Source organism: Salvia miltiorrhiza, chromosome 8, assembly GCF_028751815.1.
Source record: "Salvia miltiorrhiza cultivar Shanhuang (shh) chromosome 8, IMPLAD_Smil_shh, whole genome shotgun sequence".
NCBI classification, from domain to species: domain Eukaryota; kingdom Viridiplantae; phylum Streptophyta; class Magnoliopsida; order Lamiales; family Lamiaceae; genus Salvia; species Salvia miltiorrhiza.
In genome coordinates, this window is record NC_080394.1 from 10589694 (window position 1) to 10650838 (window position 61145).

The following is a 61145-nucleotide window of genomic DNA, read 5'->3' on the forward strand; positions in this document are numbered from 1 at the left end:
TTCCATTGGTCATATTGAGAGTCCACGGGTATATCGTAGTAAGCGCATCGGGATGAAGCGTCCTGCTGCATCAGCTCGTACACCAGGACATTTAACGCTTTGTAATGCAGAGAATGTTGGGAAAGTTGTTAAACCTCATGGATCGGATACTTGTTCACATCAATTTTGTGCCAGTACTACTAATCACTGTGATTCGCATGACTCCGAGAAAGGTGATTTGAACTCATTCTTGTTCATGAGATTGATTTTTTCTATCTTGGACCCTCTGTGGTCAAATAGGGAGTTCATAAATTCTTGAAGAGTTTGCTGCTGTGTAATTGATATGGGTTGTTTGCTATCTAATGCATACTTTTTAATTTTATTGAGTACAAGATTATGCATGCTATATTATCCTTCAGAAATGTGAAGGTAGAAGAACAATGTACTGATGCATAAGAAAAAGACCCTATATTATCTGCCGTTGAGTCCATTGCAAATCATGCTATAAAATGTATCACTTTCTATTGTACTCATTCAAACTCTTTCCCTGGTCTGTCTTTCCTTTTTTACTTTGATAGCAGACCATTCTGGAGATGTATTTCCGGAGAAATTGGTTCAGTTCTAACAATTTGTAGCTATTGGATTTCTTGCAGAGGGTACAGGTCAGAATTTTGTCGATGAAGACAACGAATCAAACTCAGATACTGAGTCTCGAGTGAAAAGATTGAAGACTGTGTCACCGGATTAGTCCAGATTGAGTGACAGGGTCACTTCTATTCTCTAGTTTCCGTTCTGTACAGAAGTAATTCTTCGATCTCTTCTTGATCCAGCGACACAGATTGCGACCCCAGAGAAATGTCTCCAACAGATGACAGCTCTAGTCTTGTAGGTTAACTAGCGTATGATGAAGGTCCTCAAGAACCTTTGAGATCTTCATCTGTCCTCCCAAATTGAAGTTTGCTGCTTTTGAAAGATGACAGCCACAACGAGAGTGGTTGCCAGCTAATCTTTTGTTCTTTCTTGCCCAAGTGTAGGAGCCAGATCCAGGTTTGTTTATTTTTTTTTTGCATAATATGATATCATGTATGTAATCATGGCGCGCTTACATGTATTCGTTTATTTAATTCTGGGATGAGGTTTAGATGTAAAAGTACAATACTTGCATCTTATTATTCAAAATTTGTTTGTGAGTAATATTTGCATATGTGCATGCACGTAGAGTCCTGTACGTATACTTGCATCCGGCCTTTCTTGCGTCGATAGGATGAGGCATTAGGTTGTGAAGTGGCTCATATAGATGATATGTTAGCCCCTTTACTTGCCAGACGATGGGTATTGTTTCTGATTCTAGCGAGTTGTGCCCTACTATATAAGAGTGTGTTGTTTTTTATCCCTCTGAATGGAGGGATGGTATAATGAGGTATAAATTTATCACTTAAGGTGGGGATTACATTTTTAATATCTTGTTTAAAGTAAATGATAATATATTTATCCACTTCACACAAGGTGGTATAAAATTATATTACCCTTAGGTATAAAATTATCTCTTTTCTAAGAGAAAAAGTGATGCCCGAAAAATTATACCATCTATCCGAATTTTTTATTACGTCAAAGCAAACAAAGTATAAGATGATAAATGAAGCCTATCACTTGCTTATACTGCAAAGTAAGCACACCTTAACGGTATAATGTATACTCGAGCTTAGTTTCCTATTTTCAAAAATTTATTCCTCACGATAAAATGCCATCTTATATTATACTTCCTCCGTTTACGAAAAAAATTTCTACATTTTTTTTCTTTGGGACGTCCACAAAAGAACTTTCTACCTAATTTTAAATTATACCCCACCACTCTCAATATTAATTAAAATAATTTTTCATCATTTTCGATACATTCAATAATTTTTTCTTCACTTTCAATACACTAAATAACTTTTTTTCTTAAAACCTATGTCACTTTCTCTTAGTAAGTTCTTTCGTGGGAGTATATGTATCAAAATTTACACCAGAATGCTTGTCATTTCTATTTTTACAAAATTCTATTATAAAGAGATGTGTTTTCTTTAATTGATAAATTTATTATGAAAAGAAAGAGGGAAAAATAAATATTTCTTCTTTTAATTTTTTTTCCTCGTTTTTTCCAAAAAGAGAGTTTTATTATTTTTCATTTCTGTTTTTCACTTGAAAAATGGATTCTTGGAGTGACAAGAAAGAATGAGAAATTGTGAAATTCTCTTCTATATAAATAAAAATAAAAATAAAAAAGATAAATTTTTGCTTCTCTTTTCTCTTGATAAATTAAATTTATCAAGAGAACACCCCTAAACTTTTTTGACTTTTTGAGGATTAAAACTTAATTCAACGTGCAAAAAAATGATAATTGAGACTCGAACATTTATGCAAAACGTTAAATGTTATGGTATAGATTGACTTTTTTACATATGCATGTTGTTCCATTATTTATGCTTGGAGTAGCTTTTTACGCAGTGTGGCTTTTCGCGTAGTTGCATTGTTGATTTGCGGGTTTGATGGAGACCTGTGTGTTGTGAATGGAGCAAAAGGCAAAATATATTTCTGACAGCGATAACTGTGATTAATCAGTTTCAATTTTTTGTTTATCATAAAAGGCATAAACGATATCAATTCTTCATTAAACTACTATATTTTGTTCTGTACAGTGGTGCATATTGTTCTACTCAGGCTTCCAGGGTCCTCATTTTTTTTATATAATTTAATTAAAAAAAAAAAACCGAAGATGGATTATGATAGACTTGAATTCAAGATTTTTGATCTTAGATATTAACTACACTAACACTAAGATAGCCTAAAAAGAAATACAAGTAAAATTAAATGAAGGGGAATAATTCAACACTTAACGGATTAAATGAACACAATAAAATAGAATACAAAAGTACAAAAGTAATCAAATAAGAAAAATTATAGAAGGATCAATCACAAAATTCAAAGCTTACTAACTCTTTTATAGTTATCAACTTATCACGTCTAATTTTTCAGTTCTTTTGAAGAATTTTTGTAACCATGATAAATTCGTGAAACCGTGCTCGTACTCCATAAATTATTGATAGAACAAAAAGTAAATAAAAAAATATGAGCGTTTTCTATAGTTAAATTTTTAACTGCCTTTTGTTTTCTTTATTTACTTATTAATGTATAAAAATATTGAGAAATTGAATAAAAAATGTATTAGAAATTATAAATAATGTGAAAAATAAAATAAAATATTAGGAAAAATAATTTAATAGAATTAGTGCGTCGTCTTTGGTAGCAGCAGTATCCAAGTAAGTGAAATAATTTTAAGGAAAGGCGCCCAAAACATTCCTGAGCCTTCCTTTTTACTGCTGCCTCCCTCAATCCTCTCTACTCCCTATATTCTCTTTTCCCTTTCACCTTCTTCCTTATTTCTCCACTATTTGCCCTTCAATTGGGCACATTTCCCACCGCCTTTCAATACTGCGCATTGCCTTCGTCTCCGCTTGAGTTCGCGTTTCTTTTGATCCTTTACATTGAATATTTGAATCGCTCCGTTGCTCGATCGGTTGATGCGTCGTTGTTTCAGAATTCTGTGATGGAATCGTTCTGGACGCCTAATGGCGTCCCCGGCGTTTCGCATTTTGCCGTAGCTTTCTATTTCGTTTTTGCGTTCTTCGCGGCAAGGGCATTCCTCGACAGATTTATTTTTCGCGTAAGCTCTTTCTTAATATATATATATATATGTATATATTATATATATATTTTGGCTGGAACAGATAGGTATTTGATCTGGAGAATGTATACCTAAATGTGGATGTATAGTATGGCGTGGGATGTTGTTTGATCGAGAAATCTGCTGATTCATTTTGTATAATTTCTCAATTTTCTTCCTTTCGCAAACCTGTAAAAAGATTCAGCACGGTCGAGTATGATATTATCTAGTGCGCAAAAGAACCTAGGCTGCATTTACCACCATCTCGAAAATTCTGATGTAAATTAAGTTTTGATTTCCCCCTTGCTTTCAAAGTTTCTGGCGATGAAATGGTTGAAGTTGATTGACTATTGGACACTTCCGAGATTAGGTGTCTAGCCGTTAGAGAATTAAGAAACTCTAGTACTATGGTCCATTACTATTTCTCCGTTTAGGTCATCTGAGTTTATTAAATATGCCAACTAAGGCAATTATACCAGATGAAGTGTTTTTCAAGTTGTTCTCTATATACAAATATGATATATGACTGAACGTGGATTGAGTTAATCTTCACTTGATATTTAGTTTTTCAGCTCCATTAACATTTTGTAATTGAGAGATAAACTCAGGTTCATCTATTAGGAAAAATCATTACTAAAAGAAAAGACACTCAAGATCATGGTTCAAAATTAGCCTTCTTTCTGTCAAGATTTTCCTTTCTCACTAAGTGATCCATATATTTCAGAGGCTGGCAGTCTGGCTGGTGACCCGAGGTACTAGTCGGTCGAAACGGAGTGAGGAGACAAGGACAAAGATAGCAAAATGTGCAGAGTCCATGTGGAAGTTTACGTACTATGGTACTGCTGAGTTTTGTGTTTTGGCAGCTAATTACCAGGAACCATGGTTTACAGATGTGAAAGAATACTTTACAGGCTGGCCTAATCAAGAACTTAAGTAAGTCTGATTTTCATAATTGTTCTCTTTGCCTATAATGATTGGATTTTCAGGATAAATTTAGAAATGTTACTGGAGTCTAGGTATGCAGTGCATTAACAATTGATATGATGTTAGTTAGGGAAAATACGGTTTCAGGGTTTCCCAAATATGTATAAACCTCTTGATGAAGTGTAGTCTCTTGCATTTTTTATGCTTCACGTTCCCATATAAAGATTTCTGAAAACTGGTCATTGTACTACTCATACAGCAACTTGAAATGTTTCAGTTTTCTTGTTATTTATTCAAGTTAGTGCTTGCAAGCTTGTCTGCCTCTGTGATGAAACAGTTCTTCCCCTGTATCAGTCCATGGGACCATGCCAAATTACTTAAATTGTTTTGAGATGCTGCTGAGGCAGCATCCTACTTTGATTTTGCATGGAAGCTCTTCCACGTACCGTTTGTGTTATGTTTGCTTCTATATTCTCTCTATGGGGAACAAAGCTGCATAAATTTGCACTTCGTTGATGTTTCAGGCTTTCCGTGAAACTTATCTACATGTGCCAATGTGGATTCTACCTCTATAGCATTGCTGCCCTCCTTACCTGGGAAACTCGAAGGAAGGATTTCTCTGTCATGATGTCTCATCATATCGTCACTGTCATCCTAATTTCTTATTCATATATGACAAGGTACTTTTTTCACCTTGTTTATGATTTTTTTGGTCAAGCTGTGCAAAAAGTGCATGGACTCTGCTTATAAATATGAAACCTTTACGGGACATAAATGTTAATTTGTACAAAGAACAATTTCTTAAGTCTGCATAGAGGAAACTCATGACCTACTACTATCCGTAGTAGGTCACAGAAAATTTTGAATTCTTATCTGATTTTGATCTGTAATTTTTAAAAATTATTTAAGATCAGGGAGAGCTACCCTTAGCTAGTCAATTTCACAAATTAGCTGGCCGGTCTGACAAGGATAGGTGTGTCATTGTGTGATCCATTCTGCTGCTCTTACTATATATAGCTTTTCTTATGTATTGTCTTGTTAATCTTAATGCAGGTGTAGTTGAGATGTTTGGTAGAGTTTTTGTATGACAGTCCTTAGTTTTCTTAAACTTTTCCTGTGGTTCAAATTTGACACGATCAGTGGTGGAGCCACAATGGGGCGCTAGATATTCTTTTTTTATTAGTAGTATTACTTAATAATTAGAATAAAATTATATTATGATACTTGTTTTAGTTGATATATTTATTTTTTTATTTTAAGGTTGAATTTCGATTTAAGATTCATTAGGGATTTTATAGTGGGCAGGTATATAAAAATCAAGATCCAACTTTGCTTATTCTTTAAATTAAAAGTCATAATTTACTTTTTAGTTTAAATTGTTTTAATTTTGTAGTTATTATTGATTGCTTAAATATGTGTTAACAAATTAAATTCTATAAAATTATGCTAAATATGGACACGATTGAGTTTTTACCACCATAGAAGGTGTGACATATAGTCAAAGATTTAAGGTAACTTAAATTCTGAAATATACTATTCTCTGGGGCAACTTTGTACCTAATATATTTCATGTAAGTTCGAAAGAATTTGCTTAAGCTTCCATAAATACTATTTGTTTCGCTCTAAATCCTAATTGAAGAAGATTGAAAATTTTGGTGCCAAATTCAGGTGGGCAGTTTACAAATTACAACCATGTTTCCTTGTTGAAATTGAAAGATGGAATTCTACTTACAAGCTTTAAAAGCCTACCCACACCAACTCACTGAAGAGTTAATTATACATGCACACATGAGCAAACAATCACACACATATGTATGTATGTTAAAGAATTTAACTTATTGATGAACTGTTTCTATTTACTATGTGTAGGTTCTTCCAGATAGGAATTGTTATTCTTGCATTGCATGATGCCAGCGATGTATTCCTTGAAGGTGCTAAAATTTTTAAATACTCAGGAAAAGAGCTAGGAGCTAGTGCATTTTTTGGTTTGTTTGCCATATCATGGCTCGTGCTAAGGCTTATATACTTTCCGTTTTGGATCATCAGGTCATCGAGGTGGGTTTCCAAATGATTTCACTTGACTTCTCTCAGTTTTGGATTGTTTTCTTCCAACTAATCCTTCTCTGGTTGCTGTTCCTTAGCTACTATTTATGTCAAGTCCTGAACCTGTCACAGACATCCCATGCAACAATGTACTATATCTTCAACACAATGTTAATAACTCTGCTTGTTTTCCACATTTACTGGTGGGTCCTCATATGTTCAATGATAACAAGACAGCTGAACAATAGAGGAAAAGTTGGGGAAGACATACGATCAGGTGAGTCTTTTTATTTTTGGAGATATGCATAACCATTTATTCCTTCAGCACTATTTGAAATGCTTCAACAAATCTGTTGAAATTATGGCAAGAAATTCGATGTAGAAATTCTGCCTTCAGTTTGGGTCAGTGATAGGTGCTCTTTCATCAACTAGACCTTTCGTAAAACCTTCCCTACGAATTTGTACCTGTCGTCATTTGGCATTAAAGGCTTAAAAGGAGAGGAATTGGTAAAATTGTGCTTATGTGCTCATCGGTCATGTTCTAGGAATTATTATCCCTTGATAAGAAACCATTTCTCAACTCTTTATGTTTGTGCCTAATTATTATGTCATATTCCAAATTTTTGCCCAACAAATAATCTCTGTCAGTATTCATTACTAACACTTGAATATCTATGGACAGACACCGAAGATGATGACTAGGGTGGAGATCACCATCTTCAAGACCTTTTGAAAATATGGATTGTTACGATGCAGGTTTGTTTAGTGAACATTTGGCTTAGTGGAATAGCTAAATATTTTGCAGAACTTTCCTAACTCGTATTCTCCATTGTTGTAATAGACTAGTAGGTAAGATAGGGGCTTCTTGCATTTAGAAAAGAACTTGTAGAATTTTCTTGTGGAATTGATGATACTATCCTTAGCAATGATCAATTCAATCACCCAATTATTCAACCTTTTCGATATTTAATTAATTTTTTTCTTCCACATCATCAATATTTTACTAATCTAATCACATATTTTTGATGGTTTATCATTGACCAATCCAACTATTCAATCATATTATTATTATTATTATTATTATTATTATTATTATTATTATTATTATTATTATTATTATTATTATTATTATTATTATTATTATTATTATTGTTGTTGTTGTTGTTGTTGTTGTTCATTTTAAAGGGAGGTGCGAGCTTATCTATTGTGAAGTTGTGTTTTATTTGTGATATAGTTGGATAGATTTGCAATCTATTTCGTGGAGAGTTCAAAATTTGGATTATCATTTTCTTCTTCCACTTTATCTACTATTCAGTGTAGGTTGAGCTTCCAAAAATTCAGTAGAATCGCGATAGTTTAAGAAGTGTGTTGTTCATCTTCCATTGTCATATTATGCAATCAATCAATATTTTTTCTGTCATGCCAAGATATCAAATAAGGCATGACTACTTGATAAAAGCGAAACGAGTTTAGAGAACACCAAATGTTCGTTCAACATCTTTTCAGGCATGTTGAGCAAATAACTAGTGCTTTTAAATTTGTAGAAATTAATAGATTTGACAAATGTTGCCCATCGAGGATATATGCCATCATTAAGATAATATCTTATATTATACTAATGACCATTAATGATATAACTAGCAATTGGTGCTCGACCTTCCTAGATATTATTGAAAATAAGAGATTGTTCAATCGTTTTTATGTCATTTCTGGACTTAGAGTTTTAAAAAATACATATCAAATTCATAAGTGTTGAGATGCAATTGCTTACAAAATGATTGTTGGTAGTCTTGAGATGCAATTGCTTCCAAAATAATTGTTGATTTGTTGTTCCTGCCTACATATGCCATACCAAAGCAATAGGACAATTTCTCCATTCCCAGAGCATACAATCAATATTGCCCAACATACATGGAAAATTTCGTAATTCACCAATTTGTAGAAGATATGTTATGTCTTGTTTGGTGGGCGTCAGATACTCATCACCAAAGTTGGAAATCACATCTTCGATGAATTTTGCAACTGAAATTCTTATGGTTTGTGAGCTCGTTTGCAGGTAATCATCAATCAAATTTGCTATATTTTTTAATCAAAAGCATACCTAGATGATCAACGACATTATGCTTTTGTTAAAAAAAAATATCAACAAGAACATTTTTATTCATTATACATTCGAACAATAATTTTAGCATGTGAAACCTTGTTTGATGGATCATCTTTTCAAAAGTATTTCTCGAACAAACTTTCATGATCCTTCTCGCATTTTTGTTCAATGACCTACCTTGCGTGATTTTACGTTATAATGATATTTTCACATCGCAATGGCTACATTCTCGAACATGGGATTAAGTTTGGAATATGGGTCAACAATGTGTTTTTCCCATTCATCGAAATCTTGTTGCAGGTTGAAAGCATCAAGACTTGAACTTGATGTTATTTTCTTGTTGGAGTGTGGATTTGATATGAGTTGGTAAAAAAGATGCAACAAATATGTGTTGAAAAATATTTGTAGTATAGTTTTACATGAATTTCAAGATAAATATATAAAACATGTGTAACTATATAAAACTCCAAAAGCAAAAAAAAAATGTTTGTAACAAAAGCACCTAGAGGCTAGAGCCAACAAAGATTGTGACTCTGCAAAAGCAACAAAAGCAAAAAATAAAATAAAATACATGCATGTACAAAAAGTAATTCATGTTTTGTCAAAAAAAAAAGTAATTCATGTCAATAAAGTAGATTGTACAATTACATTTCATTAATTAAAATTACATGATAAACTTAAAGTTACTGTAAGAAAATAATTAAAATAACATATCTAAAGTTACAATTTACAAGCAATTGATCCCAATCAGGTTGAAAATAATTTTACCATGAGACGCATTTTCAAGTCTTCTTTTTATGGAGATATATGACTTTGATTCATCAATGTAGTCAACATAGTCATGTCTAATTTTATATTCATTACATCAACTTTCTCTCGATGCACATCAATCTCTTTTTTACGCGTGATCCTCATCACACAAATTTATGCAGTGAAATCAGCCGAAATAGTTAAAGATTATGATGTTGTGGCTTTTCCTTTCTTTTAACTTTAGCTTTATCTTTTCTAGTGGCACGACTAATTGTTGAAGCATGGCTAACTGGGGCTTCTAGAGTTGGAGTCAGTCAAATTCGATCCATCTTCATCGGTTCTTATTCTTTTTAAACTGTCACCACCTTCATCAATGATTTATTTATTGTTTAGATGTTTGCATACACTTTCACTATTCAATTTCAATTTTCACTTGGTATGATTACGCATAACTTGTTTAAAAACCTCTTGTTTCAAAAACTAAGAAGTTTGAACATTATTTGAGCCTTTCTCTTAACATCTTGGTTGGACATTCCGATATTTTCTCAACTATATGTTTCATTTTTTGCTAATCCACTTGGTGATGTTTGCAGTTAGTCGTTTATAATAATTTCTTAATTACTTCATTGGTTTTTCTTTGCCCAATTGTGGATTGGTTGCTCAAGCTTGTTGATACAAATCTAACACGTGTTACTTTATTGCACCACCTTTTTAGTTGGTGCCAAGAATTGGATTCTCATTGACTATATATCAAAAAGACATTAGTGCTATGTCTTCTTGATATGTCCAACTTTGTGGACTGGTGGAGTGTTTGTGTGTGTTTTTCAAACCTTTTGATGTGAGCTTTTAGGGATATTTTTAGAGGTTTGGTTATGTTTGGAGATAGAGATCGAGTGATATTTGAGAGTTCATAGCAGTTTCAAATTGTACAATTTTTTTTTCTAAGTTTGGGATATCTTAAAGGTTTGGATACTAATCTTGCGTGAGTAAGAAATCGTTGGAGTAAGAGAAAAAAAATCTAATTGTGATCTACAGATTAAAACCAAAAAAATGTAGGTTTTGAAAGTGAGCATTTGATGTTATATGAAAAGCAGGGGAACAAGTTGTGTGTATAATTATGACAATATTTGTATCTATTTATAGAGAATGAACAAATATAAATTTAATTTTTCAAAATAATACCCCTCTATCTAAGAATATCGCCTTCTTAGGAACATGTTTCATGGACATTGAGAGTATAATTTACAACGAATATACTACTTCTTCTGCCCTCCAATTCTTTACCCTTTTGAAAATGACATGAGTTTTAATAATATGATTGAGTTGTAGTGAGTGGGACAAGAATCTCACTTTTATTGTAATGTTAAAGTGTGATTAAATTGAAGTAAAAGTCTCACTTTTATGGAATTATATGAAATAATTTTATTAAAATAAAAATGAATAATAATTTAGAGGACGAACTAAAATAGCAAAAAAGATAAAATTAGACTTTTATGAAACAATTTTATTAGAATAAAAATGGATAATAATTTGGAGGACGAACTAAAATAGCAAAAGAAATAAAATTAAGGTCAAGAGACGAAGTAAATAATATTTTTATCATAATACTTAGAAAAATCAAACTCATAGATGTGTGACAAATGTTACACTTTTTATTCCCATTTTTCATAGTTGTATGGACGACCTCTCCCTATTACTTACCGACCTTGTTTCCCAAAGTGCGCTGCTAGAAGCAATCATAATTCCAGGCAAGAGAATGTTTAATCATTATTGTTTTGGTCCTAGTGTAACTATGATTACATAAGTTGGTTTGGTATTACCATATATCATCAGGTAAAAATATTACAAGCAGATAATAAGCTGAGCGCTTTTGTTACAAAGCATCTCGCGCAGAAATCCTGCACGTAATAGCATCCGCCACCGAAGATATCCCCAACTCCGGCGCTGATATTTTGTAGTGCTGAGATCAACAAAGCAAACATCAACACCAGCAACAACATATTTAAATCGGATCGATGATGATGATGATGAACAAACCTTCTGTATCTGGGCTTGATTAGCTCGTGTTTCCAATTCCTCCAACCCTATTTCTGTCCCTTTGATAAGCCCCTTTATGGCTGTCATCTAGCAAAACAACAACCCTTTAGCAAAGAAAAGAGAAATGACAGATTGCAATTAATTATGGTTCCAATGGTCTCACCTCATCAGCTGTAGCACCAAAACGAGCTGCGAGGATGTAAGTGGTGCTGTCTGATATGCCGCACCTCTTCAAGGACTCCGATATCTGCTTCAAAAAGTATACAATTCAAGCAGAGTTCCAGAAGACTAACAACAACAAGCACAACATTTCTTACATGTTTGGAGCCTGAGTAGTTGTAGACAAGCTCCGAATGAAGAGTGCGGGTTGTCAGTGAGTCTCGTATTTTTGCTACAAGCGTCTTGTTTGCTGCAGCAAGAACAGGGAAAACATCTGGTATCTGTCCAATTGCAAGTCATGAATATCACGGACACCCCCACAAGTGCGAAAAAACAAACAAGTATCAAGTTTGTACTAACAAGTGAAGCATTGAGAAATGCTACTTCTGGTTCCAAAGTCCCTGCTTGCATCAACTCCAGAAGCTCTCTGCACACAAAAACCAACTTTCATCATTACTTGTTACCAAGAGGTAGAATCTGCACAAGTGAAGTTATCACCTCTTTCTGAATAAAAAAATTTAATTTTAATGGCAGCTTCAGACAAACTCTCATTGCCTTGAACAGTATGCCCCATTAAAAAATTCATTGGAGTTTCAGAAACCTTTCTAAAGAGGACCTCAGTTCAGGTAAAACTAAATCAATGGCTGAGACTATATCCAATTAACAATTTAAACATACACAACCCATATAATCATGCAAACAGAACTAATTTCGGTGATAACTTGTGTATAAGAGGTGATAACTTGAGCAGATTCTACCTCTCAGAAACAGAACTAATTTCGGTATTGGCTAACAACAACAAATTTCTATCTTCTCCCCCTTAAAACTTATATGCAAACAAAAAAGCATGAGCCATCATCTTCTATAAGCAACAACATGCCAAATTATTGAGTATCTTTAAAAGAATTGAAAAGCACCAAAAATGAAAATTTTACAATCGGCAATGAAGATAAAATAACAGGAACGATAAAATGGAGTAAGCGTACTTGGAATTGGTAACGTCGACGAAGAGAGCGAGAGAGAGAGTGGTACCATCGATCTCGAAGCTCTTCATTTCTGCGTTTAAAAAGAATGGGAGGAAGAATTATGGAGATTTGGGGTTTTAGGGTACGAGTTCCGCAAAATTTGGTAACTTTTGTGCTAGGGTTTTGTAGAGTGAGGTGATCATGTACATCTCGGTTTACCATACATTCGAATTGATCCGTACTCAAATCCTGACACGCATTTTGATCTAAGCTCGTATTCTGATTCAAATTGTGTAAATAAAATTATTCGGTTATACAAATAACACTGCTTGTAATTGACATTATTCTGTTATACAAATTGCACTGCGTATAAATGACACTATAACATTGTAAATGATACTATTATTTAATTGACGCTATTCAGAAATAAAAATGACACTTTCTGCAATTGACACAATAAGATTGTAAATGACACTATAATATTTTAAATAATACTATAAGATTGAAAATGACATTATAACATTTTAAAATGTTATAATATCATTTATATAATTAAATAGTGTCATTTGTATAACTGAATAATGTCATTTACACGATATGAGTCATGATGTGGGTTTGAAATAGCATGCGGGTCAAGATTTGAGTGCAGGTTAACCCGGGTGTACGGTTCACCTAAGTGCACAGGAGATTTTGTGTTATAGAGAAGGACTGAGGAAACAATACTATAAGAGGATATTTGGCTAAATTTATTTTAAAGTGATATTTTAAAAGCTTATAAATAAATTTTTTTAACCGATAAGATATAGATTTTTAAAAATTTATAAGTTGTTAAAGTGTTTGGATAATTGAGCTTATAAGTTATAAAGAAAAAATTTAATTAGAGAGAAAATCTTTATTAAAGAATAATGAAATTATAATGATATATGATGAAAAAAAAATCATATAATTGATTATTTTTGTAAAATGAGTGTTGCTTATAAGATAATGAAAAAATAAATTGAAGTGAAGCAATTAATTTTTTGAAAACTTATAAGCTCTTAGAGCTTATTTTTACATCTTATAAGCTCTTTAAAAGTTTATTTTATCAAACATTTTAAAGTAGTTTATAATCTTTTAAATAATTTATAAGTTATTTTAAAGAAATTATCATCTCAGTCAAACACCCCCTCACAAGATAAAAATTGAATGAGAAAATAATAAAATTAACAAATAGAAATAAATTGAACGTGAAAATAGTAAAATTAATAGAACAAAATTCATTCGTGTCAGGTAGACAATAGACCCGAAACTACGAAAATAAACATTTATATATATATATATATATATATATATATATATATATAAGTACGTATTGGGTGAGACTGATCTCACCCAAGAAACGAGTCTGACCCGATCCGATCCTATCCTCCACATGGCAAAAGAGGAGTGGCCGAGGACGTGGATGCGGAGCTGAGGAAGCACCAGTGGATGACTGGTAGAGCAACGACATGGGCGCGATCTAGGGGGTGCACTGACTGGAAGGAGAGGCGACACGAGCGCGGGGCAGGGTGTGTGTCGCCTGGAAGGAAAGGTGACATGGGTGCGAGGCAGGGGTGCGTCATCTGGAAGGAGAGGCGACACGGGTATGCTAACGGGAAGGTAAGGTAGTACGACCGCGACGAATGGCGCGGCGGTGGTGTGAATGGCGGAAGCAGAGAACTTGTACTTATTTAGTCAACTAATTATTATCGTAAGAAAAAAAACATTGACATAAAGAAATGTGATGTTTTATAATATGAATAATTTGAAGAAATTATTATTGTGATGAAAAGTAATACTCCAATCGACATGAGGAAATGTAATATATATTTGTAAAATGTTATGTTTTCACAACAATTATTTTTTCTATTCACGATAAATTGTACTTTTACTTACTCAGACTCGACCGTGCTCTGCTCGTATTTGATCCGCGTCATGCCCTTACTCAGATCCGTTTCGTACATGAGATCCGATATACTTTTGCGTATATATAAATTGATTGAAAAGGACCTCCAAATATAAAATTTGATATAAAATATAAAAATTGATAGAATGAGTAAAAATCGATAGAGTACCATTGTGATTTCAATTTCGCAGTCGTGCTTCCCTTCTCTCTCGCCGCTTTCGGCGAATTTACAGTGTTCCGGCAAGTTTTGGTGCGAGATTTTGTTTGTTTTTTGTTTGTTTGTTTGTTTCATGTGTTTTATCTTCTTCACATCACGATTTCTTCATTCTATTGTTGTTGTTTCTGTATTTGTGTTGTGCACATATGATACTATTAGTGCCATAAGTGCCAAAAGGACCATTTTAAACACTTCCCCGTAGGGTTTAGATGTTCCATTTAGGGTTTATATTATCCATTTAGAGTTTAGATGATTCATTTAGGGTTTTTTGTTTGTTTGCTTCATCTTCTTCACATCATGATTTCTTGATTCTATTGTTGTTGTCTGTATTTGTGCTGCACGTATGACACTAATAGTGCCATAAGTGTCAAGAGTACCATTTTACTTGGTTTTACTTTAGATTTCCGTTGGCACTTATGGCACTATTAGTGACATAACTGTCAAGATTTACTTGGTTTTATTTTGAATTTCCCTTGGCACTTATGACACTATTAGTGCCATAAGTGCTAAGAGGACCATTTTACTTGATTTTATTTTGGATTTTCGCTGGCACTTATGCCAACGGAAATTCAAAATAAAACCAAGTAAAATCTTGGCACTTATGACACTAATAGTGCCATAAGTGCCTAACCCTATCCGGCACCCGACCCGCTACCCGATCCGCCTAATTAAGGGTAAACACGTCCGAAATCGTTAAAAAATGCCAAATTTTACGTTTTTTCAATGAGTGGCCATAAATTGTGTTTTATGCTTAATTTTTGCTACTTCAAAATTTTGCTCTTATAAGAAAACCCTTAATTTAAAATACAAAAATGAATTTAAAATGATCAAATTGTGATAATTTAAAAGTTTAACATATTATACATAATTTATATTTTCAAATAAATTTATTTTCCTTGGAATAAGAAATCACATTTCAAATATTTTTAATTTTATTTATTTTTCTTGATTCTAATATTATAATTTTTTAAATTATGTATTTCTATTTGTTTTATATTAAAAAATTATTAGTAGGATATTATATAATTGATTATAAAATAATATATATTAGTATAATTTATTTTAGAAAAATATCAGTAGAACATTATGTAATTTTATTAAATATAGCATATTAGATACTTCGTTCGTCCCCCATGTTTATGTCTGAAATCTTTCGGCACGTATTTTAATAAAAGTGATTGAAAAACTTATTAAGTGTATTGAAAATGAATAAAAGGTATTGATACTAAAGAAAGAGTTTTACATTAAAAAATATATATTACATATTTGTATGGGGGAATGTCCAAAAATAGAAATGACATATATTTGGAGGATATATCAGAAAAGAAATAAAGGCATAATTTCAAGTGTCCACCAAAAGTATTTCAATTTTTGTGGGCACATATTTTAATAAAGGGTTAAGGTGCAGATAAGCCCCTGAAGTGTGAGCCCTTAGAGCGATTTACTCCCTTTACTAACTGTGTGTGCAACTTACCCCCTAAACTACCAAAAATCGCACATTTAACCCCTTCTTGACTAACACCGTTAGTCAACGTTAGTTAGTAATTTTTTCTTTTGTTTTTTAATTCTAATTGTGGGGCCCACATTCCTTTCTTCTTCTTCTTCTACGCTTCGTCCTCCTCCTCTGCCCTCTTATCCACCGCCTCCCACCCCCACTCCTCCAGGAAAATCGCCGCCGCCATCCTGCTACGGCAAGAGCTCCACCTAAGCCTTGGCTCACGCCATACACAATCACCACTCCAAACACAAAGCTCCAATGCAGTTCCCTCGCAAGCATTTTGAACAAATGAACAGGGCTGCAGAAAATGCTCCGCATCTCGCTCTCCGCCTCCGCCTCCGCCGGCGGCAGCGGCTGCTGAAGCTCCCGCGCTTCATCGCCGTAAGTTGGGAGCCTTTCATCCTCCTCCATCACTCGTAATCTGGAACAAAAAAGCTTCTGGAGCTGGAAAAATCTGATCCCTTTTGACAAGATTTATGAAGGGATAATTTCAGAAAAGTCAACTGACTCAACTCGGATCTTGATTTGACATGGAAATGATGCAAGAGACGAAAAGGGTCGGAATCCCAAATGGGCTTTTGGTTTCCGGTTGGAAAATCTTGGATTCAGCTCTCATGAATCTTGTCCAAAATCGATGATTTCTTCATTGAATGTATCTGCGAGTAAAAAAATGGAAGCTTTGAGTTATGTGATAACTATTTACTGCACTTGACCAGAACACAACTGTTTCTTGACAAATAACAATGGTGCAGATCTTCGCAGAGGCAAGTTAGTTTGCTCAAGATATTTTCTTTCTTCTCTTGTGTGTAAGATAAATGTCAAAATAGGAGAAAGTACCAAGGCAGCAGGTAGGTAGCAGAATGAAACGGTTTGAATAATAGTTTTTCTGGAGATTGACATTTCAAATAATGTTAATACTATACTAGCTCAGCTCAGATCGTTTAATATCAGATTCTTTAAAATGTTCATTTACCAAGAAATAGACATGGCAAGATTGAGGAGGAGGAATTTATAAAATCATGGAGTTATTTTTTAAATTTGAAGTATTGAGACAACTGGGTCATTTCTTGCCGTAGCAGGATGGCGGCGGTGATTTTCTTGGAGGAGTGGGGGTGGGAGGCGGTGGATAGGAGGGCAGAGGAGGAGGAAGAAGCGTAGAAGAAGAAGAAGAAAGGAAGGTGGGCCCCACAATTAGAATTAAAAAAACAAAAAAAGAAATTACTAACTAACGTTGACTAACGGTGTTAGTCAAGAAGGGGTTAAATGTGCGATTTTTGGTAGTTTAGGGGGTAAGTTGCACACACAGTTAGTAAAGGGAGTAAATCGCTCTAAGGGCTCACACTTCAGGGGCTTATCTGCACCTTAACCCTTTAATAAAATGTTTGGTGATTTCTATGTAACGGAGAAAGGATCCTCTCATTATATGAAATAAATGGTTGAGGTTGAACTAAGTGTGGTTTTTTATTTTATAAATAAAGGGGTATTTGTAAAATTAAAAGATAAATAAAAAATAAAAAATAAAAAATATGGGGTATATCCTAAAAAAATAAAATGACATCTTTGTTCGCGCCAGGTAGGGGTCGAACCTACGACTTTCTGCTTAGGAAACAGACGCTCTATCCACTGAGCTACAGGCGCTTGACATTTAACAATCCCGTGATATTAGCTATAGATGTGTTTGCAATGAGGTATAAATTTATCACTTAAAATTGGGACCACATTTTTTATATCTTATTTGGTTTAAAGGATAATATATTTATCCACTCTTTATAAGGTGGTATAAAATTATCCCTTTCCCAAGGAAAATTATACAATCTGCTCAGATTTTTTCATATATCAAAACAAACGAGGTATAAGGTGATAAATGTTATCCCTTATATTAATATTTTAGTTTCTTTTGAATTAGTTCACAGGATATTGTTTTCTACGTTTGTTTGAGATTTAATTCTATGTATACTTCTCATTTTATCTCCTAAAAACCTCTTGTTTGAATTGAAATTAAAAAGATCATATAAATGTTATAGTTACCATTCAATTATTCTCTTCAAAAACCTTTTGACTGCAAACCTATCTCTCCATTGGTGATCCCTATTACAAAGCCAAAATGCTTTGGATTCAACGTGTCATGAATTTTCGTGCTTCAAGAAAATTATGGTTATCTTCAACCTCATATACTATTTCTTTATGGAAATTCAATCTCATATACATGCACTATCCATTTCTATTTTGTCGTTATGATCTTGTGCATTTTTGTAGTAAATCTCATATACATGCACCATTCTTCTCATGCTTTAATTTCTTCTGTCACAACTTAAATGAGTTGCAAATATTCCAAAATTTCTTACATTCTTAATTTTTTTAAAAAAAACAGAACGTGGTGTATGGTGCTCATGTTACCCTTTTACATGAATTTATTAGTTAGTTATGAGTTGATTCAAACTTCAATTGTATCTGCTTAAAAACGAACAACAGAGAACTCTAAAAGAATATATATGATGCAGAAGGTATGCTATGTTTTGGTAAGCTATTGCATCTAAAAACTTGTGATTTTAAGGCAAAAAATGTGCTATGAAATTTAAAATTCTGGGAACTTCATAAATATTTGAACTAAATTACATCCATCTTTAAGAATGCCAAAAAAAAAATCCCAATTTTCAAGCAATAATTGGATAAAGTCCTTGATATGATGTATTGGTGATAAAGGTATAAAAGATAAAAGGAAGTATTAAAAATTGAAATGTGTCCTAAAACATTACAAGAACAAAAGAAGACAACATAAAAATGGGAGTTAAAAAACAGAGGCTGTTTACTTAATGGGAAACCAAAAGAGACACAAGCCTAAGTTTCCTCCACTCTTTCATGACGATTTCTTGTCCATTTTTTGCCTTGTTTGTTTTTAGCAGTCTAAATATGAGAAATCAAGATACCTATGAACAACCCATAATTTGACTAATCCAAATTAGTAGAATATTAATTAAGGACTAACCATGTGAGGCTCACTTGTAGTCTCTCATTGGAATGGGAATCTTTTTCACCTTATTATGTACAAAAGAAGAAAAAGGAAAAAAAAAAAAGAGATTTTATTTTATTGCTAGTCAAGATTCAAAACTAAAAGTTAAATCAACTCCCCATGTGAAAATGTCATGAGGGTTGTTGCCTGTTTGGTCTCCATGCACACATGATTTGTGGTGAAGTCTAATGTGCTATAAAGTGAGTATAATAAATTTTGTCTTCCCATGTAGAGAATTTTAGTATGAGAATTAGCAGGGATAAACATATGTAGATTATACAATCAAAGTCTTGTTAACAGAGAAAAATGTCTTAGGTTTATAATGTGTGCAAATATTTCTATTGGGATGAGGTTTTCTAGAAAAAGCCCACCAAAAAGAGAGAGAGAGAGAATCATATGCACTTGCACCTAAAATGAACAATATCAACAATGCAGCAAGACCTAAGATGAATTCAATTTAATTAAATAACCCCATGTTGTTGATGATTGTCTTTTTGCTTTTCTTACCATTCATGCATACATAGGACCTCTGCAGATGTCCAAAGGTTGCCACTTATTGATGTAAATTTATGTAGTTTCTAAAATAAATTGAAGTATGATTCTTGGAATAAGCATTATTGTGAAATATAATGAATCTGAAATTTCACATGGGGAGGGAGGGAATGTCACCTTTGAAAACAGTAAATCTGTCTGATTTACCATGTGCTAAGGCTGGAGAATATGATTTATTGAACATTAGAATTAGATTCCTGTATTGAAAGCAACAGTTTTACCATTTGTACATGTTACTTGCATATTGATGCCAATTTCAACTTATTCTTCCTTGGTGTAATGAGACGAGACTAGTTTGTTTCTTGACAAAAAAACGCCTACAGCTCAGCTGTTGGGAAGTGCAAATTAAATATGATAAGTTGAACTTTACCCGAATCATTTGACTAAAGTGAATGGTAATTAATGATAATAGGGTGTTTTTTATGCTTAATTTTAGAAATTTCCTTGAAGTTGCTTAGAGCTTTGGATCTTAATCTCCAAATCAGACAGCTTAAGTCCAGTTCAACAACCAAATAAATCTAGGTGAGATATACATAATCTTATCAACTCATATATTTTAGGCATACAATATGTACGCTGCAAGTCTATGACAATAAAATTATTTTAAGTTCAGAGAGGAATCAAGACTATATTGATTGTTTAGTTTAGTTTAGTTTATCTTAGCTTCATCCAACTGTTTCCTCCAAGATTAAGATGCTCTTATAACCCTTTGCCTCGTTTCACCGCTTCACCACAATACTATGCCAGCTTTTACTAGTGAGAAAGCATAAAGAGAATTAAAACTTGGTATCCTACATGATTTAATATTGATATAGATAGATCTATGAAAACATTATTATAAGTTCATCACGTTTCTAGCTCAAGAACAACGCCATGATTGAGGCCATTTTGTCTTGAACAAGTAAATACCATTTCTTCATCAGCATAAAGGGGCACAGCCACATTTTTTTAATACAATTTTTTAACTGCAAATCACCTGCACAAAAATTTGAAGAAGTCCTATATAAAGAGGGGTTGTAACACATTGCATGGCAACTCCAACAGTAAAGCAAAAGAAAAAAAAAAGTGAGTTTTGATCTTACTCTTGCTCCTATTCTGCAATGGCATGCTTAAACATGTCGAGCAACGATCAATCCTTGTACAACACGATCAATGGTCCAAGAATCTCATTTTCAAATGATTTTCTTGAGCCCATCAAGCTAGAGAAGAGCTATAGAGAAGCCCCCGTGTCCTCGGATTTCGAGTTCTCTGTCCGGAACTACTCTATGATCTCTGCAGATGAGGTTTTCTTCAATGGCAAAATGCTGCCATCAAGGGACAACTTCACGAAGACGACTACTCTCAGAGACGAGCTCCTTGCTGGTGACGATGATTGTGAGGATGTTTCCTCGCTGAGGCTGGTCAAGGGTGCGAGCCGCTGGTTTGGGCTCAAGAGATCACACAACGTTGTGCCTAAGAAGAGTGAGAAGAAGAGTTTGGGAAGTATAGATGAGATGAAGGCCTCAGAGATGGATGTTTTTGCCAAGTTTACCAGGAAGAAATAATGCATTTTGTAAAATTGGTCGCTTTTTGTTGGTTGTAAAGTGTTGCTGATTGACGAGTTTTGGATGTTGCTGCTGCTCAAGTTAGAAGAATCGATGTAGATTTTGAGCCCTTTTTGTATAATCTAACAATTTGATCCTATGTTTCTTACTGTCACCAATCTGTGTTTCATATTTCAACATCATCGTGTAAAATTCAACAGTCACTGCAAACTCAAATAAAACACGAGACTGAAACACAAAACAACGTGACTAAACATTCTCGTAACGATAAAGCAAACATACATACAACATACAAACAACATACTAAGAGAGCCTTTCACCAAGGAGCAGCAGCAGCCTCTCTAAAAACATAGACCTGCTCTTCGTTTTTCGCTATGAGACCATCAATCTCAGCATCAAGATTCTGTATCTGGATCTTGACATCCAAGAGCTTCAAGTTGAGGCGTCGCGTTTCTTCTTTGGCTTCAGCTCTTTCGCACCTCTTCTGCTCAATTATATCTTCGACTTGGCGAGAGAGAGTGAGCAGCTTATCTATCCGGGCACGCAGGAATCCCACCACCATGCCCAACTCCTCGAAAGCTTTAAGAGCCGTATCCCAGTTACGCAAGTGGTCAGCAGCGCCCGCACTTGGCTTGGCTGCTCTGATAGCATCGGCTATGTTGGAGGTCTCAGATATCATACCAGCAGCTAGCTTCGTGTTGAGGCCCTTCATAAGATTCTCATGGAGAAACGTGTTTTGGCTGCGACAGAGCTCGTAATACTTTCTTCTGAGATGTAAAGGCATCTCTGCATCGATCATTAGGCCATCAACGTGGATGCTGAAATCTTTGAAGCTCTTCACGTCTTTGAAACTTAGAAAAGATTCTGAGAATTTGATGCCATCCATGGTCTCTGAACTAGCATGATCGTTGTCATCTCCAGTTTGATTGGGTGCAGCTTCACTAGGATAAACCGATCCTCCTGTATCTTTGATTTGTTTGTTTTTAGCAGGATAGAGCTCCACACATTTGTCCCTTGCTGTTTCAGTAATCAGCACATCTTCTTCTTCCATTTTCACCATCAAGGTGGAATTATCATTTTCAGTTGTTGGCTCTGCATGAAAACTTAGATTTTGAAGGGTTCTAGCTCCATCAATATCTGTAACGCTTCTGCTTCTCACAATGTGTACCTTGAATAAAGGGTAGAGAGAGTCAGATGTGGCTTCTTACCAAATGAAATGGAACGCGCTTACACTCGATATTAGCATACACGAGGAACATGTCGTACTTCCATGTGTATCGTGTTGCAGGTCCAATGTCGAACAATTTACCAAGGTTAGGTGAACAAACTTATATTTAAAGAGGACTTAAAGCTCCCAAAATAGGATCAAGGTGATCATTAAGTCGTTTTTTTACACACATTTTTATTGCCATGTGTTAATGAATACTCCCACCAGCAACTGGAAAAACAAAGTGTTACCTTAAACTTGCACGGCTCAATCAGTTGAAAAACTAAGACATCTTCGGCAAGCAACTTATGTTCAATCGAGAAGGTTCTCCATCCACCACTTAGACCAGTTTTCTCCACCAAGTACCTCGTATTGTATCTATCTTCATTTTCACCTACCAGAACTACCATCTCATCCTGTTCCGGTAGATGTGCAGCACAAAATTTCTTTGGTAGGCCCTGCATTTCAACGAGGATATACTTAATGCATTTTATTTACCCTGCAGAAGTAGATTTGCCTCATTTCTGGACCACGTAACGAATTCAACTCACCAACCAGAATCCACCAGATACATGAGATTTGAGCATTCGCTTTATAAAACTAGGGGAGGATTTGGGTGACAGATTTGCTTGAACCTCTTGTGCTCGTTCCATAGTGGAGTTTGAGACACCAGCACTACTGTTAACATCATTAGTAGGAGGACTCTCTTGGGGTGTACTACTATAAGAATAAAGAAAATTAGCTTTAAAGAAATTGGGGTGTATACTCTGTAAGAATTTGCAGAGCATCAATTACTTACTGTACAAGAGGTGTTTCCACAGTAATTGACTCTTCCTGCTCGAGCAAAAAAATGAAAGTCTATTTAGACAATCGCCAATTTACCAGTAAAGCAACAGAGTAGAATGCCACTGTGGAAGTATCTAAAAGTCACTGAAAACTCGATTCAAGATAGCGAATCCCCTATGTAATCTGAGATTTCTACTTCATTTCAAGATCATATGACTCTACTACTAAGACTAATGCCTTTTGAGAAATCTATAGGAATTTCCGGGTGAGAATTTATTGATTTTGGAAGAAGATATGACCAAGTTGTAAGAATCTAAGCGAGATTCTGAAACTGTGGAAATGCTCCTAAACAACATTCTTGAGTGGTTGATGGTGGTGGAGTGAGTCTATAAGTACCTTGCTTTCCTTCCAAATCAAACAAATTCGAAGCTAATGAAAACCAAGTTCCTCTACTCTGCTTTTATCCCTAGATTATTGAGAAACTAAGTCACCTATCCTTTAAGCATCCAAATCATCCTAAAACCTTACTCCCACAATTACTTCTTCCAATTATGCTTACTTTCAATCGAAACCCAAAACCAACAAACAAGTCTTATCAATCAAACCCTTTCTCATGTTATAACACCAGTTCTCACTTATGCTATTGAACAAAGTACTCCCTCCATCCCATTTAACATAACCCCTTTGCCATTTTAGGTTGTTGCATTACATTTGGCTCATTCCAAAAAAGAAGACCCCTTTATCTCACCAAAAGTTGTGGACTTCATCACTTTCTATCACCTTTATCCTTTAATCATTCTTCTTCTTAATAAACGAGCACAAAAAAGTAAGGAGCCATAGTTAGTGGGACTGAGGGAGTATTTAAGAATGGGCATAGTTCTTGATCAGGGTTTTACCTCAAATTACCATTGGCCATAGTTTCTCATAAAACCATAACCCTCCCATTTCTAACAGCAATTGCAAGTAGCATCATCTCACCACTACCAAAACATGTATAGATAGTAAAAAACTCATAAACAGCACAGTTCTTCAAATAGTTCAATCCGCATTCATCACGAGACAAAAAAATAGGAGTATACATTTAACATGAAGCATTAATTAGAAAATTCTCACATTCTCGTCTGCATAGCTAAGGTCCATTAGCCTCTGCTTCACCAGCCTTCTCTTCATCTCCCATATAGAACTCCGCTGCTTAGCCTATATTCACAAAAAAGGAAGAACAAAAACATCCCAAAACCCATTTTAAAACGGCAATATATGTCCAAGATCACCAATTTCAAGAGAAGAGATAGTGACCTTAGACTCCTCCGGTGTAGCACTTTTCCGCTTAAGCTTCTGTATAACATCCACACACAATACAAAAACAAAAAAACAAAAATTTTCAAAACCCTTTAAAATGTATACGTTCAAACTCCAAAGGATCAAAATAATAAGCAACTCATATAAAGAGACAGTAACCTTGCAAGTAATAGTTCCTCCAGAATCATGCACTGGAGAGACCGCCATTGTTATTTGCTCCCCTTTTGTTTTTCTGAAAAATCTTCCTCACTTGAGAAATGCAGAGTTGCTGATCATCATCGTATATACTAGTGTGTCTGTGTGTCGACCGTTGCTTTCAAAATAAGTTGCTGGTTTAAGTAATGGGATTTGACAAGTTGACAGGAATCAGAGCATGTTTCTGGGTTTACGTGAGAGAGAAATTGCAAGAACGCGTTGGAGTTGATGAGAGAGAAATGGTAATGTCTTTTATTTGAATTTAAGGAGATGCGTGGCATGATGCTCTCCCACTCCTAGTAGTATATTACGGGTAGCTTTGACACCTTTTATTTTAAAAAAACTACTCCATTTAACAAAATGTACGTTTTTACATTTATCAAATCCAACCCGGAAATTTATTAGTATTTCGATAATAATTTGTCGGAAAAATGAAAATTTAGTTGAAATGAGATTAATATAGTATCAGATTAAGAGTGGATTCTATGTCTCATTGCGTGTGAATTAATTATTTAATTATATATCAATTACTTTTTATACTAAAAAAAAGAAAGAAAAAAGATCCAGAATGGATTCAGTGTCTCGAATAGAGTCATTATGACTATATACACACCGTACCTTTAATCTTTTTTAGTTTCGTGTTCATTGCACCGTAAGAATTTATTGTGCTAAACGATTGGTGTTTGCTTCCATTTCTATTACATTTTCCCAAGTTTCAACAAAGTTTTAGTACAAACTTCCTTTTCTCACATTTTGAGTCTCAATTGTTTCATCATGACACTAAAGCATTTTAGATAATAGAAGAATTAATGGTGTACACTTTAAACGGTTTTTAGAAGTTGACATTTTTGCTAGGGAATATTTAAGCGGTGCATATTTTAATACGTAGATAGAGAAATTTTAAATTAGAGTGAGTTCGAATTTTACTTAATTCCAGGCCTATATTCGGAGTTTCTTAGGGTTGATTGATCCGAAAATTCGAATTATAAAGAAAAATGAATTTAAACCAACTCAAATTATTCAAGAAATCGGAGAAAAACCTTGTCCCTGAAAAATATGTGCCGCTTTTAGTAATACGAATTTTAAGAAATATTGTATTAGATGAATGTGTGTGTGGAGAAATAGCATCACTTTAATGTGAGTGGAGTAATGTCCAAAAATAAAAAATGAATATTTTTTTGAAGATGTTCCAAAGTACCAAGTTATGCATGTTTTTCACAAATGAAATATTATGGGAAAGGATCATGTTAGAACCACATCTTTTTGTGAGAATGGGGAACCAATAACAACCGTTGATTTGGACAGATCCAACGGTTGTTGAATAGTGTGATATGAACATCATTGTTTATGTGTTTTTTATTTATGAACAAATACATAAAATACATGAATAAAAAAACACATGAACAACGATGTTCATGGCTTAAGACATGAACATCTTTGTTCATGTATTTTTTATTTATGAATAAATACATAAAATACATGAACAAAAGACAGTAAGCCATGAACATCATTGTTCATATGTTTTACGTTCATGTATTTTATATATTTGTGTTGTTCATCAGTTCACACAAGAACCTAACCCTATATTCTATTATATATATTTTTATTATATAATTCATGTTTCAATTTTTTTTTTCAATTTTAAAATATACCCATCTGAAAATTTAAAGTTTGAACATAATTCAATCTGATCCAAATCGAAAACTCAAAAAATTCAATCTGAATTTTAAAATTCAATTTCATTTGATTTGAATATTTAGATTTCAGGTATTTTGTTCACCCCTAAATCAAGATACACCACTGCTTGTCTTCTCCCCTTCACCTAAAAAAAATTATTGTTATAGTTCTTAACGGGGTGCAAATTTCAGTTTATAAGTAACAAGATCTAGGGAATCCCACCGCTCCCCCTTCTTCCAAATAAAAATAATTGACAGTTACAGTTCTGAAGGGGATATCAAGTCGTGCATATTTCAATCTATAAGTAGCTAGATCTATAGTTACATACTACTTTGTCCGTCCTCATAAAAAGTATCCCCTTCTAAATGATATGAGTTTTAATAAAGTAGTTGAATGTATTGTGAGTGGAGCAAGGATCTCACAATAATGTGAGTGCAAAGCTTACCAAAAATATACTTGATACTCCCTCCGTCCACAATTTAATGCACTGTTTGGCTTTAAAAAACTGTCCACAAATTAATGCTCTGTTTTGCTTTTTGTACCATTTTACTCTCATACTTTTTCTATATTTACTACCCTTTGCCACTAATGGACCCACCTTCAAATACCTTTTTCACTTTTATATTCTATATTTACTACACTTTATCACTTTATCACTTTAGTCAACTACTTTATCACTTTAGTCAACTACCCTTATATTTCATCCACATCACTTTTTTCAGCTTTCTTAGTCTCCGTGCCAGGACCCAAGTAGGGCATTAATTTGTGGACGGAGGGAGTACATTTTATGTGGACGGAAAAAAATGATGAATTAGATGCATTTATGAGAATGGATAGAGTATTAATTATTATATAAGTTGATGTTGAAATAACATTGTTTCATGTATGTGTATTGATTTATTACATATATTGAATTACTCCCTCCGTCTCACTTATCTTGAAACACTTTCCTTTTTGGGCGTCCCGTCTATCTTGAGACATTTTCTTATGTGGCAAAAATTTTATCCTTTATTCACCTTTTCATTTTTTCACCTACACAAAAAACACTAATTTCTTAATTCCCGTGCCCAAAAAAATGTTTCAAGATAGTCGGGACGGAGAGAGTATTAAGAGAAATATATTAATTTTCGAGATGCATTTTATGAAAACAGATAGAGTATTAATTATTATATAAGTCGATGTCGAAATAACATTGTTTCATGTATGTGTATTGATTTATTACATATATTGAATTACTCCCTCTGTCCCACCTATCTTGAGATATATTTTTTTTGGCGTTCCACCTATCTTGAGACATTTTCTTATTTGGCAAAAAATTACCTTTTATTCACATTTTCACTTTTCACCTACATAAAAACACTACTTTCTTAATTCTCGTGCCCCCAAAAAGATCTCAAGATAGCCGAAACGGAGAGAGTATTAAGAGAAACATATTAATTTGTTTTTTTTATAAATGTTTTAGTCCAATTGGCCCAGCAAGTTAGCTCGAAACCCGAAAGTTTAAGATTAAAATCAAAAAGTTATCTTAAAATATTTTAGTCCAAATAACCCATAATCAAATAGCTCACAACCAAATAATTCCCGAAGTACTATAGATTGACCCGATCCCTAACTCTAATATACTACTCCCTCTGTCCACGAAAAAGTGCCCTACTTACCCCTTTTTTTTGTCCACGAAAAAGTGTCATGTTTACCTTTTTGTACATTCATACCCTTTACTTTTCAATTTATTTACAACTTATGTCATTAATAATTAATAAATCCACTTTTATTTAATCTATGCAATTAACCCACACAATTAATCCCATTTATTTATTTATTTTCTTAATTTTCAGTTTATTTATTTATTTTCTTAATTTTCAGTTTATTTATTAATTTATTTATTTTCTGAATTTCAAGTTTATTTATTTATTTATTTTTGAATTTTTAGTTTATTTATTTCCAGTTTATTTATTTATTTATTTATTTCCAGTTTATTTATTTATTTTCTGAATTTTCAGTTTATTTATTTATTTATTTGTTTCCAGTTTATTTATTTTCCATTTTATTTATATATTTATTTTCTGAATTTTCAGTTTATTTATTTATTTATTTTCTGAATTTCAAGTTTATTTATTTATTTATTTTTGAATTTTCAGTTTATTTATTTTCCAGTTATTTATTTCCAGTTTATTTACTTATTTATTTATTTATTTTCAGTTTATTTATTTCCAGTTTATTTACTTATTTATTTATTTATTTCCAGTTTATTTATTTTCCAGTTTATTTATTTATTTATTTTCTGAATTTTCAGTTTATTTATTTATTTATTTTCTGAATTTCAAGTTTATTTATTTTTGAATTTTCAGTTTATTTATTTATTTATTTATTTTCGAATTTCCAGTTTGTTTATTTTCCATTTATTTATTTATTTATTTCTGAATTTTCAGTTAATTTATTTCCAGTTTATTTATTTATTTCCATTTTATTTATTTATTTTCTGAATTTCAAGTTTAGTTATTTATTTATTTTTGAATTTTCAGTTTATTTATTTTCCAGTTTATTTACTTATTTATTTATTTATTTATTTATTTATTTCCAGTTTATTTATTTATTTTCTCGATTTTCAATTTATTTATTTATTTATTTTCTGAATTTCAAGTTTTTTTATTTTTGAATTTTTAGTTTATTTATTTATTTTCGAATTTACAGTTTATTTATTTTCCATTAATTTATTTATTTATTTTCTGAATTTTCAGTTAATTTATTTCCAGTTTATTTATTTATTTATTTATTTCCATTTTATTTATTTATTTTCTGAATTTCATGTTTAGTTATTTATTTATTTTTGAATTTTCAGTTTATTTATTTTCCAGTTTATTTACTTATTTATTTATTTATTTCCAGTTTATTTATTTATTTTCTCAATTTCCAGTTTATTTATTTATTTATTTTCGAATTTTCAATTTATTTATTTTCTGAAAATTTTATTTCCAATTTATTTATTTTCCATTTTTTTATGTATTTATTTATTTATTTATTTTCTGAATTTCAAGTTCATTTATTTAGTTAGTGCAAGATTAGTAAAAGTAACCACAATACATTAACACTACCCTTTTAGTCTTTTACACCACCTTTTTCAGCTTTCTTAAAACCCGTGCCAGCACCCAAATGGGGCACTTTTTCGTGGACGGAGGGAGTATGTTTTTTCTAATGAATATTTTTTAATACAATGCATATAGATCAATAACATGAGTAATTAATTATGCATAAATGAATAGTAGAATATATTTACCCCATTGTTATTATATTTCATTGTCATAGTTATTTAATTTTGAATCTGCAATATTGAAAGGTCAGCATGAATAATAAGATGTGTGCATGCGTTGGCCTAACAACAGATAATTAATGTCCAAAAGCTGAGGTCCTGAAATTACTATCGTTCGGTCTTTGTTTTTATTTTTATTTTTTGAAAAAACTTTAAATTTTTTTATTTACTCGTGTAATTTATATATAAAAAAAATGAATAACAAGACGATCTAGAAAAGCAAAAAACTTAAAATCTTTTTCTAACACATCTTCAATAGTGTTAATATACATGTAGCCAAGTAAATGTTGAAACTTACTCAAAGAACTACATTTTACATGCAACAGGTGTATCTCTCTCTCCGTCATAATTAATGGATGAACATTATTATACGTACAATTACAAGAAACATTTATATTTACAATAATTAGCAAAATGTTAACACAGACCAAAATCATTGCAAGTCAAAGCGTGAAATACAGTCGGCCATCAAAATCGCTGGGCTTATAGTTGAGAGTTGGCATGCATTAGCATTACCTCTATTTACAGTAGCCATACCTCATAATCTTGATCTCTGTTTCATTGCACAAAAGGGGGAGCGTCTCCGTACAGAAGCAAACGGTACTCCATTCAAACTTCCTGAGAACTTAATATCCCAACCTTCAACATTTTGTGGAACACAAGCATCGAACAATATTTGGCCAAGAACAGTATTTGTGCTCATACGAGGGCTTGACCGATGAGGCGACAACCTGTCTTTCAGCTCCTCTGTGCTCTTTTGATACTCTGATGAGCTTGGCAGCAAGAAGTGGTCATTTGGATTTGTGACAACTGTTGCGTTCTGGAGATTGTAAATTATGGGGGAGATAACATCATGCATATCTTCCATGTTGCATTTTTCTCCAAGATTCTGAATTTTTTCCGAGAAAACTGAAACTGCCTCCTCAAGCAACTTGGTTATAGCTGTGCACTGTGTTGATTGGTGCTGATGATGGCCTGTAACAGGCAAATGATGAATCAATTAGGATAATAGAGAACATGGAAGAAGAGGAAGAAGAAGAAGAAGAAGAAGAAGAAGTAAGCAAGTTAGCAAGAAGTGGGAAAAACACTGATAGCGTTTCAAGATGGACATCTCAGTAAAATTGCTAAATATAGATTATAGAAGTAAGCATATCAGAGGACCAATAATTATGATAAGCCACTAACAAACTAGATAGACAAAGAGGACCAAGAGGGCACATATATGAAACTATAAAATGCTCAGGAAGGAAAATAAATATTATAAAATGTTCACAGAAGTCCATGATTTGAATAAAATTTGAATTGCTCTACTTCCAAGTACCACTAATGTTATTTAAAGTGTTTCTTTTAGTTGCATGTATAAATGACGGAAATAAGTATACAAGAAACTGTAGTGTATGGTTCTACCTAATGTTCTTTCTCTAAAAAACAAAAGTCGTCTTGAAAAAGAACTTTGCTATAAGCTGCATGATAGAGAAACTAAGTCAAGTAATTAGAAACTAACCTAGATGGAATGCAGCGGTCCTCTTTATAATCTTTACAGTACCGCCCACATCCAGTAAATGCTTTGCAAAGGTACATAGGGTTGAAAAAGGAACAGTGTCTTCATTTTCTGAGCATAGAATGAGAAAGGGGGCCCCCAAACGCTACAAGCAAAAACACCAAAAGGAAAGAAGAATGATATGAGAAAAGGATGGATATTATTGGAAAACCATAATCCAGTTGGTGACTCACCACAGAGGAATAAAGGGTTTGCCAGTATTCAGCCTGTTGGGAACCGAATCTGGTGAGAAATAAAGCATCCAAGCTCGAAGTAACACCTTTTGCTAAAAATGATGCTAGCTTCGACGCACCAGGCATTTTAAGGATCGAGCGATGCAAAGCAAATCGAGCACCCAAGTCAGTAGTAAAATCTATGGGGTCAGAATCATAGATCTGTCCAGAGATGCAGCTTGCAACCAACCTACGATCTTCCTTCACGTAACAACAAATGGATAGTGAGAAGAAGGTTTACCAATCAATCACCAACAATTCACTGTCAAAATTTACCATATTGAGTTCAACTTCAGAACATCCTTCAATAATCTGCATCAATCGGAAAAGGAATTATTAGCATGCTACAGCCCGAATAACCAAGGAGCAAGTTTGTCAAACATACTGCTCTAAGCTGATCTATTATGGCTTCATGTGAATGATACAGTGTATTATATTGAGTTTGTTTCTTTTACTGACTAGAAAACATAGCTTACTCAGAATCAGTGTAAGGCTTAATTGAAGCAAATGCATGACAAAGTTCTGAACCAAAGAGCCTAAAAACATAATGTGTGAAAAGGTCAAAATTCATGAAGATCATTACGGCAAGACTAATGCATTTAGATTACCTGCAAAACCTTATACATGCAAGCTTTCGAACCCCCAGCAAAAGCCGCAAGTACTACAGGACATAATCCACCTTTGAGCTCCTACACGCACAAGAACACCAGCTAAATATTTTCACCAAGCCATATCGGGGATGCAAACAGTGCCCCCCAGGGAAACTGGGGGATAAAACTACTTTGCTGGAGAATTCACATGATTTTCAAGCAACCTAATGTAATACAAATCACAAATGCATGATTTAAGGGGAAAACCTTGTAGGTGTATAATCTTCGTTCAATCAATGTACTAATTCCACAAATACAAAAAAACGATAGAAGACTGACCTTGACAAGCTCTTCTAGGACAGCAAAAGCAAGGGATGTAGCTCTCTCTGGAAAGAACCTGCATAAGAGACGGCTCGCGGAATGTCAATACTTGTTCTAATTAGGTCATAATTCTTCAATACTACTCATGCTCATAAGCACACAAAACATCAACAAAGACAAAGTGCAGTAACGATGACGCACGGCCTAAGTTAGAAGCTGATTTCATATAGTATTTCATAAGACCTAAAATTGCAAACACGACCATCCTCTTTTATCAAGAGACGAAAATAACTCATTATTTCTTCGACTACATAGCTATATCTCTCCAAAGCATCCCACTCCCCTTCACGCAATCCGCATAAAGCATCAAAATTCTAACTCACGCCATCTTCAATTCAACCGCACAACACGTAGAACCTAAATTGACGACAGGAAGCTACACTATTGAATCCCAGTCACTGGAAAATGAGCTCAAAATGGTAAAATTGAGATAAAAACTTGTAGATAGTGCAAAAAGAGCGTACGGATTGAGATATTTGGAACGGCAAACCAAAGAGTTCCATCCGAGAGAAGAGTAGAAGCTGATAGAATCATTCAGCAGAGCTTCGCTGAACGACACCCACGCGAAAACCACGACTATTCCTTTAGCTTGAAACTCGTCGCCGCAATTCTGCGCCCAGTAGTACCTCCCGCTGCTGCTCATCTTCACGATAACCGAAGTTCGAAACCGAGCTTCAGAGAAAATTCACCGAAAATCAGAAATTTTGAAGGGGTACGAGAAATTATCTCATGGACTGTGGAGCTGAAGAGGTGAGAGAGAGAGAGAGAGGTGATGGAGGAAGCGGTCCTGGTGGTGGATCGGCGAGCGGGATTGATATTTGCCACCTCAGATAGCTTAGTGATATTTGTAAAACCACCACAATTTATTTCCTCATTTTTAATTCCACAAAACTTAATGCTGCTCTAGTCTACCACTACACACGCTTGAATTGTAAAATCACTAATGTGTGGCTATTGAACATTTCGCCGGCCAATGATTCTTCATCTTATGCTATCTGCTCAATCAATCTTGAATCGACTTTTTATTTTATGATTAAGTATCACTTCCCGAATCAAGTTTCATCCTTAATGAATACTGTAGTTGATTGAATTGTATTTTGATTTTCTCTCTTGATCTCCATAACCACATTAACCACTTTTTATCGAAAGACCAAGAAGAAAATAAAAGTACATTAAATTTAATTTGGCAACACACTGTGTGAAGGATTTAAAAGGCACGAAACGAGTTCATCTTTAGATGGAATTGATCAATTTATCATAAAAGTAATGGAAGGTGTGAAGATTAATTTTTAGAAGTAACTTCGAGCTCAATTTTCTTACTTTTTTTGTTTTTCAATATATGATTAGTGTAGTAGGTCGAAAGATTGTATTTCGTATAAGTTTTAACTCTACTCTTATGGTGTAAGGATTGAGTACCCTTTGTACTCATCTATATTTAATAATACGTATTTGACATTTTTGAAAAAATGTGTGACTATTGAACGTTGACCATCTCATTAGTTTTCCAACCAACACCCTCTAAATATATACTTGCGCTTTCGCAACAATTTCAATATTTCATAATTAGATTGATACATAGAATATATTCCATTTGTTCATGATAAAATTTCTACTTTTCTATTGGGACATTCATAATTTTTTTTAATCCTATTTTAGGATTATACATTGTCACTTATAATACCTTATTTATCCTTATTTTTTATATTTTCACCACTTTCTATATTAATTACAACACATTTTCACCACTCTCAATATAATACTCCATTTATCTTTATTTTTCACATTTTCACCACTTTCAATACTAATTACAATATTTTTTACCACTCTCAATATATTCAACAATCTCAACTTAAAACTCGTGTCACTCCCTCTTATGAAACTTTATCATGAACGAAAGGAGTATATGTATTACAATTAGGCTCATCATCCCCTTAAAAGGCCTCATAAGGGGAGCAGATGCTTCAAACATATACATTAGAGACATGATCATTTACCAAGTCAATGTGGGACAAAAAATGGTGGCTTTAACACACACACATATATATAGGGGAGCGCTTCAATGATACCCCTATTTTTAGTGAGATCTTAGACACGATCTCGTGCGTTTATTTTATCAATCCTATGGTTGATATTGTATCTAGATGGCGAATTTTTTTCTCAGGGTTCAAATTTTGGAGCGAGCAAAATATTTTAAATTTTGTTATTCATCAGTATATATGTCTTATTCATTGAAAAATAAGGGTCTCAGTGTCTCACGAAAAATAAGTGTCTCATTGAAGCGTACACACACACACACACACACACACACACATATATATATATATATATATATATATATATATATATATTTCACCCTTTTTATTCGAACCTAGATCTAAATGATTATTCATGAATTACCAATAGTTTATTCAACAATATATATACTAGCTTATTTATATTAATTCTCATTCTCACAATATATAATCATTCTCATTTAAACTCCCCCCCATCCCCCCTCCCCCCCCCACACACACGCACACACACACACACACATATATATATATATATATATATATATATATGTGTGTGTGTGTGTGTGTGTGCGTGCGCGTGTGTGTGGTTAGGTTCTATTGAGAATTTGATTTTTTGTGAGAAATGAAAATAATGAACAAAATCAATAAATTTTACGAACAAACCAATATAACTGATGAACAGACGTATTTATTTAATATGTTGAAAATCTCGCCACCACTAGACATCGAAACCCAAAACCAAAATGCTTGTTTACAAAAATTATTGACTTATTCATCAAAATAAAATGACTTGTTCGCAACTGTTCAGACGTATTCTCATTTCTCACACTACTTGTGGATTCTCAATTGATCCCCTATCTCTCTCTCTCTCTCTCTCTCTATATATATATATATATATATATATATATATATATATATATATATATATATATGTGTGTGTGTAGGGGAGGGCTACGGTATAAACACTTCTTAACATATAAAATACAAACTACCTAAAATGTATGAATTCTGAGTAGAACACGTGTGAATTCGTTGTGTAAATATATGAATTGCGAAAAATAATTTTTTTTTACTACCTATAGGATTTGAATTCAGGACCATGAATTCATCCAACAAGATGATGAATCAATCGTAGATCTTGATGATCTAATGGCTAAAAATAGTTCATATTTTATATTCTAACGTGTTTTTATTTTAACCCCCCCCCCCCCACACACACACACACATATATATATATATATATAGGGTTGAGTTCACATATATAGAGTTGAGTTCTATAGAGAATTATCTTTTTGTTCACCATGAACAAATTTATACATTTTATGAACAGATCAACATAAGTAATGAACAGACGTATTTAGTAAAAATAGAGAAAAACACGCCACCAACATGATTCAAACTCGGGGCAAACATCTGTTCATGCGGTACATTGATTTGTTCATCAAAATTATAGATTTGTTCGTTTTTGTTTCATGAATTCTCTATTATCTAAATATTTAGCATTCTCTGTTGAACCCACTACTACAAAAGTTTACATACATAACAGTACATAGATAACGGTTTTTTTCAAAAACCGTTATGTATGAGCGCACTTTTAGAAATAGATAACGGTTTTGGAAAAATCCGTTATCTATGTAGTGTTGTCTATATGCATAGATAACGGTTTGAAAAAATGCGTTATGTTTTTGCGTTATCTATTAGTTGCATACATAACGGTATTACAAAACCGTTGTGCCACCGTTATCTATAACTATCTTTTATAACGGTTTATTCATAACGTTAAAGAACCGTTATGTATAAGAGTCATTTACAACGGTTTTTGAACCGTTATGTATGAGCGTCTATAAAAATTGTTATGTATAATTTTTTTATTATTTTTTTAAAAATTATATTATATTATATTATATTAGTAACAAATAAATTGTTTATCCTAAAATTTGAATTTATTCCTAGATATAGATTTTAAAAAATAAAAAAATCATAGTAACATTTTTTTTGTTTTATCATTAAGTAACATTTATATAAAATCTAAATTAGAAATCTAAATACCAAAAATTGAATATTAAAAGTGAAAAAAGAGAAAAAAGAAAAAAGAAAAAAAGGAATAGATTTTATTTAGAAAATTTAGAAATTAACCCCAAAACTACAAGCCCTAGTTTGTTCGTCCTCCCTGTCTCCTCCCTGTCTTTCGACTCTCTCTCTCTCCCCTCTCGACTCCGCCGCCGGCGTCGCTGCCCCACGCCGGCCCGTCGCCGCCCACCCTCGCTGCTGCCCCACGCCCTAGTTCTTCTCTGTTCGATTGGTCGAGCCCTAGTTCTTCTCTGTTCGGTACAACTCAGCCGTCGCCATCTCAGGGAGACCGGCGAGCTACGCGACCTAGAGCCCGCCCATCGTTGCTGGTGGTCCGAGGATCGGCGAGCCGATGGTGTTCTACGGTCGGTTCTCTTCTCAACTCCACATAATCGAGGCAGGAAAGGGGGAAAGCCCTAATTCTCCGATTTGCAATCGAGAGCGGATGAGGTTGATAATTGGGCGTTGAACAAGAGTTTTGCCCCTTCTCCCTCTCTCTACCTCCTCTCTGTGCCGCCTTTGTCTCCGGCAAGCAGCCGCTAGCCGCCACCTTCTCCAGCCTGGCGTCGCCCCCCATCCCCATCACCTCTCTTTCGCTTCCACCACCACGGTATACTCTCTCTCTCTCCATTTTCTATATGTATTTCTATCTTTGCGTAATTTTTGAATTTGGGCAGAGCAACCTCCGTTGTCGGCTCAGCGCCCACCACCGCTCCAATCGCACCACCACTGCCCCTGGCCTCTGACTCCGACAACAGTCGCCCTCATTCTTCAGGTAACAACTAAATGAAATTGAAGAGTGCATTAGGTAGCAAATTTTAGGGCATTTTGGACTCGAATTTTAGGGATTTATGGTTTGAATTTTCGCTAGTTTTTTTTTCTTGTTTCAGTTCATCGTTTTGTTCTTGGTTATTCTGAATTGAAGACTGTTTCAATTGTTTGTTTTTGGAATCTGTTTTATGAAATTGTGTTGCAGACTTGGTAAAGTTGATTCTCACAAGTTCAAATGATATGTTGTGATTTCAGTTGACAGAGGATTGGGGTGAGAGATTGTTCAATGCATTGAGCAGAGCAGGAGGGAGTGCCTTCAGCAACATGGCTGCGAGCCACAACAACTTAGTATGTATTTGGATTTCTTTAATTTAAGAAAAAATAGTAACCTTTGAGGCCTACAAAACTTCCTATACTTGGCTTTTCCAAATAATCTTGTTCCTGCATAAACTAAATTTAGCAAGAAACAAGATCTCTAAACTTTTTGTGATTGAGTTGATCTTTTAACTGTGATGATAGATGTAGAACTTGATGCCAAAGGTATATTGGTTTAGTTTAGTTTAGTGCCAAACTGCCAGAACTAGACTTTATACTCTTGTTATCCCACAAATGTGATGTGATGGATCAGTTTGTAGATTTTCGATTTATGTTTGGTTTGTTATATACTCATATGAAGATAACTTATTTTTATTTACGGTAAATCAACCCTCTCTCTCTCTATACATATATATTAGAGTATCTTGAAATTGATTTCGGACATTGATGGTGCAGGCGATCTTCACTGGAAAGTTGTATCTGTTTATATTCACCGGAGTGGGAATGTAAGTTTGGCGTAATTAATTATGATAGCACACAAAGCTTGGTTGAAAAGATAGAATCTGATGTTTGAAATGTGGTTTACTTGTTTCTACAGTTTTGAGTTATATAAATCAAGTTTCTGTGTTTACCACGATTCTACTGAATTTTGATGTCTGCTGTAACTTTCCCCTGCCTGAGATGCTTGGTAATCATTGACTTTCTTTTTTGATTAACTCTACTGCTTGAATGCCTTAAACCAGACATTTAGCTTGATTAAACGGCTACCATTTAGTATTTAGTTTGATTAACTCTGATAGGCATTTAGTCAGGGATTTGATTTGTTTTTGGTCAGGGATTTAGATGTCGATTTGCTAATGTGTGTTGAGTGTGGATGACTGTGGTAAGAGATTCGAACTTTGTTGTCCGAATTTTTACAATTTGTGCTTGTTTGATTTTTAGGTGTGTGGAGATCTGAGATCATTACAAGAGACTGAAGCCGCCTTTATTCTTTCACCGTTTTCTAGGGAAAGGATCATTCTGTGTAAATTGGGAAAACTGTGGAAGGACGTAGGAACTCCAGCCGATTCTTACTATCAAGTGCGACCTGACTGCACTGATGTACCCGAAAGCAAGTTTAGAATCAAGGTTTGCTGTTTGCTTCCTTTTTCTTTGTCTTTTGGTTTCAATCCAATCTGCAAATTTCTTTTTATATTTATTCAGTTTCTTATGAGTTTATGAAGTTCACGGTTGCTTGTTTAAGCTGTTCAATTTAGATTTTTTTTGGGTTTATATGCTAATTCTGGAAATGATATAGTGTGGTTCATGGGAATATATTGAGCATGTCAAGGATGCAAAGATAGTGGAGTTAATATGCAGCTTCTTACTGTTTCATTTTCACATTTACATTTCCTTTTTACTCCTATATTTTCCATGTTTGGTTGTGATTCTCTACATGAATTAGTCTGGCAGAACTTTAAGTGCACGGAAATGGCATGCTGCTTTCTCTCCTGAAGGTTATCTAGATATTGGAAAAATTCTCAATCGAGTCCAGCGTGGGGTAAGCCTCTCTTTGGTTTCTCTTGGTGCCTATTTTTTTAGTTTGTCACTTTAATAATTCTGAAGGTAGCGGTCATTCTTCATTTTTCACTAAATCTCTATTGCAGATTACTTTCATGAGGAAGAAAGATTTCAGGAAAGAGCAACTAGTTCTTGAGGACTTAGTGCTAGAATACATAGTATGATAGATTTTTGTTTTAGCTATAAGATAGTTGGTACTTTCAATTTTGAATCGAATATGCAATGATGATGTATACTTGATACTTGGTTCATTTGGATGGTATGAATATTTTGGATGATATATAAAATTGTTATTGTTGATTTTATCATTTTGTCGTTTTATAAAAATTGTAAAATTTAAAAATATACTACAATTATAAAAAGTGCAAAAAAACTGTTATAAAAGGTGCAAAAAATCGTTATGTATTCTAATCAAAGATAACGGTTAAAATCGTTATAAAAACTGCAAAAATCGTTATAAAAAGTGCAAAAAACCGTTATGTATTCTATCAAAGATAATGGTTAAAACCGTTATAAAAAGTGCAAAAAACTGTTAACTATGATTAAAAAAAAATAATTAATACATAACGGAAAAATCTTAATACATAACGGTGAAAAACCGTTATGTATTCTATCAAAGATAACGGTTAAAACCGTTATAAAAAGTGCAAAAAACTGTTAACTATGATAAAAAAAAAATATAAAAAAAATTAATACATAACGGAAAAATCTTAATACATAACGGTGAAAAACCGTTATGTATAACCTTTATAGATAACGGATGCGTACTGTTATGTATGACGCATCGTACCGTTATCTATGCTACTATACATAACGGTTTTGAAACCGTTGTGTATGACGTATAGAATAGATAACACCACTATACACAACGGTTTTTTTGCTCATAGATAACGGATAAAATCCGTTATCTATGAGCGTTTTTCTAGTAGTGACCTCTCCCTCTCTCTCTCTCTCTCTCTATACATATATATATATATATATATATATATAGGGGATGGCTAAAATAAGTACACTTTTTAAGATATAAAATAAGAATTATTTTCAGCCCTTAGATCATCAAGATCTACGGTTGATTCGTAACCCTGTTGGATGGATTTATGGTCCTGAGTTCGAATCCTAAAGGTAACAAAATTTTATTTTTCACAATTCATACCTTTATACAGCAAATTCATACGTGTTCTACATAAAATTCTGTTCGAAACTTAATGAAATATCCTAGCCCTAGTTTTGATGATACCAAAATCCTTAAGTTTTCTTTGTAATAGACTAGAACATTTCAAACTCAAGTGTTGGAATTCATCTTCTAGTTGTTTAGTGTTCTAAAGACTGAAGACTGAAGACCGGAGGAATGAAGAATGAAGAACGAGGACTGAAGACTGAAGACTAAAGAACTCGACTGCTGTTCGCGATTAAGGCATAGTCAAATACTGATATTTGACTAGAACGAGTTTCTCAACTGAAGAATCAGTTATGACTGATTCATCTAATGCTGGCTACCTAGAATCAGCGGACTGATACTAAAGTCAAGTATCAGTTGAGATTCTTCCTCGGACTGAAACTCCAACGTTAAAAGGAAGCCACGCAATCAAAGTACAGTCGCATTAAATGCAGAGATACAGAGGATCGTTCTTTCTCTGTAGAGCATTCCTTTTTGGTGATTACCTTTTCAGAGGCGCTTTACCTCATGTACCTGAGTAGCCGTTTCTCACCAAACAAGGAACCTCGAAAATTGAAGCCTCAGCAAAATTCGAATTACTCTCCAACAGATGAATTCTTGAAGACCATCTCCGCCAACAGATCTATTCAAGACCTCTCCTATAAATAGAGCTCGTGGATCACTTCAATCTTCACCGATTTAAATACACAAGCTGAAACAATACCGAAATTGCAACTCAGCCAATCAAAGCCTTCCAAAATTTGAATCGAAGAAGAGAATCACAAAGCCAAAATCAGTTCATTGCTGATTACATATATTATGTTAGAACCTTAGGCAAATATTGTTTATCCAATGCCTAAGTTACTGATTACAAAGAGCATGATCTCTGTGATCTAGTTGGTAGTTTTCGAACTCCTTTCAACTGAGCGAAAAGAGTTTGAGTTGTGTGGAGTTCAGACCAGTGTTCTAACTCTAAGAGATCTTAGTGCCCAGTGCGCGCTAAGTGTGTATGAGAAATCCAACCAGTGTGTTGGTGCCGAAACGTGTGTTTTCAGTTCAAGGTTTGTTGTGCACCCGTAAGCATAAGCCCAGCGTGTTTGTCAGTGTGATCAACTGACCGTGGATGTAGGAATTGGATTCCGAACCACGTAAAATCCCTTTGTTGTTTATCATTTTCAGTTTTACTTTCTTATCTGTGCACAAACATTCTTAACTGAAACTGACTAATCGTAAAGTGAAACTTTAACCTGACAACGCGTTTCTAAAAGGCTGTTTCAAAAGACTAAGTTTTTCGCTGCGTGTGTTATTAGTCTAACTGATATTTCTTCGGATAGTCAGTAAGATTCATAACACTTCTCTGTTCAATCCAAGACTTAAGCTCTACAAGTGTATCAGTTAAAGTCTTGACTTTAACTGATATCTTTACTGAAGTGTTTTTCAGTATCAGTCTTCAACCTTTCGTTAGCTGGTTCATCAGTCATACTTTTCAGTATCAGTTAACTGTTAAAGGTTGTATTGAGTTTGATTTTGAAAAACTACCTTTAGGTGTATTCCCCCCCTACACATTCTAGACCTTCCGGGACCCAACAAATTCATATATTGAAAATTGCTCTTATTTCTTATTTTAAGATGTGAGGAGGGCTACCATGAGAGCACCTCTTAAAATAAGAAATAAGAACTAGGAAAAATGTATGAATTTTATGTAGATTACGTATGAATTCACTGCGTAAATGTATAAATTGCAAAAAATAATTTTTTGCTACCTTTGGGATTCGAACTCAGGACCATGAATTCATCCAACAGGATGATGAATCAACCGTAGATCTTGATGATCTAAGGGCTGAAAATGATTCTTATTTTATATATTAAAAAGTGTACTTATTTTAACCCTCCCGCACACACACACACACACACACACATATATATATAGGGGGCCGTTCCAATGAGACCCCCTAATTTTAGTGAGATCTAGGGCACGATCTGGTGCGTTTATTTTATCAATCCTATGGTTGATATTCTATCTGGAGGGTGATTTTTTTTCGCAGGGTTCGAATCCTGGAGGGAGCAGAATATTTTAAATTTTGTTATTCATCAGTATATACTGCATTGTTCATCAGTATATATGGCTCTGTTCATCAGTATATATGTCTTATTCATTACGAATTGAAATTATGAAATATTGAATAGATCAATAATTTTGATGATCAAGAAGGTTCGAATCCTGGAGTGATAAGATTTTTAACATATTAAACAAAATACGTCTGTTCATCAAAATAATTGACATTTCATCAAATTATTGATTTGTTCAACGTTCCACAATTTTGCAAAATATTTAATTTCTCGATGGAACCTTTATATATATATATATATATATATATGGAAGGCTAGACAACCGAAAACAACTATTACAATATAAAATAAGAATCGATTTACACCATTGATCTACCCATAATCTAAGCGCAGTATGTTCTCCAACCAATAGGTCGGGGGTTCGAGTCACCCTAGAGCTAGAGTGTGAGTGGATTTTTTCATTTATTTGATTGTAACAATTTTTAAAAAACGATTGAAATTTAATCTTAGAGAAATCGTATGTAAATGTATGAATTTTGTGCAGAATACGTATATGAATTCGTTGCGTAAATGTCTGAATTGTAAAAATTAATTTTTTTGCAATATATGATATTTGAACTCTGGACCATAAATTTATCCAACAATGATATGAATCAACTAGAAATCTCTCATGAAGCCATGTAAGAGAGTGAATTAAGAGAGGCCAAAAATCACTAATTGTATTATAGAATGATACTCAGGCTGTGTTTGCTTTTTAAGTGAGGGATAATATAATGAAGTATAAATTTATCATTTAAAGTGGGGATCATATTTTTCATATCTTGTTTGACTTGAAGGATAATATATTTATCCACTTCTTATCAAGTGGTCTAAAATTATACCATCCTTTCAATTCTTAAATATAAAATTATCTATTTTCCAAGGGATAAAGAGCTACTCGAAAAATTATACAATCTGCACGAATTTTTTTCATACATTAAAACAAACGAGATATAAGATGGTAAATGTAGCTTATCCCTTCCTTATACCTCGAAGCAAACACACTATTATTTGACGAGTCACATATGATACAATACAAGGCATACGTGCATGCAGTTAATTGAGCATGTGCGTGTGACTGTGTGAGCAAGAGCATAGAAGAGGGCAATGTCTCCACGAGGCAAAAAGAATCATGGATCGATCACTAAGATCATTTGTTTGACATCCACAAGTTAAGGAATATTACGCTTCTACTGCAACAACATGAAACAGTATAACATGATACGTGGTTCTTTGCTGTGTATTTGTTATCATAGTATTACATTTAACTTCCACTACTAACTTATTCACAGGTTGTTTACTTTGATGAAGGATGGTTAATTAATTAATTTAACTTTGGAGTGAATAATCATATTCAATTAAATAATTAGAATATGAATTAAATTATCCATTATGAATTTAATATATATATGCGAACTAAACATATAATTATTTTATCAGTCACACATTACCACTTAAATCAAATGCCCCTATTGTGTATTAATAATCATAAGGTAGACAATGAAAAATGAATCCTGTTAGTCGTTAGGTATAAAATGCAGCAGTTTAAAAGGTGTAGAAAAGCAAAGGCGGGAGAAAGCAACATTTTGTAAGCAGGAACATTCTGTCACTGTAATTGCACAGCTCAAAGAAAAAAGTAAATTTGCATCAGATCCAAAGCACATGGAGCTCAGTTGACAACTACCGCGTCACGACACGTGCACTATTTCCAATTTCCTTTTTCTTCATCTCCTACTTCTTAAACAAAATATACACTTCTCCTCCACTCTTACTAAATTGTCGCATATATTTAATTTTATGTAATACTACAACATGAATTATCGAAATTCATCTTCATTCATACCTCCGCCGTGGATATTCTTCACTTGACACAAACTGATGAGTTTGTTGAGTTGAAATGAAACGAAAATATGCATAAAATGAAAACAATTAATGCATGAATGTTCCCGATCTACAAGTACTTCTTTTCTCTTCCTGTCTTCAGCTACTCATTTAAATGCAAGAGACAAAGTTTTCAATCGGCCTTCAAAATGGAACCACATGCAAAGGAACAAAACAAATAGAGACACACGACATATAATACATGACAACATTCAAGAAAAATATGAAGTACCATTTAACTCTGAAAACACCATCCATTTTCGCCATCAGAAAGCAAACTAGCTAGGAAGATTATACAGGCAACGCCCCTCTAGAAGAACAACTAAATTAACGCAATCAAGAAAATAATTAGGAATTCAAGGTGTATCAAAAGTTGTTTTTTTTCTTCTTCTATTTTCTAATTAATTATCAACATTAAATATGCGTACGAACCCACTGGTACCTCCCTCCCAATATTGGAGCGTCCTTGACTATGTCATAGTTGTACCTAAACACACAAACCCATAATATCAATTTATGTATAGATAATAAAACTCCTAATTTTATTTTATTTGTAAAAATCAAAGCATCTGTAATGTTATTGAAAAAGCTAAAAAAGAAATATGTTTTGCCGTTGGAGATTCTTAGAAAGACTAGGACGCAATGAACATGCCTACTCACTTCTCAGCGAATCGTTTCTGGACGTACTCTTCTGCCTCCGTAAAGAACTCCTCCAGCTCCGCCGCCGAGGGCGTCTTCGCCGCACAAACTGGCGGTTTCCTTTGGTGAATCCGCGCCGTAGCTGGCGGCGCTAGTTTCACCTTCTCCGTTGCCATAACTTGCTCCGAACCTCCACAAATCTCGAATGATGAAGCCGCCTCTCTGCTGGAAAATATAGAATTAGAAAACCTAATTGCATGAAGATCATTAGCAAGTTTACAAACATAAATACAGCAGATGAAACGGTGGATTTCGCGCGATGGATAAATGCAAAATAATTTAATGTACACATCCACCTGAAAGTCAATACGAACAAGGCGTTATGTATGGCTATCTTAAAAACAGCATTTCAATATGGAATTGCAACTGAAACGGCTGGAGATCAGATCGGATCGCAATAAAAGCAAAACGTCTCAATTTCTTTAAATTATTCACCTAAAATTAACACCGGTGGACGTGGAAATCTCCCTTGCAAAACGTTCGGACCGCCCGCTATCAACAGCCTGAAAAACAGCATTACTTAAGAAATCAAAAAATTTGTACGCGAAAATGATTTTGAATTTCGAAACCTTAATTACCTCCAGATCTGGAGATCTCAGTCGCGGCCTCTCAGCTTCCGGCAACTCATCATATTTACAGCCAAGGGAGGTGCCGGGCGCTGCCGGAGACGATGCATTCTCCGGCAATTCTGCATCTCCAAACACACAGCACAAGCTTATTTGCATTTCTTCCGCAGCTCTTCTCTTGTCACATTTCTTCAAGTACTGATTCATTTCAGAAACTCCACCTACATATACACATACGTGTGTGTGTATTCTGACACAAGTTTATTCGCATATGTGAGTGTGAGTTTGAGTGGGTTGCTGATCGGATAGAGATGAAAGCTCAATTTAATTTGCCTTCTTCCGCTTTAATTTATTATTACCTTCCTGGTAAGTTTACTACTATTACTTTTTATCTTTTGGGGAAAAAAAATCTTAGTTTATTATTCCAACGAATACGATGGTTAGATTAATCAAGATAAAAATTAAAATTAAAATTAAAAAATTGCATGATAAGATTTTGTTTTTTCAATTTGAATTCCTTTTCTAAACATAATTTATAATGTCCTCGAGAGTTTTATGGAAAAAAAGAAGAAGAAGAAACATTAAAACAATTTTTAAACGGGAAAATTAGTTGTGCGAAGCTTTGACATAATATACTCCTTGTAAATATTACATTTGCGGATTTGCCAAACATCCCCTAATCCGTATGATGGGCAGGGGCAAAATTGGGAATTTGTAAAGAATGCGGATTGAATCTGACGGTAACGATGGAGCGGTTAAGGTAGCATTAGCATGTGGTCCTGACTCCGTTACGGTGACAGGCACATGGCCATAAAGATGCCATTACGAGGAATGAGAAAAAGGACTTCTCAAGTGGCTAGCGTAATGAACTTGTGCATATTTTGCATTGCTTTTTAGAATTTTGCGTACAATTTGTAACACGGTAGCACTACATAATATCACCACACCAGTGCATACAAATTGTAAATAAAATAATGATGTTATATTTGAAAAAAATACTCATAATTCTCAAATTAATTAATGATAGATAGCATATATGTATTGTGTTGGGACCTGTGAGCCTCCAGAAATACTTCTGTTAAGATTTTGTCCCACGAATATACGTCCTTGCGAAGCCATTTTAATCTTTGGGCTTTGTTCCATTAATTTCGACATGAAAGTGTTTACTAACAATGAATAATGAAATGCTATTGAGTTCCCTAGGCGTCTAGGGTTTGAGTCTTCTAGGTCTCTCTAGGATTTTGTCCTCTTTTTTGAGTTTCGTCTAGGGTTTTCCCTTACTTCTACCGGCGATTGGTCTCCTCTTTTCTCTGTTTTTCCACGTGTTTCTCGTGTTTCTCTTGTCTCTTCTGGTTTGGGTCTCTTTCCGGTTTTTGTAGTGGGGGCTGTCGTCTGTGTTTTTCTCTTTTTGTGGTGTGCAGGTATGGAGCGAAGTAACGTTACGCGGGGTTATGGATTTGATCCTGGGGTCGACGAGCGTACTGATCGTGAATCCACTGTTATTGAGATCGGTAATGGTGCTGAGGTTGAGGGAGAGAAGGATATATCCCGAACGGCTTGCTTGGTGGGAAAGCTTTTGGCAGTCAAACCTCCAAATGGGTTTCATTTGATTGAAATTATGAAGAAATCATGGAAAACGAAGCAAGATTTCATAGCGAAGGAATGGAGGAAAAATCTTTTCCTCTTTACTTTTGCGACGGAGGAGGATAGGGAGTGGGTGATTCAACGACAACCATGGCACTTCGATGGTCATCTCTTTGCCATTAATAAGCTCGATGGATCGATTCAGCCGTCACAGATTAGTATCAAATACGGGAGTTTTTGGGTTCGAGCCTATGATCTTCCAATGAAGTGCACAAACCCCACTACCCTCAAACAGATTGCTTCTCAAATTGGGAATATGGAATGCATTGACACGGATAATGACTACGCAGGTTGTTTCTCACGTTTCAAAGTGAGCATTGACGTCACGGTCCCTATCCTTCGAGGCATTACGATTGTGTTTGAAAAGCAGAATTTGTGGATCCCGCTCAAGTATGAAAATCTTCCTATTTTCTGTTATAGGTGTGGCATGTTGGATCATCACACTCGTTCTTGCGAAAAAGAAGCTGACGAGGATGATAACGGGAAGCAGTTTGAAGATCTTCTCTATGGGCCATCTCTCAAAGCTTCTCCGCTTAAAAGAATCAGATCCTCCAACCATGGCCCTCGTCTTTTCAAACCCCCAAACATACCCTCTCATGTCCCAGGCAAATCGGATGATTGGCCATCTTCTTTTCTCTCACGTAGCCACCCCTCAAACAGACCCCGTCCACCCCCTCTCTCATACAACCCATCCATACACTTTGATGAAAACAAGGCCACCAAAGCTCTTTCAAAAGAGATGGATAATACCATTCCCACAAAAGCAGCGTGCACATCACCCCCTCATCCCAATGACCATTCCAGTTCAGCCTATACACAAAATCCAAAAGCCAACACCTCTATCAAATTATCCTCTGATGAAACTCTACCTTCTCTACCTCCTCATAACTTCAACCCACAAAAATCTCCCACCGAACTCTCTGAAAATACTTATCCTGCTGATCCGATCACCAATAATCCCAAACTCTCCTCTGCAAAACCCTTTTTATCCGATATGAGAGCTCCCTTCACTCCAACAACTGACATCATTAAATTCCTCAACCAAAACTCCCATCCTCTACATCACCATACCCAAACCCTTTCTAAAAACTATGACTTGAGTGGACCAAGTGGCAGGAAATGGAAACGGAGCGCCCGCATCTGCAAATCCTCTAACCCAAGTGCCATAAATTGTGGTGGCCCATAGGACCCTAGCAAGAAACGTCATTGGCGAGAGGAGACTAGTGACGATTCTTCTGTTAAACCTGAAACTATTGAGCTTGTCCAGAAACGCCTTAAAGGGACTATGCTTGATGGTTCTTCTCCTTCAAATGCACTATCGGCGGAGATTGCCTCAAAGCAATCCCGCCGGGCACAATGAATACTTTGGTTTGGAATTGTCGGGGGCTTGGGAATCCCTCGACAATTCGTCAACTTGTTTGGTTGGCCAAACAAAAGCGACCCGATGTGATTTTTCTTATGGAGACTAAACTTTTGACTGTTGATTGGATGAATATTATGGCTCAGATTGGTTTCAGTAACTATTTTGCTATTGACTGCGATTGTTCGGCGGGTGGCCGCCGGGGTGGTTTGTGTCTGATGTGGATAGACGATTTATTGCTACATATTAAGTCCTCATCTGCAAACCATATTCTTGCCGCTGTCGACGATGGATGCCGTTCTTGGGACTTTTGTGGAATTTACGGTTGGAGCCGTACTGAGGACCACTTTCGAACGTGGGATCTTTTACTTTCTCTTTTACCACACGTTCAGGAGAGTTGGATCTGTGGAGGGGACTTCAATGAGACCATGTACCACTTTGAGAAGCGGGGTGGAAGTGTTAAAGAGGATTCGAGGTTGGTGAAGTTCAGAGATACTGTTGAAACTTGTGGTCTGACGGACCTTGGATTTGTTGGTGATCCGTTCACTTGGAGTAATAATCAGCGTGGAGAGGACAATATAATGGAAAGATTGGACCGGATCTTTGGGAGCTCAGTGTGGATTGACATGTTTCCGGGTTATGAGGTTGCTCATTTACTTCGTAAAAGCAGCGATCATTGCCCTATCTTGCTTAGCCTTGAGAAGGAGGTCGATGAGATTCAAAATAGGCCCAAACCTTTCCGGTTTGAAGCCATGTGGCTTAAACATGATGGTTGTCTGCCGTTGTGTGAAAGACTTTGGGAAACTAGCAGTATGGGAAATTCGGTGGGGGATATCAGGGACAAGCTGATGGCAATGGGGTGGGAACTGAAACAGTGGGAAAAGAGGGAGTTCGGTCACGTTAGAAAGCGTTGTGCAGATATTAGGGCTGAACTTGAGGATCTCCAGAAACCGCATTGCAATGCCGATACTAGGGATACTCAACGTCATCTAGAAGAAGAGCTGGACGAACTTCTTAAAAAGGAGGAACTTATGTGGAAGCAAAGATCCAGGGCTGATTGGTTGGCTGAAGGTGACAAAAATACAGGTTTCTTCCATAGAGTTGCCGAGGGGGGAAAGAAACGTAATCATATAAAGGAGATCCAGAGAGCGGATGGCACTGTGACAAGAAAAAATGATGAGATAGATGAAGTCTTTCGAGAACATTTTCAGGACCTTTTCACCTCGGGATCGCCCCATAACCCTGCTGATGTGCTTAGTTCCATTGACCCGATTGTCACAGAAGAGATGAACCGAGACTTGAAAGCTCCTTACAATCAATTGGAAATTGTTCAAGCCCTCAAACAAATGCATCCTCTTAAAGCTCCCGGGCCTGATGGTATGCCAGTTCTTTTTTATAATTCTTGTTGGTCTTTTGCTAAGGTTGATTTAGTTCCCATGCTCCTTGATGTCCTTAATAATGGCGCGTCACCGGCCCCTATTAATTCTACTTTCATATGCCTTATCCCAAAAAAGAAAAAATGTGTCATTCCCTCTGAGTTTCGTCCTATAAGTTTGTGTAATGTGGTCTACAAAATTATCTCTAAAGTTATCACCAATCGCCTTAAAAAATTTCTCCCGTCTATTGTAAATGAGAGTCAGTCGGCTTTCGTGCCTGGTCGTAATATCACTGATAATGCTTTGCTAGCTTTTGAAATATTCCATATGATGAAGCTTAACAAGGCAAAAGCTCATGGTGTCTTTGCTTTCAAACTTGATATGGCGAAAGCTTATGATCGTGTTGAGTGGAGTTTCTTAGAAGCTATTATGGTTCAGCTGGGGTTTGATTCTTGTTTTGTGAACTTGATTATGAGATGTGTTTCTACTGTTTCGTTTCGTGTTTTGGTGAATGGCTTTCCAGGTCAAATGTTCGAACCTAGTAGGGGATTGAGACAAGGGGATCCTTTATCCCCTTTCCTTTTCCTTATTTGCGCAGAGGCGCTTTCTGGTTTGTTGCGCCGGGCCGAAACTTTGAACCTTTTGCATGGAGCCCGTTTATGCCGTAGAGCACCGAGAGTGAGCCATTTGCTTTTCGCTGATGATTGTATCATTTTCGGACGTGGGAATACAAAGGAAGTGGCAGTCGTGGCTGATATCTTAAAGACTTATGAAGGGGTGTCAGGCCAAAAGGTGAATCTTGATAAATCCACAATCTCCTTTAGTCGTGGATTAAGTGAGAATGTGAAAGATCAGCTTGCGAACCTGTTGGGGGTCAAGATAAGTGGGCAACAGATGACTTATCTTGGAATTCCAAGTTCTGTTGGGCGTTCCAAGAGGGAGGTTTTCCAAATGTTGATTGATCGAACGAGAAAGAAAGCAAAAGATTGGAAAAGGCGATTCTTATCCGGTGCTGGCAAGATGGTTCTCATAAAGTCAGTGTTACAATCTATTCCAACCTATATCATGAGCTGCTTTGCTCTTCCGGAACAAATCTGTCAAAAGTTGAATAGCGTGGCTTCAAGCTTCTTTTGGGGCCAAAAAAATGATGAAAAACGAATACATTGGAAGAGCTGGAAAAAACTTTGCATGGCCAAGGCAGATGGTGGTTTGGGATTCAGGGACATTAGTCTTTTTAATCAGGCCATGTTGGCAAAACAAGCATGGAGATTGCTTACTCACGACTCCTCACTTCTGGCAAGATCGCTTAAGGCGAGATATTATCCGCGGACGGATATTCTCTTGGCTAGTAATGCTTATAACCCTTCTTTCACTTGGCAAAGCATACTAGTAGGTAGAGATCTGTTAAATGCGGGTATGGCATGGAAATTGGGAAATGGAGAACGTATTAGGCTTGGCGCGGATCGGTGGATTCCAGATGGTAATGGGCAGGTCGTGGCAGCTAAGGTTCGGGACGACCATTTTAATTTGAAAGTTAAAGAGCTCTTTGTGGAGGATTCTGTTCGGTGGGATGATGGACGGGTAGTGGAGGTTCTTGATGAGCATGATAGATGGAAAGTGTTGGCTCAGATGCGTGGGAAATCCTATGAAGCAGATAAACCTTTTTGGCCCCTAGGCAAATTCAGTATGTATTCAGTTCGCTCGGGTTACAGATTAGCCATGGATATCCAAAGTCGGAATGATGCCTCATCCTCGATATCTAGGAATGGCTTGTGGAAGTGGATTTGGGGATTAGAGGTTATTCCAAAGGTGAAGCTTTTTATGTGGAGGTGTGCTGCGAATGCTCTTCCTGTGGCGGGGGCTTTAAGAAGACGTTCGATAGATTTGGATCCTATTTGTAGACGGTGTGGGGAGGCAGAAGAAACGGTGGAACATGCCATTAGGGATTGCAGATGGATGGAGGTTCTTTGGGCTGTTTCACCTCTTCGTTTGCAACCGCTTGCTCTGGGAGAGAGATGCTCTATTATAGACTGGTTTGAGAAGGTTCGTGGATGCCCACAGAAAGAAGTACATATTGCGTTTGCTACGGTTGCCTGGGCTGCGTGGTACACTAGGAATCTGTTTCTTTTCCAAAACAAAGAAGTTAGCCATATTGAATGTCTAGCAACTGCCCAGAGGGGGAGGTGGTCGCCCCTGATCACCGTAAATCCGAGCCAACAACGTGCTGTCACGATTGAATGTAGTAGGGTTGGGCAAGTTAAAATCTGTTGTGATGCTGCCTTCCGACGTGGCCAAGGAATGGGCATTGGTGTGGTGATGAAGGATGCGCACGGGACGACTCTTGGATGCAGATTTGGTTCGTGTATGGGAGCTTTTACAGCAGTTGAAGGTGAAGCTTTTGCCATGTTGGAAGGTGTTGAACTTTGTCGTGAGCATGGTGTTCAGGATGTCATTTTGGAAACAGATTGCCAAACTCTCTATTGGTTGCTTGTTCGTCGTGAGAGAGACTTTTCTTACCTTGGAGATACGTTGCTGAAGATTTTTGAGCGTGTGGACTCTTTTAGCCATGTTGTGTTCAGCTGGACTCCACGTGAAGGGAATTATGTTGCTGATAATTTAGCTGCTTTTGCGCTTTTTAATTCTTTGCCTCTTTCGTCTGCGAGGGAAATCCCCTCTGATGTGAACTCGGTTGTTTATTGATCAATGATAGTGCTTTGGTTTCCTCAAAAAAAAAAAACAATGAATAATGAATATTGGAAGCGGATAGATAGAAAAATAAATATTAAAGTACTAATACCTATTTTTTAAAAAAATTACACTGTAAAGGCAAAAATATTCTTATATTTTCAAAACCACTTTAGAGGGTGTTTGGTTGAGCTTATAAGCTCTTCAAAACAGTTTATAAGTTGTTTAGGAGCTTATAAGCTCATTCAAAGTGTTTGGCAAAATAAGCTACTATTAAACAGCCTATAAGCTCCAAAAATAAGTTCCAAGAGCTTATAAGCTCCCCAAAAAATAAGTTCATCTATCCCAATTTATTTTTTTATAATCCCATATGCAACAATCATTTTACAAATATTTTTCAACAATAATTTATTATTTTCATCATATATATATATCATCCAAGTTCATCTTTCTTCGATTTTCTATCTCTAAAAAAATATTTTCTCTCTCTAGCAAAAAAAAATCTATCTCTAGCTTACAAGCTCAATTATCCAAACACTTTGACAACTTATAAGATCTTAAAAATTACATCTTATAAGCTCTTGAAACATCTTATAAGCTCCAAAAACTTATAAACTCTTTAAAATAAGCTTAGCCAAACACGCTAGCTCTTAGAGAAGTTTGGAAATTTCTAGTTGTGGATAGTGATATGAACTAAGTTATGATAGTTTTTATTGAGCTAGACCCCATTTTTCATCTATAAATCTTTTATCAAATCAGGTATGAGAATAGAGTTGAATAGTCTTAAGAAAAACATGACTTTTAACTAAGGTAATGGAAGTACTCAGACGACGACCTATGAAGGAAGAATGGAGGCCTAGAATAGGAGTAATTAAAGCAACACAGATGTAATGTAGATCTGCACATATGAAGCTTCATAATATAATTCAAAGAGGCTTGTGGGTGTCACGCTCAATATTCCGAGGATCTAATATTGAACCACTACACATGTTGTCCATATATAGAGCGCGCGGTTCTCACATGCATGAATATTCTAACTAACTTCAAAACTTATAAAATTCTTTGCCTACTTAACATAAGATGTAATACACATGACCTTATCGAAATGATTATATATTTTATCCATGGTGTTAAAAACTGATACTATATCACGCGTCATGTATATGCATCTATACATACAAATTAGTTTATGTATTTCATACATTACTACGCATAAAAAATGGGGCAAAATGATATGGAGTATATCCATTATGGAAGATATATATATATAAAACTTAAAAAATGCTCATCTTATGCAAAATATATACATCATATTCATATAAGATCAGTTTTTTATCCTTATGTCGAGTATTACTGTATTTTGCATTAATGCTCGACTCATAATGATCGAGTATGTCAAGCATAGAGATGCCCAAAAAAATCGGAACCAGGAACCGAACTGTCGAACCGAACCGTGGTCAACAGTTTCGGAACCGGAACCGGGTCAACGGTTCCGAACTGAAACCGAAACCGGAACCGTGGCTCCACGGTTCGGTTCCAGTTCAAATTTTCCCGGACCGGCACCGTGGAACAGTCAATTTTTTTTATTTTTATATTTTTTGAAAAATTTATACTATATTTTGAAGTGTTGTATGAAATATAAATAATGTTGAACCATTTATTTAGGTTATAAATGGTTGACATTTAGTAAGAATTAGATGTGAGGATGAGAAATGAGGATTAACCATTTTATTTAGGTTGTGAATGGTTGAAGTTTAGTAAAAATTCGATGTGAGAATCATGTGCATTGAAAAATCATAAGTTCATGTGCTTCTTTTATATCCTTTACTTTTATCTATCTCAAATTCTTATTCCCACATCGAATTTATAGTAAACTCCAACCCTTTACCATCTAAATAAAATGGTCAACTCTCATTTCCACATCTAATTCATACTAAATCTCAATCATTTACAACCTAAATAAATAGTTTAACATTGTATACATTTTATAAACTTCAAATCAACACTTTAAAACATAAAAAAAAGGTTGCATATTTTGGTACCGTGAACCGCCGGTTTGGAACCGGAACCGCCGGTTCACGGTTCGAACTGAAATCGTGAGGGGGCTTTCACGGTTCGATTTCGGTTCTGAATTTTGGAACCGTGGAACCGCCGGTTTGGTTCCGGTTCCGGTTCGAAACTGGAACCGTGGCCACCTCAAGCAGGCATATTAGTGCATTTTCTAAGAATGTTCAATCATAAATTGCTTGACTTACAATGGTCGAGCTGCATGTCGAGCATTAGTACATTTACCACTAATGCTAGACTCGCTGAGGGAGCATGTTAAGCATTAATGCATTTACCACAAATACACTATTAATGCTCGACATAATCGATTCACAGTGTTGGAGAGCTTTAGTACATTTATTACTAATGTTCGACTTACATTGGTTGAATGCGTCGAGCAAAGTTCGTAATTTTAGTAAAATTTGCAATTTTTAAGTAAAAATAATTTTGTCTTTTCAAGTTCAAAATGAGTAGTTTTTATATAAAAAATAAAATTATGATATGTATTTTTTATTTTTTGTAAGCAACCATTAATTAACCTATAAAAATTATGTATTCCTTTTTAAATATGAGTGCTTTGCTGACCCTCTGACTCTTCTTTCCAGACGTTCGACGAGAAGCTTCGCATAATTATCCAATCCATCTTCATTGTTATCACATTCTTATAATTTGTTGACACAAACTCAAGCCAATTCTATCAATTATATATATACGGTAAGTATTTAATGTCATTTTGCATACTATAACATGCCTACTAGTTATAACAATAATTTGATCTCTTTAACCGCAATTACTAGGTTCTCAACATAATTATTCCCTTATAAACTAGAGTTCATATATAAAAGTATTAATTTTATTTTATAAAGGTAGTAAATAATCATAATTAAGAATAAAAAAATATATTCAGTTTTTATATAAAATTACATAGTGTCCTTATTAAATATTGTACATTTTTCAAGCATTTTTTTTAAAATCCAAAAATAATTATTTTAATATTGATAGTGGCAGGGCTAGCAACTCATGTCATGTACAAATTGATACATATTGTTGTTAAATTTATCCCAAATCAAATTTCTGCAAAACTGGTCGGCAACGACGATCGATGTTTCCATTATGTGAAGTTTGCTTTTTACCTAGATTTTTTTTTTGAGAATCTTTTACCCTAGATTTAAGTCTATAGGAGTAGATTTCATCGGATGTCGGTAAAAATATTAAGTTTTTGGGTGTGAAGTATTTTTTCTCCTGAAATGCCCATCTCCAAATCAAAGAAGACGACCATTTTTTCATAAATGGTGAGTTAATACTTTTTTTACTTGTGGATAGAAAAAGGTGATTTGAATCCTAAATCTCATTGTCTACTGACTAAAATTTACATTTTTTGAATGTTTCATTGGGATCAGGTGAGTTCATACTCTTGTTCTTATTATGCTATGGAGAGAACCTATGATGTGTGTATTTTTATCGAACAAGTTTTAAATTTATGTTTACCTCACTTTTTTTTTGAAACCATGTTTACCTCACTTTATATTGTTATGTTCTTTAGTTTAAAACGTCACTTATAGAAAGTTGTAAATTCACTATTAATTAACAATTCAAAGTTACGTAATTAGTAAATTATATAAACGTAAAATCTACTTGCACGATCTAGCTAGGTCATAACTTGGTTTTGGTTGTGAATGCTGATATAATAAGAATAATTTACTTTTATGGGTGTGTTATGGATAAATTTATTATGGGAAAATGAGGGATAACAAAAATTATCCTTTCTTGAGGTGAAAAAAAGGAATAAAAAATGGTGAACTTATCTTTTGTAGAAAATGAGAAAAAAAATTGATGTATTTAAAGGCATAAATTTTTATCATCCCTCATTTTCTCATAATAAATTTATCCGTCAAATATAACACATGCTACATATATTATGATTCATAACTAGGCCACCATGGGGCTCGAAGCTTGGCCCTTCCGTTCATGCTTGGGTTGAAGGTGAGAGGATATGGTGCGTGCTATGCATGCGCCTTAATTATAAAAAATCGATAATTTTGAAAATTTTGAAAATGGAGAAATTTTGATTGATTTATTTTTTTTGTAATTTTTTTGACCATAGGCAACAATCCTATTTAATATTTTTTTTAATTTCATTTATTCATCTATATATATATATATATATATATATATATATATATATTCAAACTTCCTTCACCAATTTCACATCAAAATAACTCAACTCCTTTTTCATTTTCTCTTATTCCAACTTTCAACACCTTCCTCTTCTCAATTTCTTCTTCAAAAAATGGATCGCGAATTCAAAGAGTTTCTGAAAGCGTCGATGATTAATGTAATTTTTTAATTATTGTATTTTATTTTAATTAATTTACTGTTGAAATTTTAATTTTAATGAAATATTAAATTTTAAAAATTGGAGAGGAAATAAAATAATAAGATCCTTGATTAGAGTTCCTTGTTCTGAAGTGAAGGTTCTTAAGTGAATATCAATACTCTACCATCGTAGATGCTCTTAATTAACTTTTTAATGTTTGCAATTTTAAATGGGCCAACCTTTTATTAAAGATACATAATTGTAACATTAAATTTCCGTGCCCACCATTTGATTAGTTCACTCTCTGTAAACTTAGACTATATACATAATGCAATTCATGCACATGCACGCGCTCCCACTAATCAAAATATAGCACATTTTGTTTTAGGTAAATCAACAATTAGAAATTGGGTTACTACCGACAAGCTGGCGCCAACTGATGATTCACACAGATCCAGACAAAACGGATAAACACGGTTTCATTCAACTAGTAATTTTTCTTCATAAAAACAAAAACAAAAACAAAAACAAAAAATAATAAAATCATGAATAGTTGAGGAAAGAAGCCAGAACTCGGAGCATGGCGACAGCCTTAGAGCTATTGGGGTTAATCAAATTGAAGACGTGGCTCTCTCCTTGAACCTCCACCACTTTGACCTCCCCCTTCCACCCGCTCCGCCCCAGCGCCGCCGCATAGTACCGCCCCCTGAACCTCAACACGTCGTTTCCGGCCACGTACACCAGCACCCGTTGGCACCCCACCCTCCCGAGACCCGGATCCATACCCGGGTTCACCAAGGGGTCGTCCAGACCCGTGCTATTCGGGTAGGCGTAGAGCCACAGCTTCCGCATCTGCGTCTCCGCGTACACATCTCCCGATTCATTCCCGATGGCTTTCTTCCCTAGGAAAAAGGGGCAGTTGAGGAACATCCCTCGCAGATTGACCCCCGGGCCCACCCTGACGGCCATGCGGTGCGCGATGTTGGCTCCCGCGCTGTCTCCGCCCAAGTAAAATTGGTCGAAATCGGCGTGCCTCTTGAGCCATGGGTCGGTGTAGTGAGAGAAAGTCCATTGGAGTGCGAGCCATGCGTCTTGGTAGGCGGCGGGGAGGGGATGCTCAGGGGCTAACCGGTAATTGACGGAGACGGCCACGATCTGAGCCGTTGCGACGAGGGAGATGAGGTGGTGGTGGTAGGTGGGGGAGAAAGCGGACTCGGTGAAGAAGCCGCCGCCGTGGAAGTAGATTAGGAGGGGGAGCTTGCGGGCGGCGTTTTTGGGGAGGTAGAGCCTGGCGGAGAGATGAGAGAAATGGACGTCTTTGGAGCGGACGCCGGTGGTTGGATCGGTGGAGGGCGGAGCGAAATCTTGGCCGATGAATCTCTGGATTGTGCCGTTCTTGTAGACTCTGATGAAGGGGTAAATGTCATAGAGAATGGGGTCTGTGGCTGTGGGGAGTGACTGTGAATTGAGAGTCAAGAATGTTAGGAAGAAGATGAGGCGAGCTACCATGTTTTGTTTTCAGAGAGAGAGAGAGAGAGAGAGAGTGAGGGAGTGTGATATGAATGTGGATAATGAACGTCGCTCAGTGCTCACCTACATTTGACGCTTGTCTTGTTTTTGGCGGTTATGCTTCAAATCGCTATTGGGTTACTTTCTAATCTCATACTCCCATTCTTCTAAATTTGGATTAAGTGTGTGTTTGATTGAGCATGTCAAAATAAGTTTTAATAATTTATAAATTAATAATTATTTTATAAAAATAACTTTGTCATGATTTGTTATTTTTTTTATTATATACTCTTCCAATTCTATTTCTCTTTGATTTTCTTTTTAATTAAAATTTTCTATTTTTAAATCACAATTCTTTCTCTAATTTACACTTATAATTTCTTGCGACATTATATTTTATATGCTCTTAAAATATTTTATAAATTATTGAAATTTATAAATTCTTTAAAATAAGTTTAGTCAAATACCTTTTAATTGTATTTTATGGTTTGAATTTTAGAATGCTTTGTGAAAATAGTTTAAAATTTTAAAAGTAATACGAAATAATATCCTGAACTTTTACGAAGTAATAAAATTGAACTGAATTAAAAATAAATAAAAAAATATAATAACATTTCGATTTTTCATGAAAGTTACAAAAATAGCTCAAAAGTTTTGCGACTTTCAAAAAAGTCGGTGGTTTTTGTGCATTATTTAAAGGTCGGTCATATATTTTTTATATATATAATTACGATGTATTTAACATATAATCAAATAAGTACCCGTATATAGGCGAAACCTCTACACCACACAAAGGTGGAAACATTACTCACACCGGAAAATTATCTGCACACAAACGAGATTTGAACTCAAAACTTCTCACAAAGGAGAGTTTTTGGGTGCCTTAACTTTATCACTTGAACTAGACGACAAGTTAGGATATTTTTTACTTTTTACAACTTTCATCATTTTTACACTTTTCTTTTAAAAAATTGAACTATTTTTATGAATCACTTCAAAAATTGGATCATAAACTATAAGTATGCCATTTATTTTTCCCCGTAGAAATCTCGTGCATGCATACCGATTGATTTACGAGATTTTCTTGAAAAGCTTACGTATATAGTTTTCTAAAGTTATAAAGAATTATATTTTTATTTTAAAAATTAAATATTGGACCGGGATATAGTAAAACTTTTTATATATATATATATATATTTTTTTTTTGAAATGTTTTCACATGTTCTACTTTTTGTTAGTAGAAATGTTTTAATATTTTCTATTTCTTGTTAGTATAAATGTTTTAATATGTTAATGTTGATTAACATATAAGTAAAATTAGTTTTTTTGTTGGGGAAGAGTGATCACAAAAACTCAGACCAATTTTATGTCATTAGGGCCTCTACTTTGCTTGATTGAGAAAATGCATAATTGAGTATCTTTATCCTCAAAAGTAAGATTTCTACAATTTCATCCTTTTAATGAGATAAAAATCAAGTAAAATTAACTTAAATGATAGAAATATTAATCTTATTATTTTTATTTATCAAAATTAATTATTAAAAGTAAACGGCCCATTAGCGTGGCACTCTATTGTACTTCAATTTTTCTTGTTGGCTGAAAGGGCGTAACACAAATAATTTAGACGGCGAAACAAGAAAGGGTGATTCTCTACATAACCCCCATTTTACTCACTGTAGCCCTCATTTTAATAAAATAATAAAAACATATAATAAATTTACTATTGTATCCCCATAATTCCATAATTAAAATTTTATTCAAATAACAACTATCATCATAGCCCCCATGAAATTTCTAAGCACGGTGGACAAATTCACAAGATCAATCAAATTTGTAACTTTTTGGGATTGTCTGCAACATCCTTTTTCAATCTTTGCTGAAGCATTTCTCTGAATTTACTACTAGTATATTTCAAGTACCTAAACTCACACCAGTTGCTTGATTCTAATTGTGGAACAAATTGAGAGGCCTCACAAAGCCTTTGTCAAGGTTTGTTTGCAACCGTGAATTATTAACAATTCACTTGTGTAAAGTGAGAATGAAACCTCGAATTTACAGTTCACCAGAATGCTCGAAACCCTCATCAGTCATCATATTCATCGCACAGGGCCGGCCCTTCTTCATGAATCCGACAATCACCTCTATAATCAACAACTTTTATGACGAATAAGGCGACGACGATACTGTGCATGAGAGGTTGTTTTCCTGCGCCATCAAATGAAATTCTCCAACAAAGTGTCTGCAGTCATTGCCTTCCTCCAACTCTCTTCTTCTCGCAGATTGTGGCACTCCAGTAACCACAAGGAATCTGCAGATTAAAATTGGGGAGATCTCTCATAAAAATGGGCTACGAATGGTGGGGATAGAGTAGAATTTTAATTTGGGGCTATAAGGATAGTGTAGTAAATTTATTAAATTTTTATTAATTTTTTTTAATGAGGAGGC

General features: G+C 34.8%; 8 protein-coding genes and 1 non-coding gene across 17 annotated transcripts in view; 3 read left to right on the forward strand and 6 right to left on the reverse strand.

Annotated features, from left to right (window-relative positions):
* LOC131000911 (cold-regulated protein 27-like) overlaps positions 1–1173 on the forward strand; it is a 2749-nt gene extending 1576 nt beyond the window's left edge. For both annotated transcript variants that reach the window (XM_057927055.1, XM_057927056.1), the window contains exons 3-4: positions 1–212; positions 633–1173. The exon at positions 1–212 is cut by the window's left edge and continues 77 nt beyond it. In XM_057927055.1, coding sequence (XP_057783038.1) covers positions 1–212; positions 633–727 — 307 coding nt within the window. In that variant the 3' untranslated portion in view covers positions 728–1173. The remainder of the gene's footprint in view (positions 213–632) is intronic.
* A 2102-nt stretch (positions 1174–3275) lies between these two features.
* Positions 3276–7603, forward strand: LOC131000882 (ceramide synthase LOH2). 2 transcript variants are annotated; one of them, XM_057927020.1, is made up of 6 exons: positions 3276–3682; positions 4407–4615; positions 5131–5286; positions 6476–6661; positions 6748–6926; positions 7332–7603. In XM_057927020.1, the coding sequence occupies exons 1-6, from the start codon at positions 3566–3568 to the stop codon at positions 7349–7351; spliced, it is 867 nt and encodes a 288-aa protein (XP_057783003.1). In that variant the 5' UTR covers positions 3276–3565; the 3' UTR covers positions 7352–7603. The 2 variants fall into 2 exon arrangements, with proteins under 2 accessions (XP_057783003.1, XP_057783001.1); XM_057927018.1 differs by having other exon boundaries at positions 3305–3682; positions 6748–7603.
* A 3642-nt stretch (positions 7604–11245) lies between these two features.
* LOC131000906 (uncharacterized) lies at positions 11246–12860 on the reverse strand. 3 transcript variants are annotated; one of them, XM_057927049.1, is made up of 6 exons: positions 12686–12860; positions 12060–12126; positions 11858–11980; positions 11704–11787; positions 11541–11627; positions 11246–11463 (listed from the first exon to the last, which is right to left on the reverse strand). In XM_057927049.1, exons 1-6 carry the CDS (start codon positions 12751–12753, stop codon positions 11377–11379), a joined length of 516 nt encoding a protein of 171 aa, XP_057783032.1. In that variant the 5' UTR covers positions 12754–12860; the 3' UTR covers positions 11246–11376. The 3 variants fall into 3 exon arrangements, with proteins under 3 accessions (XP_057783032.1, XP_057783031.1, XP_057783030.1); XM_057927048.1 differs by having other exon boundaries at positions 11704–11790; positions 12686–12849; XM_057927047.1 differs by having other exon boundaries at positions 11246–11627; positions 12686–12849.
* Positions 12861–17868: 5008 nt separating this feature from the next.
* On the reverse strand, positions 17869–17941 carry TRNAR-CCU (transfer RNA arginine (anticodon CCU)). Its single transcript has one exon. It is a non-coding gene; the product is annotated as a tRNA-Arg (tRNA).
* Positions 17942–20965: 3024 nt separating this feature from the next.
* LOC131000927 (uncharacterized) lies at positions 20966–22612 on the forward strand. The gene has a single exon (XM_057927077.1). It carries the CDS (start codon positions 20966–20968, stop codon positions 21407–21409), a length of 444 nt encoding a protein of 147 aa, XP_057783060.1. The 3' UTR covers positions 21410–22612.
* Positions 21639–25188, reverse strand: LOC131000842 (B3 domain-containing protein Os01g0234100-like). Of its 3 annotated transcripts, none has more exons than XM_057926960.1 (7): positions 24861–25188; positions 24699–24737; positions 24516–24599; positions 23416–23450; positions 23168–23336; positions 22868–23074; positions 21639–22577 (listed from the first exon to the last, which is right to left on the reverse strand). In XM_057926960.1, the coding sequence occupies exons 1-7, from the start codon at positions 24906–24908 to the stop codon at positions 21726–21728; spliced, it is 1434 nt and encodes a 477-aa protein (XP_057782943.1). In that variant the 5' UTR covers positions 24909–25188; the 3' UTR covers positions 21639–21725. The 3 variants fall into 3 exon arrangements, with proteins under 3 accessions (XP_057782943.1, XP_057782945.1, XP_057782944.1); XM_057926962.1 differs by having other exon boundaries at positions 23168–23294; positions 24861–25183; XM_057926961.1 differs by having other exon boundaries at positions 23168–23333; positions 24861–25183.
* A 5070-nt stretch (positions 25189–30258) lies between these two features.
* Positions 30259–33617, reverse strand: LOC131000860 (uncharacterized). The gene is made up of 7 exons (XM_057926983.1): positions 33089–33617; positions 32583–32640; positions 32262–32342; positions 31930–31965; positions 31615–31854; positions 31385–31526; positions 30259–30855 (listed from the first exon to the last, which is right to left on the reverse strand). The coding sequence occupies exons 1-7, from the start codon at positions 33265–33267 to the stop codon at positions 30419–30421; spliced, it is 1173 nt and encodes a 390-aa protein (XP_057782966.1). The 5' UTR covers positions 33268–33617; the 3' UTR covers positions 30259–30418.
* An 11096-nt stretch (positions 33618–44713) lies between these two features.
* Positions 44714–46363, reverse strand: LOC131000912 (cyclin-dependent kinase inhibitor 7-like). 3 transcript variants are annotated; one of them, XM_057927058.1, is made up of 4 exons: positions 45776–46363; positions 45633–45700; positions 45159–45359; positions 44714–44985 (listed from the first exon to the last, which is right to left on the reverse strand). In XM_057927058.1, exons 1-4 carry the CDS (start codon positions 45968–45970, stop codon positions 44913–44915), a joined length of 537 nt encoding a protein of 178 aa, XP_057783041.1. In that variant the 5' UTR covers positions 45971–46363; the 3' UTR covers positions 44714–44912. The 3 variants fall into 3 exon arrangements, with proteins under 3 accessions (XP_057783041.1, XP_057783040.1, XP_057783042.1); XM_057927057.1 differs by having other exon boundaries at positions 45159–45362; XM_057927059.1 differs by having other exon boundaries at positions 44810–44985; positions 45151–45362; positions 45776–46137.
* Positions 46364–57644: 11281 nt separating this feature from the next.
* Positions 57645–58997, reverse strand: LOC131000879 (2-hydroxyisoflavanone dehydratase-like). Its single transcript, XM_057927014.1, has one exon. The coding sequence runs from the start codon at positions 58698–58700 to the stop codon at positions 57735–57737; it is 966 nt and encodes a 321-aa protein (XP_057782997.1). The 5' UTR covers positions 58701–58997; the 3' UTR covers positions 57645–57734.
* Between the last annotated feature and the right edge of the window lie 2148 nt (positions 58998–61145).

What these genes read in the sequence shown, in the direction of transcription:
- LOC131000882 (XM_057927018.1), top strand. Translation starts at nt 3,566, where the DNA reads ATGGAATCGTTCTGGACGCCTAATGGCGTCCCCGGCGTTTCGCATTTT. An exon ending in TCGACAGATTTATTTTTCGC is followed by an intron (nt 3,683 to 4,406) that starts GTAAGCTCTTTC and finishes CATATATTTCAG; the next exon opens with AGGCTGGCAGTCTGGCTGGT. An exon ending in TCTTATTCATATATGACAAG is followed by an intron (nt 5,287 to 6,475) that starts GTACTTTTTTCA and finishes TACTATGTGTAG; the next exon opens with GTTCTTCCAGATAGGAATTG.
- LOC131000906 (XM_057927047.1), bottom strand. Translation starts at nt 12,753, where the DNA reads ATGAAGAGCTTCGAGATCGATGGTACCACTCTCTCTCTCGCTCTCTTC. An exon ending in CATTTCTCAATGCTTCACTT is followed by an intron (nt 11,981 to 12,059) that starts GTTAGTACAAAC and finishes GCAATTGGACAG; the next exon opens with ATACCAGATGTTTTCCCTGT. An exon ending in ACTACTCAGGCTCCAAACAT is followed by an intron (nt 11,788 to 11,857) that starts GTAAGAAATGTT and finishes TTTTTGAAGCAG; the next exon opens with ATATCGGAGTCCTTGAAGAG.
- LOC131000927 (XM_057927077.1), top strand. Translation starts at nt 20,966, where the DNA reads ATGGCATGCTTAAACATGTCGAGCAACGATCAATCCTTGTACAACACG.
- LOC131000842 (XM_057926960.1), bottom strand. Translation starts at nt 24,908, where the DNA reads ATGGCGGTCTCTCCAGTGCATGATTCTGGAGGAACTATTACTTGCAAG. An exon ending in GAGGAACTATTACTTGCAAG is followed by an intron (nt 24,738 to 24,860) that starts GTTACTGTCTCT and finishes GATGTTATACAG; the next exon opens with AAGCTTAAGCGGAAAAGTGC. An exon ending in TATCTGGTGGATTCTGGTTG is followed by an intron (nt 23,075 to 23,167) that starts GTGAGTTGAATT and finishes GTTGAAATGCAG; the next exon opens with GGCCTACCAAAGAAATTTTG.
- LOC131000860 (XM_057926983.1), bottom strand. Translation starts at nt 33,267, where the DNA reads ATGAGCAGCAGCGGGAGGTACTACTGGGCGCAGAATTGCGGCGACGAG. An exon ending in AAACCCTTTATTCCTCTGTG is followed by an intron (nt 31,527 to 31,614) that starts GTGAGTCACCAA and finishes TTTTGCTTGTAG; the next exon opens with CGTTTGGGGGCCCCCTTTCT. An exon ending in GACCGCTGCATTCCATCTAG is followed by an intron (nt 30,856 to 31,384) that starts GTTAGTTTCTAA and finishes TGCCTGTTACAG; the next exon opens with GCCATCATCAGCACCAATCA.
- LOC131000912 (XM_057927057.1), bottom strand. Translation starts at nt 45,970, where the DNA reads ATGAATCAGTACTTGAAGAAATGTGACAAGAGAAGAGCTGCGGAAGAA. An exon ending in TGAGATCTCCAGATCTGGAG is followed by an intron (nt 45,701 to 45,775) that starts GTAATTAAGGTT and finishes GCTGTTTTTCAG; the next exon opens with GCTGTTGATAGCGGGCGGTC. An exon ending in CAGAAACGATTCGCTGAGAA is followed by an intron (nt 44,986 to 45,158) that starts GTGAGTAGGCAT and finishes TTGTGTGTTTAG; the next exon opens with GTACAACTATGACATAGTCA.
- LOC131000879 (XM_057927014.1), bottom strand. Translation starts at nt 58,700, where the DNA reads ATGGTAGCTCGCCTCATCTTCTTCCTAACATTCTTGACTCTCAATTCA.